The following is a 71,964-nucleotide window of genomic DNA, read 5'->3' on the forward strand; positions in this document are numbered from 1 at the left end:
TCATGCATCCTCCTCAGGTATGGATGTTTTCATAGCTTCTTCTCACAAACCCTGGGTACTAGATTCTGGAGCCTCATCTTATATGACAGGTATAAAGGATCACTTTGTATCTTTACATCTTTCTGATAAGCTTCCCTCTATCCGCATTACTGATAGTACTCTTTCTCTAGTTCGTGGTAATGGAGTAGTTCATGCTACTTCCTCTTTAAAACTAACTGATGTGTTATATGTTCCCAAATTCCCTGTTAGCCTATTATCCATTAGCAAGTTTACAAAACAAAATAACTGTAAAGTCACCTTCTTTCCATCTTATTGTGTTTTTCAGGACCTAGCAACTGGGATGACGATTGGTTCAGGTCATGAGAGAGGAGGTATGTACTATTTGGACGACAGTGTGCCAAAGGCTAGTCTTGTTGCATCACAGTCTGACTCTACTTTATTGTGGCACTGGCGTCTGGGTCATCCTTCACTACAAATTCTTAGATCGGTAGTTTCTGTTCAACCATCTATTTCCTCTTTAGGTTGTGAGTCGTGTGAACTAGGTAAGCACCATCGTACTACTTTTCAGAGTCGAGTCGATAAACGCAGTAGCTTTGCTTTTGAGTTGGTTTATTCTGATGTCTGGGGTCCTTATCGTGTTCCTTCTGTGCAAGGTTATCGATATTTCATTATATTTGTTGATGATTTCTCTCGCATGATGTGGCTTTATTTGTTAAAAGAGAGATCAGAGGTCTCGCGTGTTATTGAACACTTTTATAATGAAATAAAAACTCAGTTCTCTACTTCTGTTCGTATTCGTCGTACTGATAATGCTTTGGAATATATGAAAAGTGATGTTTCAAAATTTTGTGCTCTTAATGGCATTATTCGTCAAACTTCTTGCTCTCACACTTCACAACAAAATGGAGTTGCTGAGAGGAAGCATAGACATATTCTAGATGTTGCTAGAACATTGATGATACATATGAATGTTCCAAAGTATTTGTGGTCTGATGTTGTTCTCACTGCCATTTTTTGATTAATCGCATGCCTTCCTCTGTCCTTGATGGTTTAATACCATTCAATTGTCTTTATCCTGATAAAAAACATTTTTTTGTAATTCCCCGTGCCTTTGGTTCTACGTGTTTTGTTCAGGATTTAACAGCTGGTTTGGATAAGTTGTCTTCTAGATCCATCAAATGTGTTTTTGTCGGATATTCTCGTACTAAAAAAGGGTATAGGTGTTATCATCCGTCCACCAAAAAATATTTTGTCTGCTGATGTTACCTTTTTTGAGTCTGTCCCATATTTTTCGTCTGGTTCCACTACTGCTGACTGTCCACCGGTACCACTACCTTCTTCTGCTCCTACTACTATTCCATTACCTGCTCTTGTCGCTCCTGCACCGAAGCCTCTACTGACATACTCTCGCCGCCCAAAGGTACACGGTCTATCTCATATTGAGACCTCTATTTCTTCTGACTTGGATATCCCTATTGCTCTTCGAAAAGGTAAACGGTCTTGCCCGAAATATCCTATCTCTCTTTTTGTCTCTTATGACCGTCTCACCCCATCTTTTCGTCTGTTTGCTTTGTCCTTGTCCACTATATCTATACCCAGGTCACATGAGGAAGCTATGATAGTACCAGCTTGGAAGCAGGCTATGGATGAGGAAATGAATGCACTGCTTTCTAGAGGGACTTGGGACTTGGTCTCTCTTCCTACTGGTGCGACTGTGATTGGTTACAAATGGGTGTATACCTTGAAATATCGCCCCGATGGGTCTGTTGACCGTTATAAAGCTCGCCTGGTTGCTAAAGGTTATACCCAGACATATGGTGTCGACTATTTTGAAACATTTTATCCCGTTGCTCATCTCAACTCCATCAGAATTCTTTTCTCTCTGGCTGTTAATATGGATTGGGCGATGCACCAACTAGATGTGAAGAATGTTTTCCTTTATGGTGATTTGGACGATGAAGTTTATATGGAGCAAACTCCTGGGTTTGTTGCTCAGGGGGAGAATATTATCTGCAGGCTGAGAAAGGCCATATATGGATTAAAGCAAAGTCCTCGAGCTTAGTTTGATAAGTTCAGCAAGGTTATTTCTAGTGTTGGTTTCCAACGCTGTCAGTCTGATCACTCTGTCTTTCTTCGACGCACAACAACTGGTTTGGTTATTTTAGCCGTATATGTTGATGATATTTTGCTGACGGGAAGTGACTCTGTTGCTTTAGCTGAGACTAAGGAATATCTAAACCGTTATTTTGTCACTAAGGACATGGGAAAGCCAAAGTATTTTCTTAGGATTGAAGTTGCATATCAAAAGCATGGCCTATTGTTGTCCCAAAGGAAGTATGTGCTAGATTTACTAGAAGAAGCAGGTCTCTTGGAATGCAAACATGCAAGCACTCCAATGGAGGCAAATATTGATTTGTGGCGTGATGATACCTCTCTACTAGATGATGCTGGACGATACAGAAGACTAATTGGGAAGCTAATATATTTGATAGTTACCAGACCTGATATTACCTTTGCAGTAGGTGTACTTAGCAGGTTTATGCACAAACATAGAGAGGTTCATTGGATAACAGCTCTGAAGATTTTGGCATATGTCAAGAGTTGTCCCGGCAAGGGATTGCTATATAAGAAGCATGATCATACTCACATTTCGGCTTTCTCTGATGCTGGCTACGCAGGAGACATGGGAGATCGAAAGTCTATCTCAGGATTCTGTACTTATGTTGGAGGTAATCTTGTGACTTGGAGAAGCAAGAAACAAGATGTAGTATCACGATCTAGTGCAGAGGCCGAATATAGAGCCATGGCACACACCGCTTGTGAGATGATTTGGCTACGAAAGTTTATGACAGAGTTTGGTTTTGTTCAGCCTGGACCCATGCCAATGCATTGTGATAACCAGTCTGCCATTTATATTGCACAGAATCATGTGTTTCATGAGAGGACAAAACATATTGAAGTTGACTGCAATTTTGTCAGAGATGCTTGGGAGAAGAAAATAGTATCTCTCATATTCACTCCGTCCTCACAACAACTTGCTGATATTCTTACCAAGGCTACATCTTCAAAGGTGTTCTCTACTATATGTGACAAACTGGGCATGATAGATATATATGCTCCAGCTTGAGGGGGGAGTGTTAAATTAAGTATTGGGTATTGGGTTAATAGGCCGTTACCCATTAACCTTAACCCTATTTGTATGGCTATATATATCTCTATTATTATCTCAATAAACAATAATTAGGGTTTTCTCTATTCTCTGCAATAAGTAATTAGAATTCGACCATGGAGCAAGAACCAAGAGAAGACTCATTCAAAATATTTATATAGTTATAACCTACAAATCATTTCCTAAAGAAGAAAACAACCATACGCAATTCTGCCTTTCCTTGTCTGCACCTTAATTCGGATATAGGGCATATTGGAGGCTGCTTAAAAATATAAAATCAACATATATTTCTAATTTCCAACTACTAACATGAAAAATATGATATCTACCTTAGCACTAATGAGACCCTTTTCAACGCAAGAAAGCACATCTCAAGTGACTACTCATAGTAACTGACCATGGAAACCTCCTCAGCAAGACGTTGAAGGATTTTAGGAAACGGAGGCATCTTCAGATCTAAAACCCCTTCCAAGATTTTGACAACTTCAGCCATCGATGGCCTATCAGCCTCAAACTCTTGAATGCACCAGCACGCAACTCTACATACTCTATTCAGCTCCAACGCATCAGCAGAACCATTCAAAACCTCATCTAGCAGGCTAAGAACTTCCCCTGTGATGACTTTCCTGGCAGCCTGAACGGGAAAATACCTGATGCTTCCTTCTTCAGCCAATTTTGAATTTCTTCTACCAGATACTATCTCAAATAGCATCATACCATAGCTATAGACATCAGCTTTAGGTGTTATTGGTAGCCCTTCGATCCATTCTGGTGCTAGATAGCCTATGGTTCCCCTCATTGTTGTTAGTACTCGGCTAAAATCATGGCCAAGGAGCTTTGCCATGCCAAAATCAGATAACCTCGGACAAAACTCAGATTCTAAGAGTATGTTCTCTGGCTTTATATCACAGTGGATAATGCATTCTCTACACTCTTCATGGAGATACGCTAATCCCCTCGCAGTTCCTAGTATGATCTGGTATCTTGTCTTCCAATCTAAAGTCGTGGATTGTTTTCGAAAGAGGTGGTTGTCTAGAGACCCCTTTGGCATGTAATCATACACCAGCATCCTTTCGGTTCCTTCACAGCAGAAGCCACGAAGACGGACTAGATTAACATGCTGAATTCTTCCCAACGTTCCCAACTCATTTCGGAACTCCTTCTCTCCTTGTCGAACCCCTTCAAGTCTTTTCACAGCTACAAAATCTGAATCAGATAGAAGTCCTTTGAAGACCAAACCAAAACCTCCACCGCCAAGCTTTTCAGTGAAATTCTTCGTTATGCGCTGCAAGTCACTGTAACTATATGAAACCAAAGGACCCTCGGGGGATTTTGATGCTCCATGCCTTTTTCTGACGAATATCAAGGTCAACGCAATAATAGCTGACAATACTATTGCTATTGCTGCACTTACAGCAATCCTTCTGATTGATTTCATTTCACCGGTTTTCTTTGGCAGGTCAGAAGCTGCAAGCCTCAGGTAAAGAGTATCGGCCCTATTGTCACCTTCAGAAAGACTTTGAAGATTTCGAATGTCTCCCCTCCAAATTGAACACTCACTCTCATAAGCGTAAGCAGTACATGAGCAATTCTTCAAACAAACCAATTCACATTCTTCAGCACCTTTTCCTCCCAGCTGCTGTTTTGAGTCTGCAGGTAAATGCACATTGGGTATTGGCAGAAACCCATCTTTTTCTCCGGAAGTCGAGTTCTTGTAACCGCACTTCAACTGGGTGTTCCTCTTGCACCCTGAACTCCAGCCATCAAGCTCCCAATCTCTAACAGAAGTTGGTGTGAAACCAAGTGGACAGGTGCAAGGGGGTTTCCTCGATTGATCACAAATACCGTAGGCTCCACAAACAGAATACACGTCACAAGGAGAGACTGGCTGCACCGAGATCAGCTCCCAACCTTTAGCATCATCAAACCACATCCACTGCTGAATTTGACCAGAAGAGTGCATCACGCTGCGTGCCAAATTTCGCTCATCAGTGAGATTTGAAGTGAAATACCTGCGCTTATCATCATCGACAAACTTATAAGTGTAACTATGGTCCGCCCTCATTCCAGGGATTGAGCTGAAGGTTTCTCCATTCCAGATGCCAGTATTCCAATAACTCCTGGAATTGTTCCACAAGAAAATAAACTGGTTGAGGCCAGTGGGGTCTATAGTATCCATAAAAGGCCCTGGAGCTGGGTCCTCAGTGTTTTTCCATGGAGTAATAACATTGTACTCGCCGGTGATTTTATTCATTCCGATCCATCCATGAGGTACCCTGGTGTCAGTTATGTGGTCGAAGCTTTGCCAGAGTATAGCAGATGAGTTTGTTTGATCTCTCAGAACGAAATTCCCGGTATCAAGAAGTATTGCGACGTTAATGTTGGTGGATGATGATAAATATGAACTTGAGTTGGATGACCAAACTGGGAGTTTGGAGTTGTATAGGATCAGATTGCCATCTTTGGTTACCTTCAGCTTGGAAGTTGCCGGGTCAGGTACTGGAGCTGCCCTATTTGCTGTCCAGATGGTTTTGGTTACCTTCAGCTTGGAAGTTGCCGGGTCAGGTACTGGAGCTGCCCTATTTGCTGTCCAGATGGTTACTTCAGGCGATCTTCTGTACCAGATGCCAATGTAGTAGTTGTTGGATTTGCCTGGGGTGAAGAAGCCAAGTTCGAAGACGCCTCCTTTGGAGACTATGGTTTGGTTTCCAGAGATGGATTGGCCTTGGGAGATTGTATCAGTTGCAGAGGAGAGCATTATTATTGCATTCAGTGAGATTAGAAGAAAATGGAGAATTAGTGAGAAAGAGGGGGATTTGGTGAACATTTTAGGAGAAGAATGCCACAGTGATACCCTGAAGGTAGCTAGGTTTGCATGCAACGAGATACATATAATGCATGTAAAAAAAAGTTTGACTTGAAATCAGAGTCTCTGGTTGGTGTACGTTGACAGTTTATCAGAGACCTCAGATTTTCCTCCTCCTCTGCTCTCAGGCTTGTGGATATCAAAATAGTTGGAAAATTCATGATTGCAGTATGCACATCTTGAAGTCATCTCCATAAGGGAACTTTACGCTGGCAGTGATAATGTTTGACTTAGTAATACAAGGAGCCAGAACTTCATTTTCTTTACCTAGCATTAGAGTTGTGCACCGGTTGAGAGCTTTGCCAGCTAAAAGTCGATATGACTGGTTGAAAAGATCTTTGCCGTCAAGAGCGAGAGGAGTGGGTTACAAGTCGTAGCAAGTCTTTGTATAGCATCATCAAAATGACATAAATTGACTCCTGCCGTAATGCCTGCGGCATTGGAGATTTTTTTTACCACATACTAAATATGAGGTCTTAAAACTCAAGAATCTTTCCTTTCTTTGCTAAATTTCTCAGAAATCATACTTCTGTTGGAAACGGCGAAAAATTGTTGAAAAAGACGTGGAACAGGAAAAACTCTGGTCGGTCGACTGATGCATTAGGAAAAACTCTGGTCGGTCGACTGATATAATGCATCAGTCGACCGATAACGTGCACACTGCACGAACTGAAAAACGTCGCACTGGATAGTCGACCGATGAAGGCTTATCGGTCGACCGATGAAGGCTTATCGGTCGACCGATGAAGACCTACCGGTCGACTGATATCTTCCTATCAGCCGATCGATAGCGGGCTGAACGGGTAAACCGTTTCCCAGTCTATTTTGGTTTAGGGTATTATATATTTAGAAGTGCGTACGAGTTTTTATAGAGAGTGGTTATCAGAGAAAAGAGAGTTGTTTGAGCACTTTGAGAGGGAGATTCTTTGAGGGTGAGCGAGATATGGTTGGTTAGGGTTATTGTGATTGTTTGAGAGTTGTAACCCATTGTATTTCTCCTCCATATAGTGAAATCTCCCCATCCTCTCCCCGTGAACGTAGGCAACTTGCCGAACCACGTATACCTCTGTGTTTGTGATTGATTTGGTTGTTCTATTGTGGATTGTGCTCGTTGTGTTCTTCGTTCGTTGCTTACCGACTTGTTGTGAATTGAGTCCGCTTCCGCTGGACGCAACAACTTCGACATTTTCTTTTGTAGGTAAAATATAGTGACTGATTTGTTCATGCTGATACCCAATATATTCAAGTTTTTTACGCTCCCGATTTCAAATGGTATTGGCCGTGACAGTGAATTGGATGCCAAACTTAAAAGATACGGAAAGTCCGAATATGTAGAATATTTCTTTGGGTATATTACCCGTAAGTTTGTTAGATCCAAGATTTAGATATATTAGGTTCTGGCACTTCCCAAGACTTACTGGTATATTTCCGCTTAGGGCTCGTTTGTTTGCACGAAAGTAATTATGAAGTAGCTGAAGTAAAAGAAGTAAATGCTACTTCTGTTATTTCCAAGCAAAAAAAACATGTTTGGTTCTTTAAAAAACTTACTTCCATTACTTTCTTAAATGCTTATGTGGCGCTTACGTGTCATCCTTACTTCCAAAATAGTTTTCCAATCCTTAATACTCAGAAGTAGCTCGGAAGTAGTTGAAATACATATTAATTAGGAAATAAATAACTTTGTTTATTAATATTTCCTTTATCGGTTACTTCTAACAGATTTTCATTGATAAAATTACTTCCTAGTAATATTTCCAAATGTTATCCAAACAAAAAAAGTAAATGAAGAAGAATAAGTTCTACTTCCATTACTTCTAAAAAATATACGAAACAAACAAAAAAAGTGCTATTTCCACTACTTCCTACTTTATAGTTTTGAAAGTTACTTCTATAACATATTTCTTATTTCTAATACTTCCATTATCCAAACGGGGCCTTAGTTCATTGGAATCTAGATAAAGTTTATTCAATTGAGTAAGGTTGCTGATGCTAGATGGTATCTCTCCAGATAGCCTGTTATTGCCCAAAGCCAATAGATTCAACTTCCGAAGCATCCCAATGCTTGAAGGATTAGAGCCATAAAGCTAGTTTCCATCCATATTAAGTACCATAAGGTTTACGAGGTTTCCGATGTCAGAAGATATTTTTCCAGAGATGTAGTTATTATCCATATCAAGATGCTGAAGATTGGTGGAAAGGTTGGCGACGGAATTCAGTAGCATGCCACTAAAATACTTCAAGCAGAGGAATAGCTTGGCCTATGTTAGGTGGAAGTGAGCCAGATAGGTGATAGTTAAATGACATAGATAGCTGGGAAAGAGGAGAGAGATTCCACAGTGAAGATGGTATAGAATCGGCGAGAAATTTGGATCAGAACAGGTTTGAAGGCACATGAGTCGTTTTGGGTGCTGCGCGGTCGACCGCGGCGCAAGGCCGGTCGACCGTGATCGTGCATGGACCCAGGATGTGATCCTGGACATGGCGCGGTCGACCACCACGGTCGACCGCGAGACCCTGTAGGCGATTTGTGGCTCTGTCGTTTGATCGCGGTCGACCGCGGGCTTTTGGCGGTCGACCGCCAAGCGGGTCAGGCCCAGTTTGAGGTTCCTGTTCAGTTTGGGTTTGGTGTTTGCTATAAATACCAACATACGAATTAGGGTTTCTTTGGCTTTGATTGGAGATTGGTTGGGGATATTTGGAGCACAGAAAAAGGAGAGTTTTTCTGAGCAATTGTTTGAGGGTTTTGTTTGGAGAGATTAAGAGCTTGTTGGTAAGATTAGTTTGTTCCTTCAAGTGATTTGTAATCTCAGTTTGTACTCTTTCTTTCCCCGTGGACGTAGGCAATTTGTTAAACCACATAAAACTATTGTGTTTGGATTTGTGCCATTGTTTTGATTTTTTGGCCTTTATCTCGACGTTTGTTTGATTTGGTTCTCGAAGCACGCCTGTTTGGTTGTCCCGCTTCCGCGCCGCGCACAACAATTGGTATCAGAGCTCCAGATTACAGATCTAGGGTTTTGTCTTGGTTGGAGGAGTAGATCGATTTGGGAAGCTCGTCTAGGGTTTCAGTTGGTGAGAAATGTGGGATCTTTTTGGTAAAGCTTCTTTTTTTTTTCTTAGTTTTGGATCTATTCTTCGTTTGTTTCCGCATTGGTTTGTTGGCGCTTGGGCTATTTGGAGGAGTAGATCGCTTTGGAGGCTCTTCGAGGGCTTCGTTTGGAGATAAAAGGTGAGATTTTTCCTATTTGTGGATCTCGTTGCCGTCGTGCGGGGTGAGATCGCTTTGGAGACTCTTGTTAGGGTTTCAATTGGAGGTAAAATTCTCTCCTTTATCAGTTTGGATCTATTTTTCATTTGTTGGTGCTTTGAGATAATTGGCCGAGATAGAAGGATTTGAGGTTGGGTTATTTGTTTGTTGATACGGTGCATTGGATTATTGAGAAGTGCCCTTGACCTGCATATTGAAGTCCTTTGAGCACGTTGGTATGAGCAAGGAGACCGAGGTGGAGTTTGTCACTTCTATTTGATGATTGAGGGGTCTTCTATTTGGTGTTCATTTAGGTATTCGGGGGCCTTCCAAGGAGGCATCATTAGAAGGTAATTGGTATTTTGGTTTTCTTTGTTGGGGATTGTACTAGGCATTTGTGGGTTGCAACCAAGACCCGTTGGTTTTGAAGTCCTAGTAGCCAACAACAGTTGAAGAAGTATATTGGCAGTAAGGTGAAGGTGCTTCATTCTGGTTGTAGAGAGGTACAAGAGGGACCTACTGTATTTGTGCTGAGCTCATGGCAATTTGAGACACTTCATTGGAGAGGAAACTTTGAGGCGATGTGATGAGATGACAGATTTGGGGAGCTGTTCCTTTCTGGAGGAGGATAGGCATTTGATGTCTAGCATTGACATTGGTGTGCGGGCTACGACATGTTTGGACCGTCTCATGTATAGGTTGTCGACTGCTGTATGTAGAGATATGGGATCTGGTGGAGCTGCTTCAGATTTTGGGTTGCGTCAGATGTTTGGCTACCCAGCATTTGGTCACATCAAGGATGTGAGATTTAATCTGATTGCACGTTTGGGATTCGGAGGCTCATTTGATTATCGTTTGGGAGCTTCTGATTTCGTTCTGAGCAGGTATGTCTGTAGGCTGTCTAAAAATCACTACAGATAGCTTATTCCCATCAAACACCGATGATGGAAGTTACAATCTGACGACTTCCAAAAGGCTACAATTTGAAGACTTTCACGTAGAAGGTTACAATCTGACGACCTTCACAACAACTAATGAAAGCTCTAATTCAACAGCCTTCACAATTAACATCGGGAGTTATAATCTGATGACTCTCATATTTGCAAGGAGCCAAGACGAAGGTTACAAGGTGACGATCTTTGCAACGCTCTAGCGAAAGAGACTACAAATTGACGGTCTCTTCATATTAAAACGCAGATATCTCTTAAACCGTAAGGAATTTGGCAAAACTGACAGAGCAAACCGAACCCTATGGGGTCGGTTTGGTCGGCTCCGTCTCGTTGAGATAGCCGATTTTCATATATAATTCGTCCCATTCCGACTTACGGTTTGAAAGTTATGACCTGTTCTTCGCAGCAAGTTATGTTCTAAAGTCCGTCTGTGAGACTGCACTTCGCCTGAACATTGGACTTAGCATGAAGTTCGCCGAGCCCACCTAAGGCTCACCTCTGCATCCAAGATTCAAAACGCAGAGGTCATGCCCGCGTTCTAAACTCAAAACGCAGAGGTCGTGATCTCATTTGAGATTCAAAACGCAGAGGTCGTGGCTGCGTTCCAGATTCAAAACGCAGAGGTCGTGGCTGCGTTGAGATTCAAAACGCAGAGGTCGTGGCTGCGTTCCAGATTCAAAACGCAGAGGTCGTGGCTGCGTTCCAGATTCAAAACACAGAAGTCGTGGCTGCGTTCCAAACTCAAAACGCAGAGGTCGTGGCTGCGTTCCAAACTCGAAACGCAGAGGCCGTGGCTACATTCCAGAGTCCATGCAGAACCCACCTCTGCGTTTCCCAAACACAAAACGCACACGGACTGTGCGTTCTCCAGCAGACATTCAACTCTGCAACGCAGAGTTAAAACACGAAACGCACACAGACTGTGCGTTCTTCAAATACTCAATCCTGCGTCTCAAACTCAAGACACAGAGTTTGGATTCAACACACAAGCGGCCTGTGCGTCCCTAATTTCCAGAACGCATGCGGCCTCTACGTTTCAAATCTCTAGCAGAGATTTAACTCTGCGCCTCAAGCCTTAGGCGCAGAGTTAAGGTCCAGAACGCCAAGTTAGGCATTTGACTTGTTCAAACACAAGTTGAACGGCTTGACAACCGTTTATCCCACGATTTGAGGGATTTCCGCCCCCACTTAGGAGCAGATTAAGGGGGTAGTTACCACCCTTAATCCCCTATAAATACCAGAAACTCAATTGAGTTAAGGGATCGGCTTTTTGCATCAAAAACAGATCGCAAAAGGAGAGATCGGCAACCTCTTGAGCAGATCATCTTCGGATCTTGGGGATTTCTTGGATCTGGATATCAAAAAAGGGGGGTCTTCGCTCAATCCCTAGAGCATTCCTTGGAGCTTTCATCCCTGGCTTATTAACTGATTTTCGGTTCAAATCAACTCTGTTACAGAGTTTAAACTCGTTCTGAGTTTCTAAACTCGATCTGAGTTATCAACTCATCCAGAGTTTCAAACTTGCTTTGCAAGTCCTCCACAACGTCAAATCGTGAGGAGAAGACCACGTTTTAGTGAATCAAGACGTTCGGATCGTCAACGGAGAGCAAACTCGACGCGAGCATTCGAGGGAGGCACTCCATCGCCACCGTGAAGAACCCAGAATTAAACAAAGGGGAGAATCAAATTCATTCTCCTCTCTTTTGTAATCGGAATCCAAATTATAACTGAGATTAAAGGAATACAAAGTCAATTTTCCTTCATTTCTTTTACTTCAAAATTTTTCACAAACAATGTCACTTTTGACTTTCGACAGGTGGAGAGTGTTGATCAGATCGTTTGGATATCGCAGCGGGTGGAGGGTGATGCTACTCCACATTGGGTGGATATTATTCCACATACTCCAGGTCATTCTGCATTATTTGGGACTTCAGCTGAGGTGACACAGTGTGTGAGGCATTTGATTTCGGATGCAGATGACGTGTTGGTTGATTTGAGTGCAGCTGATAGGCATAGTTTAGACATGGTTATTGGTTCATCTCAGGTGTAGATGTTTGGATTATTTCAGTTTGGAACCATTGGAGGTGCTATCAGCCGTAGACTTGATCGTGATGTTGGAGAAGAGTTGCGAACTCTTCTAGTGGATTGAGGCCTTTGGAGGCCGTTTGGGTGAACTACGTGAAGGCTTGATTTCTTGGGCAAGAGGATACGTAGGCAGTCAGTTTTGATGCAACCGATTTGGTGAGTAGACATCGACGTTTGGGTGAGTGTTCGCACTCCCATTTGGGTCTCGACTTGTGTGGATGGAGTCCGTTGTCATGAGTCTGTTGCCATGGCGTACTGGATGCAACAAGTGAGACATTTGGCTTGGTTGGTGTCGGCTCAGTTTTGGAAGAAACTTCGCCGAGGTGGAGAATTATAGAATCGGCGAGAAATTTGGATCAGAACAAGTTTGGAGGCGCATGAGTCGTTTTGGGTGCTACGCGGTCGACCGCGGCGCAAGGCCGGTCGACCGTGATCGTGCACGGACCTAGGATGTGATCCTGGACTTGGCACGGTCAACCGTAACAGTCGACCGCGAGACCCTGTAGGCGATTTGTGGCTCTGTCGTTTGATCGCGGTCGACCGCGGGCTTTTGGCGGTCGACCGCCAAGCGGGTCAGGCCCAGTTTGAGGTTCCTGTTCAGTTTGGGTTTGGTATTTGCTATAAATACCAACATACGAATTAGGGTTTTTTTGGCTTTGATTGGAGATTGGTTGGGGATATTTGGAGCACAGAAAAAAGGAGAGTTTTTCTGAGCAATTGTTTGAGGGTTTTTTTTGGAGAGATTAAGAGTTTGTTGGTAAGATTAGTTTGTTCTTTCGAGTGATTTGTAATATCAGTTTGTACTCTTTCTCTATTAGTGAAAACCCCATCTCCTTTCTTGCCCCGTGGACGTAGGCAATTTGCCGAACCACGTAAAACTATTGTATTTGGATTTATGCCGTTGTTTTGATTTGTTTGGCTTTTATCTTGACGTTTGTTTGATTTGGTTCTCGAAGCACGCCCGTTTGGTTGTCCCGCTTCCGCGCCGCGCACAACAGATGGTACTACTTCGGACGGGTTGTTACCAAACAGATCAAGTGTTCTTAGTTCAGAAAGCCTGCCGATTGAATGCGGTTATGCTTCCTGATAATTGGTTATTAGCAAGTACAAGGTTAGTAAGAGAAAGGAGATTGCCTATGCTCGGTGGAATGCTGCCAGTGAGTTCGTTATTGTACAAGTAAAGTACAGTTAGACGGGTGAGGTTAGCTATGCTAGATGGGATGCTTGGCAAAATTTGGGTAAGCCGCCTACAACATGCTCGATGATATTACTCACTCAAACGTTATTCTGATAATTTCGATATCATTCTCTTTGGTATTTTTTGCATTAAATTTACCTTTAAGACCTTTAATCTAATCTTAGGTTTGCCAACTGATTTTGTAGATTAGGTTGTTTGTGATCCTAATTTTTGACGTTACTTGTCGTGTTGAGAATTATGTTAGTTGATATACATTGTTAGTCTATAATTTCATAATATATAGTTTATTTGGTAAAGTAGCTCTTGATATGTTGTTTTTTAATACGGTTTTTATTCTTAAGTAAATTCTGCTAATAGAAGCTCCATCATCTTGTAAGCAATCAGAATAAACAAGTTTTTGTGCCTAACGAGTGACTAAGTGCTGTCCTTGACGTAACAAAGCGAGGTAGAGACTGTCAAGGACTAATTATTAAAAATTAACACCAGAGACATCATCATGAAGCCATTATTAATCCAGATCGATAAGATACATAGGAATAAACAGGACACAGACAAATGTCAGCCATTGGCATTTCATAGAAAAGAGTAGCGTTTGATGCTATTAGAAGTTAAGTGCTAGCTTGCACGTAAGTCCACAGATTTGAAAAGCAAAGTTTACATGGTGTCAATGGCTATCGTCATCAAGCTACCAGTCACTTGGAGACTTCACTAAACTGCAGAACTTAAGCGGAAGAAACTAGCAATGAACAAAACAATGTTTTGCGAAATTTTAGAACCATATAGGTGTTTCATCTTTGAAATAACCACAAATCTTGGGAATTTCCAACAACAATTTGAGGAGTGAAACCCCAGCTGTTTGGCTAGGTCATATTAGATTAAACGTGGTAATGACCTTTGGGGCCTAGGTCAGGTGGTAAATGTTGAGGAGCGCTGGAGGGGGTTGTGAAAAGTCCTAGTATTAGTTCAAATTTACATCCTTTGTTTAAAACAAGTGCTTGAAAGCAAGGAAAGTACTTGGTTTTTGTTATTACAGCATCATTGATACTTTCGATCTATTTAATTACCCTTAGGCTTTCCAGCAGTGGAAACCATTACTAGACGACTATGATTCTAAGCTACAGTTGTGAGCTATGTAAATTACTTGAGAAGAAATAATGTGCTTGGTATTTGGTAATAGAGCTGTAATTGTACGTACATGTAAAGAACTAAAACGTGACAATGAAGAAAAATTTAAGCCTCACGCAAGTAAATATCCGAAGAGGGAAAGCAATGGATGCTGAATAAATCTATTTTAGCATAGTTTGACGTATCATACTTCAGCCTAAAATTTTCCATTGAGGTTGTTCATTGAAATACAAAGTTTTTGTTTGATGGTTACATGCTAAATGCTATCACATGTACCTTAGCTGCATAAAGACTGAAATTGATATTTAGAATTTGGATCCTTCAAGGCTAATAGTGAGTTCTACTTATAGGAACATAAGATGAGAGGAAAAGGAGAAGCACATCATCCCAATAGAAATATAAGTAATTAGAATTCGACCATGGAGCAAGAACCAAGAGAAGACTCATTCAAAATATTTATATAGTTATAACCAACAAATCATTTCCTAAAGAAGAAAACAACCATACGCAATTCTGCCTTTCCTTGTCTGCACCTTAATTCAGATATAGGTTTCCTAAAGAAGAAAACAACCATACGCAATTCTGCCTTTCCTTGTCTGCACCTTAATTCAGATATAGGGCATATTGGAGGCTGCTTAAAAACATAAACTCAACATATATTTCTAATTTCCAACTACTAACATGAAAAATAGATATCTACCTTAGCACTAATGAGACCCTTTTCAACGCAAGAAAGCATATCTCAAGTGACTACTCATAGTAACTGACCGTGGAAACCTCCTCAGCAAGACGTTGAAGAATTGTAGGAAACGGAGGCATCTTCAGATCTAAAACCCCTTCCAAGATTTTGACAACTTCAGCCATCGATGGCCGTAGGAAACGGAGGCATCTTCAGATCTAAAACCCCTTCCAAGATTTTGACAACTTCAGCCATCGATGGCCTATCAGCCTCAAACTCTTGAATGCACCAGCACGCAACTCTACATACTCTATTCAGCTCCAACGCATCAGCAGAACCATTCAAATCCTCATCTAGCAGGCTAAGAACTTCCCCTGTGATGACTTTCCTGGCAGCTTGAACGGGAAAATACCTGATGTTCCCTTCTTCAGCCAATTTTGAATTTCTTCTACCAGATACTATCTCAAATAGCATCATACCATAGCTATAGACATCAGCTTTAGGTGTTATTGGTAGCCCTTCGATCCATTCTGGTGCTAGATAGCCTATGGTTCCCCTCATTGTTGTTAGTACTCGGCTAAAATCATGGCCAAGGAGCTTTGCCATGCCAAAATCTGATAACCTCGGACAAAACTCAGATTCTAAGAGTATGTTCTCAGGCTTTATATCACAGTGGATAATGCATTCTCTACACTCTTCATGGAGATACGCTAATCCCCTCGCAGTTCCTAGTATGATCTGGTATCTTGTCTTCCAATCTAAAGTCGTGGATTGTTTTCGAAAGAGGTGGTTGTCTAGAGACCCTTTTGGCATGTAATCATAGACCAGCATCTTTTTGGTTCCTTCACAGCAGAAGCCACGAAGACGGACTAGATTAACATGCTGAATTCTTCCCAACGTTCCCAACTCATTTCGGAACTCCTTCTCTCCTTGTCGAACCCCTTCAAGTCTTTTCACAGCTACAAAATCTGAATCAGATAGAAGTCCTTTGAAGACCAAACCAAAACCTCCACCGCCAAGCTTTTCAGTGAACTTCTTCGTTATGCGCTGCAAGTCACTGTAACTATATGAAACCAAAGGACCCTCGGGGGATTTTGATGCTCCATGCCTTTTTCTGACGAATATCAAGGTCAATGCAATAATAGCTGACAATACTATTGCTATTGCTGCACTTACAGCAATCCTTCTTATTGATTTCATTTCACCAGTTTTCTTTGGCAGGTCAGAAGCTGCAAGCCTCAGGTAAAGAGTACCAGCCCTATTGTCACCTTCAGAAAGACTTTGAAGATTTCGAATGTCTCCGCTCCAAATTGAACACCCACGCTCATAAGCATAAGCAGTACATGAGCAACTCTTCAAACAAGCCAATTCACATTCTTCAGCACCTTTTCCTCCCAGCTGCTGTTTTGAGTCTGCAGGTAAATGCACACTGGGTATTGGCAGAAACCCATCTTTTTCTCCGGAAGTCGAATTCTTGTAACCGCACTTCAACTGGGTGTTCCTCTTGCACCCTGAACTCCAGCCATCAAACTCCCAATCTCTGACGGAAGTCGGTGTGAAACCATGTGGACAGGTGCAAGGGGGTTTACGCGATTGCTCACAAATACCATAGGCACCGCAAACAGAATACACATCACAAGGAGAAACTGGCTGCTCCCAAAACAGCTCCCAACCTTTAGCATCATCAAACCACATCCAGTACTGAATTTGACCAGAAGAGTGCATCACATTCCGTGCCAAATATCGCTCATCAGTGAGATTAAGAGTGAAATACTTGCGCTTATCATCATCGACAAACTTGGCAGTGTAAAGATGGTCCGCACCCATTCCAGTGATTGAGCTGAAGGTTTCTCCATTCCAGATTCCACTAGTCCAATAACTCTTCGAATTGTTCCACAAGAAAATAAACTGGTTAAGGCCACTGGGGTCTATAGTATCCATAAAAGGCCCTGGAGCTGGGTCCTCAGTGTTTTTCCATGAAGTAATAGCATTGTACTCACCAGTGACTTTATTCATTCCGATCCATCCATGAGGTACCCAGGTGTCAGTTATGTGATCGAAGCTTTGCCAGAGTATAGCAGATGAGTTTGTTTGATCTCTGAGAACAAAATTCCCGGTATCAAGGAGTATTGCGACGTTAATGTTGGTGGATGATGATAAATATGAACTTGAGTTGGATGACCAAACTCGGATTTTGGAGTTGTAGAGGATCAGATTGCCAGTCTTGGTTACCTTCAGCTTGGAAGTTGTCGGGTCGGGTACTGGAGCTGCCCTATTTGCTGTCCAGATGGTTACTTCAGGCGATATTTTGTACCAGATGCCAATGTAGTAGTTGTTGGATTTGCCTGGGGTGAAGAAGCCAAGTTCAAAGATGCCTCCTTTGGAGACTATGGTTTGGTTTCCAGATATGGATTGGCCTTGGAAGATTGTATCAGTTGCAGAGGAGAGCATTATTATTGCATTCAGTGAGATTAGAAGAAAATGGAGAATTAGTAAGAAAGAGGGGGATTTGGTGAACATTTTAGCAGAAGAATGCAACAGTGATATCGTGAAGGAAGGTTTGCATGCAAGGATATATATATAGAGTGTGTGCAAGTAGAAGTTTACTTGAAATCGAGGTCTCTGGTTGGTGTACATTGACAGTACATCATGAGCTATGCCTTACAAATTTCACACTGGGTGAAAGAGTCAAAAAGGTTTAATCCAGGGGCCTGTTTGCAATTACAATGAAACTACAGAGAATAAGCTGAAAACGATCTGTGTGAATTTATCCTTTGAAACACGTAGTATGCTTTATGCATTTTTGTGTTTCTTTCCTAAGTTGAGTTGAAATCAGGGTCTCTGGTTGGTGTACATTGACAGATGATCAGGGACCTCAGATTTTCCTCCTCCTCTGCTCTCTGGCTTGTGGATATCAAAATAGTTGGACAATTCCTGATTGCAGGATGCACATCTTGATGTCATCTCCATAAGGGATCTTTACGCTGGCAGTGATAATGTTTGACTTAGTAATACAAGGAGCCAGAACTTCATTTTCTTTACCTAGCATTAGAGTTGTGCACCGGTTGAGAGCTTTGCCAGCGAAAAGTCGATATGACTGGTTGAAAAGATCTTTGCCATCAAGAGCGAGAGAGAGGGGGTTACAAGTCGTAGCAAGTCTTTGTGTAGCATCATCAAAATGACATAAATTGACTCCTGCCGTAATGCCGGCGGCATTGGAGATTTTTTTTTTACCACGTACTAAATATGAGGTCTTAAAACTCAAGAATCTTTCCTTTCTTTGCTAAATTTCTCAGGAATCATACTTTGAGATCATCTTTTGAAGGTAAATTATAGTGATTGATTTGTGAAGGTTATTTGTCTTGCTTGTGTTTTTTTTAAAAAAAGAGAGAGAGGCTAGTCACATGTTCTTATTTTCATGCTCCAGTTTTTAGGAGGATGGATGAGAGATGTAATTTTTTACCACGGTCTGATTAATTATATGTATAGAAAGAAACTATGGTTGCATCTTCAATTCTTAATTGAAAATGTTTAGAGTCAAACTTGGGTGCCTCTTAGAAGGTAATACTTGATCATTTTCACTTTTTTTCAACTGTGCGTGATTAGCTCAACTGGTTTTTGTTGGATATCTTGACCCCAAGATATGTTTGTTTTGATGATAACAAATATTTTATGTTGTGTGTATTATGTGCTAATATTTGTTTTGCAGTATCAGAGCAAAATCAACAATAATATTCAAAGAGATACTCAAGACATAAGATGAGTTCAAGGCAACATGAAGCAAAGAAGAAGATATGCGTATATGTCAAAATGTAATTTTTATATTTTCTTTGCTTAGAATTTATGTACAAGCCTTGATTACTCACAACACATACACACACATAGTATTAGAACACACTAACACATGCTTAGTATGTGGTTAACTATAGAAATCCCCTAAGTTAACCATTAGAATTCATAGATATAGAGTGAGTCTCAAAACATATCATATATCTCATATCTATGTGTTAGTAGTAGACTAATCCCCTTAGTAGTCTACTACTAAGCCTCAATCAAATATCCAGAAACTACATATTTTCTTAGTAGTCGACTACTAAGCTTAGTAGTCGACTACTAAGCTTAGTAGTCGACTACTAAGGCAGTTTCTTGACTTCACAGAAACTACACATGTACAATGTAGTCGACTACTCCCCTTAGTAGTCGACTACTAAGCAATACTCTGACTTCACAGGGTTTGTTTAGATTCAGTGTAGTCGACTACTAAGCCTTGTAGTCGACTACATATACAGTTTTCCAGTTTTTTAGAATTTGAATAAGTGACTGTTTTATCCGTTTTTGGACGTTAATTGGGTTTAAATTTGTGTCATTTCAAAGGCTATAAATAGGTTAAAACATCAGAAAACAACAACGAAATTAAGCACATATAAAATTCAATTTTTGTACAAAATTCACTCTCTTGTTTTTAGAATTTCAGTCTAAATTTCCAGAAAAGAGAGTTTCTGAAATAACATATGTTCTTCATCATTCATATAAGTGGATTAGGCAAATTTCAGAGAGTTTAAAAGGTTCCTAAACCACTACTGCACTTCACAGTCATATCAAGGCTTATAGGAGTTTTGTACTTTGATTCAAAGAAGGTTTCTCTCGGGTTTGAGGGAGTTGATTACTTGGTTTAAGAGGTTGGTTGCAATTGGCATGGTCTTGTCAATTAGAGTTGCAATTTGCATGGTCTTGCAAATTGGTCAGGTTTGGTTTTGATTTTGTACTCGGTTCAAAATCATAGTGGAAATCTTAAGCGGGATTTGCTTGGGGACTGGATGTACATCGGAGAGGTGGAACCAGTATATATCATAGTGTTTAGTGTTGATTAGTATAGAGAAGGAATATTGGGAAAAGATTATGTTATTTTCTTAATCCAATGAAAGAATACAATGGTCCTTGTATAGAGAGAGAAGGAGCTATACAAGGAAGTGAGTTATACAAGGAAGTAATACTAATATACCATGATTCCAGGAATCATAACTATACCATATATATCTATACTATATATATACATATATATATTTATACCATATATTGTAATACCATATATTCTAATACTTCCCCTCAAGTTGGCACACATATAGCAAACATGCCCAACTTGCTAATTAACTTGGCAAATATCTTCCTCGTTACTGCCTTGGTGAGTATGTCAGCCAGCTGATCTTCCGAGCGTACATGAGGGACAGAAATGACTTTCTCTTCTAACTTTTCTTTTATGAAGAACTTGTCTACTTCTACATGCTTTGTCCTATCATGCTGAACTAGATTATGTGCGATATCGCATGTTGCTTTGTTATCACAGTATAGCATCATAGGTTCTTTTGGAGGGAAACCTAGATCTGTCAGTAGTAATTTCAATCACAATAACTCTTGGATACCGATTGCCATTCCTCGATATTCTGCTTCTGCGCTTGATCGGGATACCATATTTTGCTTCTTACTCCTCCAAGTGACCAAGTTTCCCCCTACAAATGTGAAGTACCCTGATGTAGACCTATTTTGCTTCTTACTCCTCCAAGTGACCAAGTTTCCCCCTACAAATGTGAAGTACCCTGATGTAGACCTTCGGTCACATATATTTCCCGCCCAATACCAAGTTTCCCCCTACAAATGTGAAGTACCCTGATGTAGACCTTCGGTCACATATATTTCCCGCCCAATCAGCATCACTATATCCTTCAACCTTTAGGAAGTCTTCATTTCTTTGAAACAAGATTCCTTTTCCAGGGGCTGCCTTAAGATAGCTGATGATCTTCATAACTACCTGCATATGCTTCTCCCCTGGATTATGCATGAACTGACTGACGATACTCAATGCATATGATATATCAGGCCTTGTATGTGCCGAATACATCAATTTTCCCACCAATCTCTGATAGCGCCCTTTATCAACGGGCACTTTGTCTATTTCAACTTCTAACTTCACTTCTTCTTCCATTGGAGTTTCTGATGGTTGACAAGCAGACATCCCAGTTTCATTTAGCAAATCTAGGGTATATTTCCTCTGAGATAGGAAGATGCCTTTCGATGACCTAGACACCTCGATACCCAGAAAATACTTCAAGTCCCCAAGGTCTTTCATTTCGAACTCCTGAGATAGACCTAGACACCTCGATACCCAGAAAATACTTCAAGTCCCCAAGGTCTTTCATTTCGAACTCCTGAGATAGGTGCTTCTTCAATGCATGCTGTTCATGAGGGTCGTTTCCTGTGAGGACCATGTCATCGACATATACGATAAGTGCCGTAATCTTCCCATGACTCTTCTTCAAAAACAAAGTATGATCTGAATTACTTTGACTGTACCCGAACTTTTGCATTGATCTCGTGAATCTCCCAAACCAGGCTCTGGGGGATTGCTTTAGTCCATACAAGGATTTTTTTAACTTGCAGACTTTATTTGTATGCTCAATCGGGATCTTTTATCCAGGTGGGAACTCCATATACACCTCCTCCTCTAACTCTCCATGTAGGAAAGCGTTTTTTTCATCGAATTGTTGTAGAGGCCAGTCCAAATTAGCAGCTAATGAGAGTAACACCCGCACGGTATTAATCTTTGCCACGGGTACGAATGTCTCCAGATAATCAATCATGTGTGTCTGTGTGTAGCCTTTTGCAACTAATCTCGCTTTGAATCTTTCAATTGTTCCATCTGCTTTGAATTTCACAGTGTACACCCATTTGCATCCCACCCTCTTCTTTCCTGCTGTTAACTCAGTTAATTCTCATGTGTTATTTTTTTAATAATGACTTCATCTCCTCGTCCATTGCTGATTTCCATTTTGGATTACATACAGCTTCCTGCACACTGTTAGGAATAGATACAGAGGATAATTGATTCACAAAGGATTTGTTAGATGCAGTTAACTGATCATAAGACACGTAATTACTCATAGGATATTTGGCTTTACTTGTAAGGTCTGGATCATATGTGGATTTGGGTACACCTCTATTTGCTCAGTTGGGAAGTTGTTTTCTAGGAATAGAAGATGATACCTGGGAGGACTCAGTTTCAGGGATATCTGAAGTGGACAATTAGTTATTCGAGTTAGGCGGGGGCTGCACAACTTCATTCGGTAGGGTTGTTGCTGTTGCATGCACAACTTCATTCGACAGGGTTGTTGTTGTTACATTATCAGGAACCGACGTTACTTTGATTGTCTCGGTTACTGGTGTTGGGCTTGAAGTCAACGTCGGGAGCACTTCTATTGAGCATATCTCTTCCTCACTAGTATTTCCAAATAACTGAACTTCCTTATAATGGTCCCCCTGAAGTTCAGCCCGTTCAAAGTACATAGTATCTTCATGAAATGTCACATCCATAGTGACAAAACATTTTCTCTGTGTGTGTGGGGGGGGGGGGTTGTAACACCGGTAACCTTTTTGGGATGATGCATACCCGACAAAAATACACTTGAGGGCGTGAGGTTCGAGCTTGTTCCATTGCTCCTTTGGTAAGTGAACAAATGTAACACATCCGAACACCCGGGGAGGGAAGATTTGGTACGGTAGGAGCTACGACAAATTTAGCTAAGACGTCGAAGGGTGTCTAAAAGTCAAGAGTGGCGGAGGGGATCCAATTCACCAAATAAACTGCCAAGGAGAGGGCTTCACACCAATAAGATGCAAGTGTCTTTTCCCTGATTAGTGATGCCCAAACGACTTCTAACAAATGATGATTTTTTCGTTCGGTAACCCCATTTTGTTGAGGGGTATATGTGCAGGTAGTCTAATGAACAATGCCGTGAAGTTTGAAATATGTCTATAACTCGGTACCCATATATTCACCTCCATTATCACTGCGAAGTACTCGAATGGTAGCGTTATACTATGTACTGATCTGTTTATGAAATTTCTGAAACAAACTACTAACTTCACCCTTGGACTTCATAGGACACACCCATGTCATTCGAGTGCAATCTTCGATAAATGTAACAAACCATCGTATGCTACTTAAAGATGAAACAGGAGAGGGACCCTATACATCAGAATGAATAATCATAAATGGAACTGAACTTTTATCCATTGAAGGTTTAAAGGAAGTTCGATGACTTTTAGGCAGTTCACAAATCTCACAATGAAAAACGGAACAATCAACTTTATTACATAAACTGGGGAAAAGGTTCTTTAAGTAACCAAACGATACGTGACCTAATCGTCGATGTCATAGCCAAAGATCATCTGTAATCTTCTTCCCAGGGGTACTAGTGTTCAGAGCTGTGTTTTTCAATTCCGGTTCAAGGTAGTACAACTGTCCACGCCTAACGCCATAATCAATCGTCCTCTTCGTCTGTATATCCTTAAAAATACAATGAGAAGGCCAGAAGATAACCACACAATGTAAAGCCTTAGTTATTTGAGAAATAGATAATAGGTTATACTCTAAAGATGGTACTACTAGGACAGAGTTAAGATTCATGGCGTTTGATAGATTAACGGGTCCTTTTCCCGTAACGGGAATCGGAGCACCGTTAGCTGTGGAAACAAAAGTCTGAGATGATGGTGTAATAGTAGTAATCATTTTCGAATTAGATGTCATATGATCAGTGGCACCAGAATCAATCACCCATGTATTATTCAAAACAAAGACAGAATGTAAAGATTTACCAGGTGTATTTGTGGTGGTGAGTAATCATGAGGCTTGTTTGTTGCCTCCATCTGTGGTCTAATTTATCTGGCGGTTGCAAGTATCCTTCCACCAATCAGGATAACCGATGATTCATAGCATCCTTTTTCGAGTGTCCTGTCCTCCCACAGACAGAACATGGAGGATATTTGGAAGATGAACCCTGAGGATTTGATTGAGATGCATTTGTCTGGTTCCCAGATTCGGTTGTTCTCTCTGCATTTCGCCAATTGGGAGTACGAGCTATCATAGTTGTAGTATCTTTCTCAGTTGTCATTGCCTGTCGTCGGAGAGCTTCTCGTCGAACCAGGGCATAGACCTCTTCTAATTCAGGAACGAGGTATTTTTGCAGAATCTCACCCCGGATTTTTTTCAAGATCATTATCCAACCCAGCAAGAAAAATGTGTACCCTCAAGCGTTGAATAGATTTCCAGTAAGATTCAACATCATTAGGGATCTCCATAATTACCTTATCACGGTGATCAAACTCGCTGAATATCTCTATCAGCTCCCCATACAATTCAGATAGTGGTCGCCCACCCTGTTTGGCAGTGAAGGCTCGTTGGTTCAAAGAGAAAACCTGTAATTCATCAGCGCCATCGTAAAATGCAGTAGCCAAGGATTTCCAGATTTCGCTCGCTGTAGGAATACGAATGTAGCGTTTCATGATTTCTAGTTTCATAGACATCAAGAGCCAACGTTTCACTCTCTGGTTATCAGAGGACCACTTATCAAATTCCGGTGTTCCTTCTTTCGGTATAGGAGTGGAGCCCTTAATAAAGGAGAATTTCTGTTTCTCGGCGATGTGCATCTCCATAAGTTGAGACCATATATCATAATTGGTTTCATCCAGGAGAAGGCCAATGTTGAATGAGGAGCCCTCAGTCTGAATAATAAGATGAGAATCCTTCCCTGACTCAATGATCATGTTTGTGGGGTCGAGAGCCATTGAAGGGGTGTAGGGTCGAGAGTATGGAGTCGTGGGATGAGAGACGGCGGATGAGAGCCCTGACTTCAGATTGCACAGAGGCTTAAGTACATATTCTCGTTTCTCAAAGGAAACAAGAATAGAAGTAGAATTCTCGTTTCTCGAAGGAAACAAGAATAGAAGTGAAAGATCTCAACAATGTGAGATAGACACTCTTGAGAAAGAAAACAGAAAGAAAGAAAGAAACTACGCAGAGGAATATGGCCATGCGGTTGCAAGAATCGTGTAGAAGAGTAAGACAGAGAGAGATCAGGGATGATCAGGTTAGATAGACAATGAAGGTGCCAAATATTTAGTGAGATCTCAGAACCTTTGCAGAAAGCAGATCGAGTCAGATGAGGAGAATATGGTCTGACATTTTGTTAGTGTTGACATCGATTTGACTAATAAGGGAGATTTTGAGAACTTGCAGAGAGGTGAAGATGATGATTTAGAGGAATTTGGGGTGAGAAGTTGATTTTCTATATTTCTTCTTCGTATGACAAATATTTTTACATTCCACATGGACAAATTTTCAAAACCATCCACTTTTGAAATTTATTTATAAAAAGCGACTCATTTCAACCTTAATTTCAAAAACCGACCCAGTTGGTTGAAACTGGGTCGGTTTTTGAAAAAAAATTCAAACTTCACGGGAGTTGAACTCCCGTGAAGTTTTGTTATGAGAAAAAACTTCACGGGAGTTCAACTCCCGTGAAGTTTGAAATTTTTTTTTTCAAAAATAGATCCAGTTTCATCTAACTAGGTCTGTTTTTGTAATTAAGGTTGAAAAAGGTCTTTTTTTTGGAATAAATTTCAAAACCGGATGGTTTTGAAAATTTGTCCTTGTTTTGGTCTCCACTTTTGACCGATGACTAGGTCGAAGGAGTCGGCAATCTCTTTGGGCATAAGAGGCCTAGGCACTGGAAGGCCCACACAAGGATTTGGCCCACTAGCAGAGAGCACTGTTGATAATTCTGCTACTTGCATGTATAGATAATTAATATTGACTCACAGTTAATCACATCTTCCAACGTGGCGAGTAACAACAATCAACAGAAGAAGATTATGTATTAACAGTAACGGTTCAGTGGCGGTCTTATTGACTATCAACAAGGACTTTTAAAAGAAACAATAGCCAAGAAGTTACGATTGTTTGAAATAAGTGACAACTCTTAACATATCACTGGCTCAGAATTTTGTAGATGTAAGCGTCGGAGTGCTTGATGTGTATAGTTTGTAAAAAAAAAATTAAAGTGGTGCTAGTATCCAACAGAGAAGTAATAATATTTGAGTAGGCTAATCTCGTCTTGACCAAGCCGTAACACCAATCTCAAAAAGAGTAGAGCAATCTCTAATTATTTACTCCTTATATACAAATTAGTATCACTTTGTTTGTAAAAGAAAAAAAAATCTGAGGTGCACGCTTCCAAAAATTATTTCTTTCTGTTAATTACTCTTATTAAAAGAAATCACTGATTAATAGAAAGCAAAAAATTAAATAGACGTTAGAAATATAATTCAGAAAGATATTGATTTTATTGTCTCTCTAATGTATTACAAAATTAAGAAGAAAGAAAATAGGATCTTGAAGTCCCGTAAAGTTTAGCATCCATTTAATTAAGCTGCTTCACGGGACATGAAGTCCCGTGAAGTTTCCTCACTTTCTTTTAGGCGTCGTCGCTAGCACTACTCAGAGAGCGCCCCTTGTCACTTCCTTCTCTCTCTTCCTCCGCTCTCTCGACTGCGGTCTCGTTCTCCGCCGGTGATCATCCTCCTCGGATCTACTACTCCGCGTCGTCCCGCTTCCTCATCTATCAATGACTATAATGAATCCTTCTGAAGAAACCGCAAAGAAATTTGGTGAAGAACAGGTTTTGGAAGTGCAGGGGTTAGTTTGGGTGTTGTGCGGTCGACCGCGGTGCAAGGCCGGTCGACCGCAATCGTGCACGAATCCAGGATTTGATCCTGGACTTGGCGCGGTCGACCGCCGCGTTCAACCGCGAAACCCTGTAATGCTTTTTGGGTTCTATCGTTTGATCGCGGTCGACCGCGAGCTTCGTGGCGGTCCAGTCGGTCAGGCCTAGTATTTGCTTTCCTGTTCTGTTTGGGTTTTGTGTTTTGTATAAATGCCAAACACGAATTAGGGTTTCTTTGGTTTTGATTAAGGCTTATTTTGGGGATATTTGGAGCACAGAAAAGAGGTACTTTCTGAGCTATTTGTTTAGGATTTTGTTTGGAGAGGTTAAGAGATTTGTGGTGAGATTAGTTTGTTCCTTCGAGTGATTTATAATCTCAGTTTGTACTCTTCTTCTCTATTAGTGAAAACTCTATCCTCTTCTTGTCCCGTGGACGTAGACAACTTGTCGAACCACGTTAAAATCGTTTGTTTGTGTTTGTAACATTGATTTAGTTGGTTTGGCCTTTATCTCGACGTTTGTTTGTTTTGGTTCTCGAAGCATATTGGTTTGGTTGTTTGTGGCTTCCGCATAGGCGCACAACAAGTGGTATCAGAGCATACCCCAACAAGTGGTATCAAAGCTCGGGCTACGCTTGGGTTATTTGGAGGATTAGATCGCTTTGGAAGTTCGTCTAGGGCTTCAGTTGGTGATAAATGTTGGATTTTTACTATTTGTAATCTTGTCTACCGTCGTGTGGGGGTGAGATATTTCGGAGGCTCTTGTTAGGGCTTCAGTTGGAGGTAAAGACTCTATCTTTTTTAGTTTTTGATCTATTCTTTGTTTGTTCTGTATTTGTTTTGGTGCTTTGAGAGATGGTCGAGAAAGAAGGAGTTGTGGAGGGTACTTCCGACATGAAGACTGTCCAAAGTTTGAATATCCATTCTATGAAGATAGACATGGAGAAGTTTAATGGCACAAATAATTTTGGACTTTGGTAATGCGAAGTCTTGGATGCGCTCAAAGCGCAAAATTTGAAAGACACTTTGGAGTTGGATGGGAAATCGGACGACGTTGAGGAGAAGGTTTGGAAGAAGATGAATAGAACGGCGTGTGGTGTGATTAGATCTTGTTTGATTCAAGATTTAAAATATGATGTGATCAATTAGACTTCGGCTAAGAAGATTTGGAAGATCCTAGAGTGCAAGTATTTGACCAAGAGTGTAGAGAACCGCTTGCATTTGAAGAGGAGGATTTATCGCTTTCAATTGAAGAAGGGGACCTCTATTGGTGATCACATGAACCACTATATGAAGCTTCTTACAGATTTGGCGAATGTAGATGTGATGATTGAAGATGAGGACAATGCGTTGTTATTGTTAAGTTCCTTGCCCGACGAGGAATATGAGACCTTCGTTCTTACTCTTATTAATAGGAAGGCATTTCTTTCGTATAGTGAGGTCACTGCTGCACTTGTGAATTATCAGCTTTGAAAAAAGGATAAGGAGACTTCAGTTGAGACGGTAACGGGGGCATTGGTCGCAAGAGCAAAGAGTACAAACCGTGGTAGGATGTCACAGTCTAGAGGGGGACATCTTGGAGTTCGTAGGAATCAGTGTGCCTTTTGTAAAGAGAATAAACATTAAAAAGCCGAACGCCCAAAGTTGGTTGATCGATTGGGAAGAATAAGGGGAAAGTTATTCAAGCTTCAGAGGTGAATGTTGTCAAGGCTAGTGGTAACAATTTAGATTCGGATTCTTTGGGCTACTCGTTATCTGTACTATTGTCAGTTTTTGTTACCGACTCTACAGAGTGGATGTTGGATTCGGATGCTACATACCACATTTACCCTAGGAGGGATTAGTTCTCCAGCTTTCAGGAGTTGGAAAGAGGGGATGTCGTGCTCATAGGTAATGATCATGAATGTTATATTTGTGATATTGGTATCATTCGGATTAGGATGAGTGACGGAGTGATTCGGGAGTTGGATGGAGTGAGGTTCGTTCCTTAGTTTAAGAAGAACATCATTTTATTTGGAGCTTTCGAGACAGCAGGCTATAGGATGACCTTGGTGGATGCACGTTTGAAGGTCACATTGGGGTCTATGATTGTGATGAAGGGTGTCAGGAGGAATAATTTGTATTATTTAATTAGGAGCACAGTGTTTGATAGAGAGCTGACAACTTATTTGGATTTAGCTTGACTGTGGCATTTGTTGAAGCTAGGTTATTTAATTGGTTATGTCGTGCATAGTTTGTTGAGTGCTTTAACCTACAAATTAAAGTCCTTTGTAAGGATCGTGAATTTTTGATATTAGTTAGAATAAATTTTCTAGTATTTTAAAATAATTAATTATCATTTTAAAAGAGTATTTGTACTTTTCTCGAATTTCTATAATTTTTTATGATTTAAAGTATAAGTTTTATATTTATTTAAATAATTTAAATATTTATAAATTTATTTAGTGCAGTAAATATTTCTGGAATTTATCCGTTGTGTTACCGATACTATTACTTATCATTTTGAATAATACGTGGTATTATTATTATTATTACGTATATTTTTGTATAATACGTTATATTATTAATTACGTATTATTTGTATAATTTTTTGTATCATTTCTACTATAGCGTATCAGCTGTCGTATTAGCATAACTGGTACGTTTTATCGTGTGGATAATTACCCCATAATTATTTGATTTTTAATATAAGTAAATATATTTTATTTATTAATTATTCTTGTTTAATTATACAATATGGGTATATTTTGACTATTTCATATCAACTGTTGTATTAGCACAACATGTACGTTTTTATTTGTAGATAATTATTCTGTAATTAGTTTAATTTTTAAATACCCGTAAATATTTATTATAATTATTTTTGTTTTAAACCCTAGCCCTAACCCTAATATTATATATATATATATATATATATATATATATATATATATATATATATATATATATATATATATATATATATATATATATATATATTATGTAAATGAAATACCTGTAACAAACCAAAACCCAGCCGCAAAACCCCATGCTCCTTTCTCCTCTCTCTCTCTGCGTCTGCGCTCTCTCTCATCTCAGATTCCGCAGGGCCAACCGCCGCTACCACCGCCTCTATCCGTCGACCGCCCGCTCGCTGCACCGCACCAGCCACCTCCGTCGTCCGCACCCCTCACGCACCAGATTCGCCTCCCTTCACCCCCGTATGACACCACCCACCCGCCAACGAACCCAGGCTTCCACCGCCGAACCGTTCGCTTAACCGTCGTCCAACCAGAGCTTTCTGACGACTGCAACGCGCTCCTCCAGGCAGCCGCCGCATCCCGAGCTGCCAGCCCATCTCGCGAACTGCCTGAGCCCACCCCGACCAGCCTCCTCCTCCCATCAGTCCTCTTCTCGGCCTGAGTCGCTCACACGCCGCCGACGACGTCCCTGCAGATGCCGTCCCGACGCCAGCATTTCGCCCTGCAAGCAGCCCACCCACCACACTTCGCCAGCCAGCCGACAGCGCACCAGATCCGATGGCGGATCTGCTCCACAGCCACAACACCTCCCACGCGCCTCCGTCGCACAGCGCCTGAACTTAGCCACCAGCTCCTCCTCGTCATTGAACCCACCCCACCAGATCCGCACGCCTGACGCGTCCCTCGTCTACCCAGGCTCGTTCCCATGTCGGCCTAGATCTCCACAACCAACCTCGCGCCGGCAGCCGACGCTGCCAGCAGCCGCCTACCTTGCCGGCCGAGCCCGCCTTCCAACGCTGCTCCCTCCTCCTCAGACACCCGACGCACGCGCCCTGCGTTCCCTATCCCCTCTTCAGTCCGCACGCTCAGCCTCCGCGTCCGCAGCAAACCACCGCTCAGGCCAGCAGCTAGCGACCTCGCGTCCGCGCTTCGCTGTGGGCGCCTGCTTGCCGACGTCGTGACCCGACGTCCGACAGAGACTCAGTCACCATCCAACAGCCTCGTCGTCGTCGGCGTTGCTACCGTTGTACTACAGTGGCTAGTGCAGAGGATCCCCACGCCGTCGAACCCGTCGCCGATGTCGTCGTCCAACTCCACAAGTCAACCGTCAGATCCGTCATCGTTACCCCCTCTCGCTGACGTCGCAACCCCCTTCAGCCCAGATCCGTCTCCACAGCGCCGCCACCACATCGTCGACAGGCCCTATTGGCCTCGCAGGCAAGATCCCGTTGCTCAATTCTCATTGTTTACATTTTAGATTGTTATGAATTATCTGCATATTTTGAATTGTGAATTGTTATTATCTGCGTGGGACTATTGATAACGATATTAAATAATTTCAAATGATAAATTAATGTTTTTCTAGATTAATTAGAATTATTATTATGAGAAATAATTTTTAAAATAGTTCTTCTGGAAAAATGGTTTAAATTGAATTATTATAATTATAAATGAGTTGAAAGAATTTATTTTGGAAAATGGGTTAGTTTTGGATAATTATAATGCTAAATAATTTTAAAGGAAATTTTTTGGAAAATGGATTACTTTTAAAGGAATCTATTTTTGGAAAAGATTATTTTTGGAGTTAATCAATTTATGACCATGATGATTGGAAATTGAGAGATTTCATGTGAAATTATTTGATAGTTGTAGTTCCATCTTGCACTGTTATTAGTAGTTGTTCACGTTTCCTGTTCATGATTCATGACACTGTTACATAGTATTCATTGCATTTATACCCTGTTATAGTTGAGAATCGCGAGTATGGCTTGACCGTAGTGACCCGTGACATATGAGTTGTTGACTTGGACTTGGGATGGGAAAGTCTTGGTTCATGTTATCGGATGTGGTTGTTGTTTATTTCCAGGCTCGCACCAGTGAATCGTTTCGCACTGGGGTGGGTCTGAGGAGCAGTGATCGGATATGTTTATTATTTATTTCCGGGCTCGTACCAGTGAATCGTTTCGCACTGGGGTGGGTCTGAGGAGCAGTGATCGGATATGTTATTGTTTATTTCCAGGCTCGCACCAGTGAATCGTTTCGCACTGGGGTGGGTCTGAGGAGCGGTGATATTGTGATTATTATTTATTTCCAGGCACGCACCAGTGAAACGTTTCGCACTGGGGCGGGTCTGAGGTACTAGTGAGATGTGGTTGTTAACCAGATATCTGATAATGTGAACATAGACTTTGTGTGAGATATGGATCAGTGACCTGTTATAGGATGGCTAGTTACATGACTACGTTACATGAATGATTTATGGTTTCTTATGAGATGTAGGTCAGTTGTGTTTCTTTTCATACATAGATCGAGATTAATATCTAATTATTTACAATTCGAGACATATGATATATACATGAGGGTTTCCTTGTTTGAATTATTTCGCTCGACGTACTACGTCTCGAGTTGTAGATTTTTAAGTATTAATTCCATCTAGTTGTATGACATTGATACTTGGATGATTATTCTGATCGCTAGCTGCATGATCGACTTGTTACTGGGTTGATTTTGTTGGATTTCTAGTTGTACGTTTCTTTGTCATTTCTGTTATCGTATCATTTCTCGCTTTGGTTTTCGTTCGCTCTATTTGTTTTATAGGGTCTTGCCGTGTGCCATACACGCTGACGTAAACCTGTTTTCTCTGGTGTACGTCAGACTTAAAGGAAGAACAGGTTCAGTGGGAGATCACCAGGAGCCAGAGGATTCTCAGCAGAAGTGCCTTGCAGACCGAACAGAAGAAGCCAAAGTTTAGTTATCCCCTCTAGTTGTTCGATGATCTTAGTTTACTTTTGTAGCATTTCTTTTCCGCCTGATCATTGTATTTTACATTTCTTCAGTATTCATTTGTTCCGATATGTATAAGGGCGTGTTTGACTCAACTCTGTGTCTTGGATGATATTCTATTTGTGATATGTATCTTTTCCATTCTGAGTTGTTCATTATACTGATATTCTATTTGTGATATGTATCTTTTCCATTCTGAGTTGTTCATTATACTCTTGCTATGTGTGATCGGGGACCTGTGACTTCGTATATTATATTTTTGACGCTTAGCGTATTAGATTGAGTAGAAAGAGTTTTATTATTTATTTCTACTTAATCTAATACGTCACGAGCTTGTTCACGTCCCGATTCCCCGGTATTTTGGGAAGCGGGGCGTAACATCCTTTGAGCACGTTGGTATGAGCAAGAAGACCAATGTGGAGTTTGGCACTTCTATCCATCGATTGAGGGGTCTTTTAGGTGGTGTTCATTCAGGCATTTCGGGGCCTTACAATGAGGCATCATTGGGAGGTAATGGGTATTTGGTTTCCGCAGTTGGGGATTGTTCTAGGCATTGGTGGGTTGCAACCAGGTCCCGTTGGTGTGAAGTCCTAGAAGTCAATAATAATTGGAAGAAGTGTATTGGCAGAAAGGTAACCCGTCGTTCTAGCTTTGGTAGGGGTTCTTTCTTGCATTTGTGCCGAGCTCATGGCAGTTTGAGACACTTCATTGGTGTGGAGACATTGGGACGATGAGATGAGATGACAGTTTTGATGGGTCGTTCCTTACTGGAGGGGGATCGGCGTTGGTTGTCAAGTATTGATTTTGGTTTTAGAGCTTCGATATATTTGGGTCATCTTAGTCATAGGTTGTCGATTGCTATATTTGGAGTTATTGGATCTGGTGGAGCTGTTTCAAATTTTGGTTTACATCGGATATTTGGTTGCTCAGTATTTGGTCACATCGAGGATGTGAGATTTGATCCGGTTGCACGTTTGGGATTCAGAGGCTTATTTGATTATCAGTTGGGAGCTTCTGATTTTATTCTGAGCAGATATGTCACTTCTGACTCTCGACAGGTGGAGAGTGTTGATCAGGTCGTTGGGATATCGCAGCAGGTGGAGGGTGATGCTACTTCACGTTGGGTGGAGATTACTCCACATACTCCAGATCATACTGCATCGTTTGGGATTCCAGCTGAGGTGACACAGATTGTGGATCATTTGGATTTGGATGCAGATGATGAGTTGGTTTTAGATTCGAATACAGTTAGTGGACATGATTTGGATATAACCATTGGTTCACCTCAGATGGAGGTGTTTGATTTATTTTAATTTGGGGCCATTGGGAGCGCTATCGGTTGCAGATTCGTTGGTGATATTGATGAAGAGTTGCAAACTTTTCTATTTGATTGAGGGTCTTTGGAGGCCATTTGGGTGAACTACGTGAAGGCTTGATTCCTTAGGCAAAAGGATATGTAGGCAGTCATTTATGATGCAGCCGATTTGGTGAGTAGATACCGACGTTTGGAGAGTGATCGCATTTTCATTTGGGTCTTGACTTATTGTGGATGGAGTCCGTTGTCGTGATTTTGTTTCACTTTGTACTGAACGCAACAAGTGGGACATTTGGTTTGGTTGGTGTCGGCTCAGTTTTGAGAACACTTCGCCGAGGTGGAGAATTGAAGAAACCGCGAAGAAATTTGGTGAAGAACAAGTTTTGGAAGTGCAGGGGTCAGTTTGGGTGTTGTGCGGTCGACCGCAGTGCAAGGCCGGTAGACCGCCACGGTCGATCGCGAGACCCTGTAATGCTTTTCGGGTTCTGTCGTTTGATCGCGGTCAATCGCGAGCTTCGTGGCGGTCAACCGCCAGTAGGGTCAGACCCAGTTTTTGCTTTCTTGTTCTGTTTGGGTTTTGTGTTTGGTATAAATACCAAACACGAATTGGAGTTTCTTTGGCTTTTATTAAGGCTTGTGTTGGGGATATTTGGAGCACAGAAAAGATGTATTTTCTGAACTACTTGTTTAGGGTTTTGTTTGGAGAGATTAAGAGATTTGTGGTGAGATTATTTTGTTCCTTCGAGTGATTTGTAATCTTAGTTTGTACTCTTCTTCTGTATTAGTGAAAACTTCATCCCCTTCTTGCCCCGTGGATGTAGGCAACTTGCCGAATCACGTTAAAATCATTTGTTTGTGTTTGTGGCATTGATTTGGTTGGTTTGGCCTTTATCTCGACGTTTGTTTGTTTTGGTTCTTGAAACACATTGGTTTGATTATTTGTGGCTTCCGCATAGGCGCACTACAAGTGGTATTAGAGCATACCCCAACATCCTTCTCCACTCGGTGCAAGTCTAATCCAATCATCCTTACTTTACCTCCCTAGGGTTTCGAATTTAACTAATTTCTAGGGTTTTGGATCAATCTGGCTTTAATTTTGCTGCAGGAGGATGACGAGATGCTTGTCCCCCATTCCGAGCTCACTGATGGTTCTCGGCCGATGGAAGGTAATTCTCCATCTCGATCAAAAAGGTGATTTTTTATATTTTTTTTTCTTCCTTTGATTTTAAGTTGTTCCTCAGTGGCGCCTGTGGACACTGCGACCACGGCTGAGAGCCAGCAGCAGGAAGCGGAGGATGTGGAGTTTGGGCACGTTGACAAACTTTACGGGACTTGAAGTTCCGTGAATGTTTTTTTAACTATGAAACTTCACGGGACTTGAAATCCCGTGAAGTTTAGTAGCTTAATTAAATGGCTGCTAAACTTCACGGGACTTCAACTCCCGTGAAGTTTCATAGTTTTTTTCGTCTAAACCGATCCAGTTTCAGTCTGACGGTTAAAATTAGGTCGGTTTTGACGAATATTTTCAGAATAGGTCGATTTTTGCGAATATTTTTGTAAATAGGGCTGTTTTCAAAATTTGTCCTAATTATTATGTATAGAAAGAAACTATGGTTGCATCTTCAATTCTTCAATGAAAATGGTTAGAGTCAAAACTTGGGTGCCTCTTAGAACGTAATACTTGATCATTTTCACTTTTTTTTTTCAACTGTGCGTGATTAGCTCAACTGGTTTTATCACGCAAGTATCTGGATTATGACTGCTGTTTTCATAGACTTGTGTGTTGGTAGGTTTGTTTTTGTCTCCACTTTGAACCGATGACTGGGTCGAAGGAGTCAGCAACCTCTTCGGCCTTGAAGGCCCACACAAGGATTTAATGGCCCACTAGCATTGAGCACTGTAGATAATTATGCTACTTGCCTGTGTAGATAATCAATATTGAGTCACAGTTAATCACATCTTCCAACATGGCGAGTAACAACAATCAACAGAAGAAGATTATGTATTAACGGTAACGGTTCAGTGACGGTCCATATTGACTATCAACAAGGACTTTTAAAAGAAACAATAGCCAAGAAGTTACGATTGTTTGAAATAAATGATAACTCTTGACATTTCACAGGCTCAGAATTTTCTAGAAGAGACTTCTAATGAGAGCGGCCCATCAACTTCGGATAAAGCATCAAATTCCATGGAAATTATAAATTTCTGTCTTAAATCGGAAAGACCTCCAAGCCAAACTTTGGCGGACGTATCGACTGGGTAGAGCATCAAATTCCATGGAAATTTTGACGACCTCTAAATTTTCTCTTCTTGGTAATGTTTGATGTAATTGGCTGTGAGTGTATACCGTAAAGAATCTCACTTTTCTTACTACGACTGTTGACCATAGTTCGCAAGAAAAATCGAAGGGGGGAAAATCAAAGGGAGGAAAAATTAAAATCCATCCTCCTCGAGAGATGCTTGCTGGAAAAGTGAAAGTGAAAGAAGTGACGAAGAGAAGGAAAAGTCAAGGAGAAAATCAATCCACCTTGGACCCAATTTAATCTTAAGGTATGACCTTTCATCCTTCCTGTCAAAATAGATGAGTATGTTTAGGATGAGCAAGTTTGATTTTAGTGTTAGAGCAGAAATTTTGAAATAAGATTGTTGGTTAATTATATAAAAAAAAAAAGGAACCACCCTATCTCTCCGACGAAGGGCCTGGCGCGCGCGCGCCCGCTCAGGCATCGGCGTCGCTGTCGCTGTTTGGCTGCCCGTGGACGAGGAAAGACCGAGAATAGCCTCTGAGATTCAAACACTAAAGAGAAGAAAAAATGAGGAAAAAAATAAAAATGGAAGGCGAAATGATCAGCGTCCAAAGAGATTTAATAAAGGAAGGAAAATTTTACCTTACACCCCTGGCTTAGAGCACTTTAACGATAAGTCCAATTTGGAACAGAAAGAAGCTTTGCTTTCAAAAGGAAAACTTGAATATACATGAATAAGTGCTTGTAGACCCCTCCTACTTCCACAAATTGTGAACAGGCCCAACAAAGTAGAGCTTAGTTATAAGCAAGTCCTTCACATTTAAAAAAAAAATAGAAACGAAAGTAATTAGATTTGTACAAATCATTGGGTGTTTTAATTATCTTCAAGTTCATTAAGTCATTCTGCTAAAAAAGTGACCTATTTTCAATCAAATGCAATTTTTTGTTGCCACAGATTACTTGTTCATTGCTTCTAAAACATCGTGTGATTACTCTCCTTTGCTCATTTTCTTTAGTTTCTTGTATATTCTTTTAATTTATTCTAATTAACACGGGGGATTCAGATCCTTTTATGATGAAGTGAGCTATAACCGTATCACTCTCACTACAACAAAATACAACATTGTCGACGAAACAAAAACGTCGGCAAAAGTTTAAAAAACGTCAGGAAAAATCTTTCCCGACGCAAAATGCAGCGTCGTTAACGCGTCACTAAAAGTGCGTCAAGGAAAATATTTGGCGATGCAAACACACTGCATCGGTAAAAGTCAACACTTTTGGCGATGCTTCATGCGTCAAGAAAAGTATATCTTTTAGCGACGCATAGTATTTTGCGTCGGCAAAAGTATGCAGAATTTTTTCATATGCGAAAGTGCGTCGGCAAAACTTGTACTTTTAGCGACGCATGCAGTGTCGGCAAAAGCCAATGCGTCAGCAAAAATATAGTTTTTAGCGACGCAAAATTGTTCGTCGCTAAAAATTATATTTTTGGCGTAATTTTTGGCGACGCAAGTTAGCGTCGGCAAAAGTGTAGCTTTTAGCGACGCAGAATGAAGCGTCGCTAAAAACTATATCTTTGGCGACAAAAGATAGCGTCGCTAAAAGATATTATTTTTGGCGACGCAATATAACGTCGGCAAAAGTGTTACTTTTAGTGACGCTTTTTAGCCTACACTGAACCTGAACATTGAACCTGAACATCCATAAAAAAATTGCTCTCATTCACATCAACAAAGAAGCCAGACATCAAATTATACTCCAAACAAGTTGCATATTATGATAAACAAAGAATTTGCTCCCACTGCAAAATAGTTACATTCATTTCCATTTTTAAGCCAACACTCAAAGACTTGTTTACATATTCCAGTTTGCTTGTAATCTATGAAGGAAAAAAAGAAACACAATGGAAAGAGAGGAAAATGTGAAAGAAAAGAAAGAATGAAACAACTGTTTAAATATTCTTGTTTGATTGTAACCTCATGACAAGAAAGAAGGGAACAACAGGTTTTGTCAGTGCACTATCAGAACTTGCAAGCATCCATGGTATCACTAGCAGCGGTCATGTTACCTTGGCCGATATATGTCTAAGCATATGGATTCCCATGACGAGATGTGCTAGTGCCTTGTGCGTTTCTGATAATATCACTATAAACCATTCAAGAGATGAAGGCATAAATCAAGTATGAATCAAATAAGCTTCTGGAAGCAACTTACGAGAACATAGAACTAGGTTCTTGATTCCACGTATGGTACACCTGGAAAATTGTAAATGTTCACTGTGATAAGGTAAACGGAAAGCTAAAATTTTGATACAAATGCTAAGAATTATGAAGCAATAGTTATTACAAACAAAGCACTTACCTTGGATGTTGGAACTCTGAGGTAACCATTGTTGAGTAGTAGGCACCCCTGGAAATGGTATTGTCGTCCGTAGAGAGCTCATATCAAAAAACTACATAAAAAACAGTGAGGTTCAGGTATAAATAGGGAATTATTTAGAAGTAACAACTTCATATAACAGCATATTGCATTGTTGGTACGCTAAGAGGTGTACTTTGCATATGAAGGGCAATGTTCAATAATGGGAAAGTATTTATGACAACACTGACTTTTAATTGGACAGAAAGCTATTATTAATTGCAGAGACATGCTCATACATTTTTAACAGAAGCATAGAGTTCTCGTTGTTTCGCAAAAGCTCCTGTACAAAGAAAACACTCAGCTCATCATCATTGTCATCCGTGCCTTTTCTCATAGATATCATGTTCACTTGAAAGGAAGAGTTACCTAAGTTTTCATAACTAGTTTTCACAATGACAAAAAGGTAAGCACAATAACCATATTCATAAATCACAAAATAGATTGAATGGAAGAAATTGTATCAACCTTCCTTGTGGCCTAGTAGTAGTAGCCTTCGTAGCTTGATCCACAACAGAAGTGTCTTTTTGAGAATTTTCTTGCTCAGTATTTGTTTCTACAAGTTCTGCAGATACTGAAATCACATTATGGGCTTGATAAGTAAAAAAGGTCCTTGATTGATTTCATTTCACATACCTTTATTAGATGGATCAGCAACTTGCTGCAATTATAGAGAAGCACATTAAGTTATCAAACTCAAGTAAATAAATTGAATTTGGGTAGGAGAGAGAGAGAGAGATTACCACTTTCAGTCTTTTAAGAATGTTATCAAATTGAGAGGTATCAAAAACCCAATTATTAGTCTTAGCAACACCTACACCTGTAATTGCATTCAAGAACAGAGTTTTGTCCAAACGGTTATAACCGTTTGGACAAACTTTGCCCAAACGGTTAATCTGCCTTCATTTCATGCCACCAGATCATAGTTTATTCAAACTTTACACAGCTCAAATAAAGACATGTTTGAGACATAAAAAGAATATATACAAACTTTAATCCTAAAATGACCAAAAAAAATCTCAAACTGATGAAAATATCAGCATGAATGTTTCCCTTCCAGTGGAATTGTGGCTTAGTTATCTGATTCTTCAGGTGCATAGAAATAGAAGGCCATAACAAACTTGTAGTCTTTTTTATTATCAATAAATCACAGACTCTGACCATTCTTTAAAAAGATGACAAAAGAATCTTACAAACCTGCGTTCAAACCTCCTAATAATTGCTTCATCAAAATCAAACGGTCTGTTTGTTGCTGCCAGTGTTCTCCAACCCTAGTTCACTGTCCAAGCATGCTATCAACCTCATCAACAAAAATTGTAGTCGGAGATATCTTTGCAGCCAGTGTAAACAAAGCTCTTCCAGTGTAAACTTGCTGGGATGACCTCAGGTCTGATACGCTTCTCAAATTCATTGTCTGGAGCAACCTCCTACAATCAGACATAGAAAGGAATCAACAGTAGTAGCCATAGACATTGTAACAGCAGCAGTAGCAGTAACAACGACGACAAAAAGAAGAGAAGTAACTATAACCATGACAATGCTGATCAACAACAACAGCAGCAGCAGCAACAACAATAATAATAGTATGATGATAGTTCTAACGACATCCCAAATAGGTTGCAGATTGACATGTATTCTCCTATTAGCAACTTATGTGCATGTCACAGCCACATATGATTTATATCTGTCATATTTGACCCTCAGAAACTATCAGGCAAGAACAAAAAATATAGCTTTTCAATTGTTGCCAAAGACAAAAGATTGAGAACAAAGAAAAAACACATGAAAATAAATTAAATTTAGCCTTCCTTATTGTCGAAAAAACAGTACTTTGATGTTTAGGGAAAAGCCAGCGATATGATTATGATTCTTATATAGTTCGTATATAGTTGTTCAAAATATTGTAGACCACAATCAGCACATATACTATCAAATGCATGGATCATCATACATTTCTATCAACTTTTGGAAGGGTTCTAAGCTCAAGCGTATAGTTTAAGTCAAGTGTCAAGTATTAGTAAATTTGCATATAAAATATGCAAACCTGAGTAATGCTAATGTGAATTCTCTTTGGAAAAACAGAAAAAGGAAAGTTACAATTGCTTTTGGAGGTAAAGGTGAAGCGCTATCATCCGCCTTGGCTACTGGAGCTGGCTTTTCTGTTTCGCTTTTGTTTCCAGATACTGGAGCTTCAGGTTTTGCAACAGATGCTCCAGCAGCGGGAACAACTCCTTTCCCAGCCTCCTACAAAGATAAAAGGAAACCATGCTGGTATATAGATCTTTAAAATTGAACTGAATTTGGGTCAGTAGAAATGTAATTAACACACCTTTGATGTTTCAATGTTTACCTCCTTTTGACTACCGTTCTTGCTATTGGTTTAGATAAAAGGAAATGGCATCAAGTTATCATATATTTGAAACAGAGTCTTGTAACATGTATTTATTTCTAGTATTCTATCATACAAATTGCACAGTATATATAACTAATGATCCCAGAATAGCACTACATCAAATTATAAGAATTATATAACTACACCACGGCTAAATAGTTCATTGATGAAATTGTTGTAATACTCCAAACCCTTGGAATTTACTTCTCTTCCAACTGCACAAGCATTTTCCATAATTAGAAAAAATAACTCACAAATGATTCCAGTAAAAACAAGTAATGGTAACAATATTCTCAAGTGTTTATAGCTTATAAGCTATACGAGGAATCAATCTTGACCAAGAGATGGAAAACCTGTAGCCTTCGAGTCCAGTTTCTTTCATGAGTTTGACATCTTCCTACAAGATACTGAAAAGAATTTCTTAGTTATAGTTTGCGTATTGAAAATAGTCTCCAAGTTTTGCTGGATTTGAAAGCCCAATATAATTAATCTCTACGATGATTTTGCTCCAAAGCTAAGCTGCTATATTAGATTTTTACTATACCTAGAAAATAAAATCTTCCCCCTATTTTCTTTTCTTTAACTGCTAAATTTGTGAACTTCGAAGTGCAAACGTTGTAGGCATCTAAAAATGCCTATAGGTGTCCGTACACAGCTCGAGACGGAGAGAAGACAACGAACGTCGTTATCCAAGTCTAAGAGGATCATCTGTCGTCAACAAGCGCATGAAGCGAAACGACGAACCAACTGGCCCACGCGTGTCAATCAGCTCGCACGCGTCGGTCAACACGCGCGCGTCAATCAGCTCGCGCGCATCGGTCAACACACGCGCATCATTCAGCTCGCACGCGTCGGTCAACACATGCGCGTCATTTAGCTCGCACGCGTCAATCAGCTCGCGCGCGTCGGTCAACACATGCGCGTCATTTAGCTCGCACGCGTCGGTCAACACGCGCGCATCAATCAGTTTCTGCGCATCGATCAACACACGCACGTCAACCAACGCGCGTCGATCAACACACGTGCATCAATCAGTTCGTGCGTATCGATCAACACGCGCACATCAATCAGTTCGTGCGCATCGATCAACAAGACGATCAATTACGTAAAACGGTGGAGAATAAAAGTCCCGAAAAAACCGGAAAACGTCAAAAGACTCAGCGAAAACGCCACAAAACACCGCGTCCGCACGGGTCGGACCGCGTCGACCCGCGCCCGCGCGGGTCGGCCAAGCGCGACCGTGATGCTCGTACGCGGCCGTGGGTCAAGACCAAGCTGATCCGCGCCCGCGCGGTCGGCCATGTTCCGACCGCGTCGCAGCGGGTCGAACACCGAGGCTGACCCGGCGCCCGCCGCGAAAGGGTCGGATTCGCCCTGCGCGCATTTTCGACCTCCGGACGCGTTTTCGCTGTTTTCGATCAGTTTTTCTCGGGATTTGTTGGTTCCTGAGCATCCTAACTGATTTGATATTATCCCCAAACATAATTAATCAGTTATTAACTGAAAATAAGGAAGAATCATCCATTCTTATCCGAAAACTCCCCAACTGAAGCCTATAAATACAAGCCTAGGGTCTCTTTTCAGCGGGGGGATTAATTATCAAGAGGAGGAGGTGCTGTCGGATTGAGGAGTCAAAGTAGCACGAATTTCAGCGAGGGTTGACAGATCTTGGCAAGTTCTTCGGCATAAAGAAGGAGAGTTTGAGAGATCCGACACCCCTTCCCGTCCGTTCCTCGAGATTAGGCTTGGTCTTAATCTCGAGAAGAGCTACTGATTTCGCTTAGTCGATCTCAGCGCTTCAAATCAAATACTTCCTCGGTGAAGGCGAAGCTCTGCCGAATTTTCCATCAACCGGATTCAGATCAAAGGTGGTATACGGATAAACCCCGGCACAGGCAAAGATCCCACGCAAGCAGAAGACCGATAAACGATCTCTGTGTTTGTTTGACGAGAACTATATTTTTTTGTTTTCATTGTGTAAAAGTCTTATAAAAAGACTATCTTTTTGTTTTCATTGTAACGACCGAAATTGTAATGAATACCGCAATGAATACAATAATTTTCGACGCAAACAGCTGAATACGAGTTCGACCAACTGATGTTCGAAGAGTATCTGTCGTCCTCCTCCTCCAGATCCTCCGCCTCTCGCAAGCGAAGGAAGATTAATGCCCCCGTTGTTGCGGTAGCTAAACCTTACAACGCCCTTCCGGCCTCCAACGAGTCCGGATCTACAAATCTGAACTCCTCAATCAAGGAGTTGAGTACAGAAGGCGCGCCCACTTTATCGAAGAGAGCTCGCCAAAGGCAGCGCCAACGCCTTGCGCGCCAACTCGTTAGGGCTTTGGAGGCAATTGACGGGATCCGTTACGAGGCGGATCTGAAAATTAGGCAACGCCAAGTGTCCCAACAGCGGACAAATGCCCTCTCCTCCAAATCATCAACAAGTGAATGAGTACAAGTCAAAAGGACCCGTTCAACTCTTGAGGAGCGGATCAAAAAGCGCTGCGCACTGCTTGTGCACGCTCGAATTCTTGCACAAAAGGCCAAAAAGTTGCAGAGGGAAGAAGTGGGAAAGAAGCCACAAAAACTGCACAAAGTTTGGAGGCCAAAGTATAAGACGACGGCTGAAAAGATCGAAAAATGTGAGTCGCTCAAATCTGACCCGCCGGCGTGCGGATCACTCGAATCTGACCCGCCAATTCGCAGGTCACTTGAATCCGACCCGCTAATTCGTAGGTCACTCGAATCCGACCCGTCAATTCGCAGGTCACCCAGAGCCGACCCGCTAATTCGCAGGTTAGATCTGACCCGCCAATTCGTAGGTTACCCAGATCCGACCCGCCAATTCGCAGGTCACCCAAATCCGACCCTCCATGCCGCGGGTCACCCAGATCCGACCCTCCAAGCTACGGGTCACCCAGATCTGACCCTCCAAGCCACGGATCACTCAAATCTGACCCTCCACTTTGCGGGTCGCTCAAATCCGACCCTCCAACCCGCGGGTCGCCTAAGTCTGACCCGCGCCAGGGTCAAAACAGAAGATTTTCTGCACCTGTTTTGTCGATCCCTTCGAGTTCTGCACCTCTGGTGGAGCCCCGCGACAACATGGATTTGTCCCGATTCAAGGTGAGGATAGTCGATCGCCTGGGTCATTTGCACGAGGATCGAGGAAAAGTTCTGATCGAAGAACGCTTGGGTCCGGTGACTGAACCCCGAACTACTCGTCGAGCTGGGGGTCGTACATGCCCTCACAACAATTTCAAGCCTTTGTATAAAGGGAAAACTCTAGTTTCCACCCGCCTGGGGGTGTGTATTAAAGTCCAAGAGCCCGTCAAGAGTTCACGCTTACAAATGCGTGACTCTAAACGCGTGACTCTTGAGAACGCAAACAAAGAGTTACATACTCAGAAGAAAATGCGTAAGATAAATGAAATCGTTATACCTGAGGATTCATGTAAACAGCCGATAAGTTGCTCTGACGGCAACGTCGATGAGTTGTACTATCGGGCTGGGGGTACGAACAAGTCTCGGAAGAGAAGTACCCGAGAATCAGAGTCTCACTGCCCGTGCGCTAAGATTATCAGGCCAGTCTTATCAGCGTGTAGCTGCCCCAAGATCGCTCCGCAGAGGATCTCGGTATTTGAGAGGATCTCTAATGGAGCGACTAAGTCCAAGCCAATACGTTTCCGCAAGAAACGATCGGCCGTTCAAGGTGACAAACTTCCAGAAGTCACGATAAATATGGTTGATAAGGGAAAATCGACTCGATCTTCTAGTTCTGATCCGCTCATATCTCATCGTCTAACCCGGTTGCGATCGGGAACCATTAGACAAAGAGATTACCAACGAATGCAGAGGGGATTATCCTCTGATGATGAAGCATCAGATGCCAACTCTGTAGTCGCTTCTGACAAAACGGTATCCAGCCCAGGGGAATCCCGCGAGGTGTTTATGATTAACACCGAAGAAGTGGCCAAAATCATTGAGGATGCTCTAGCCAAGCAGAAGCAAGCATTCAAAATCGAAATGGAAATGGCTATGCAGGAGATGAGACAAATGCACGACCAACAGATCCGAGCTTTGTCGAATCAGCTAGGTGAATCCAATCGTCGTAACAATGTTAGCCAAGCAGCTAGCAACTCAGACGTAGATGAATACATCAATGTTGATGACCCTCCCGTTGACCAGAATGCTGGGGATGGTCCCACTAAAAACAACGACACTGGGGGTGGTCCCGTCAAAGATGGCAATGCTGGGGGTGGCCCCATTATTCCTCTTTGAAATCGTCCAAGGCCCGATACGAGCGAGGATGAGAAAATGAAAGATCTCGAGAGCAAAATCAACGCTCTAATGTCTGCTCGAGAGGTAAAAAGGACCGGCATTCCATGTCCCTATACAAGAGAGTGGGATTCAATAGCATACCCGACGAAGTTCAACCTGATTAACTTCATGTCGTTTGATGGAAAGGGTTCGCCCACTCAACATCTGATCTACTTCAAGTCCCACTTAGGTGTGATCTCCGGCAATGAAGCCTTGATGGTTCGGTCATTTGTTGACACCCTTTGCGGGCCCGCCTTCAATTGGTACCGCCGTCTCGAGTCTGGAGGCATCAACAGCTGGAATGACCTGAAGAACCTGTTTCGCGCTCACTTCTTTGATGACGATGCCGAAGTGTCAATCAGGACACTCTTTGATGAGAAGCAAGAAGACGACGAAACAGTCGACGACTTCGTCAAGCGCTTCCGGAATAAGGCGATGAACTGCCAAAATCCGATCACAGAGGACTTCATCCTCCAAACCTGTCACAACAACCTCTCTTTGGACGTGTTGGAAGTTATGGGAGTAGCACCGTCCAACAACTGGAAAGAGTTAAAGATGCGCGGAGAGCAGGCCGAACGCTTCCTCAGAAGGAAGAAAGCCGAAAGAAGCCAACTAACAGCTAACTTTCCGAAATCAAATTTCGCCTCCCGTGGTAAAGGAAAAACACCTGCAGCAGCTGTTGATGCTAATCAGACGTCGTAACAGCAACCCCGAAGACACCAGAAGACTTCGGGTTCAAGACTCCAAAAATAGTACTCCTTCAAGGATGAAGACGTTCCAGCCATCTTCGAATCCCTCCTTGAAAATAACAAGATCAAGCTACCACCTATCACAAATCAGGAGGAAGCTGACAATACTGCGGAACCAAAATACTGTGCGTACCACAGGAGGGTCCTTCATCCCACCAAGGATTGCTTTGCTCTTAAGAATAGCATCCAAACTTGGTTGAAGCCGGCGTCATAACGCTGGGATAAGCCAAATGAGAATGGCGATACTCCGACAAGAATACGAGTATAAACTGCTTCTCAACACTCCGACAAGTATACGTGTATAAATTGCTTCTTAATATTCCAATAGGCACACGAGTCTAAACTGTTTCCCACTTTTAACGGGAAGTTCCTAGAGAATATTACGCTAATATTCTTAAGAATAACCCTGTCATGTAACTGAATATAATGTCCGAACTAATTCTGCAAAGGAAGCTGGGGGTGGATGATTTATATAACGGAAAGTTCCCAAAAGAATGCTACATGTGATTTTCTTAAGGATAACCCGATCATTACAAACGAAGTGATAAACACTAAACCCCCACCGATCAGACTAATTAACGGTGGGACCATCAAAATTCCTTCCGGTTAAATCCGCTCAAACTTTCGTTGTATTTGTGCACTCAACATCCTCAATGTTAGAGTCCGGACATGGTACTCGGATTTTTAATGTCTTAATCATTGATGAATTGTCAAACCCCTTCGTGTTAAGTTCTTATCACTTGACACCAAGAATCCCCATTGAGTAATCGGTACAAGTCAACACTCCCACTATGATTTGTACTCTCACTCCTACTGTCTACCTGGTCACACCTTCCTACAGTTAGGGCCACAACCAAAATCCCCTCTCGATTCCTCCAATAAACGAGAGGCCCACAAATCGAGCGATCAAACCTTCCTACAGTTAGGATCATTTCAAGCCTCCCACTTGGTCAAACATTCCTACAGTTAGGGCCAAAACCAAAATCCCCTCTCGATTCCTTTAATGAACGAGAGGTCCACTTTCAAATCGAGTGATCAAACCTTCCTACGGTTAGGGTCACCTCAAACTCCCGCTTGGTCAAACCTTCCTACAGTCAAGGTCAAAACCCCAATTTTAAACTCTCGATAAACGAGAAACTCACTTTTTGTTCGGTAATCAAACCTTCTGACAGTTAGGATTATCCGAATCTTTTTGATTCTCGGAGTGGAGATCTCACTCTTAGTTTCACCTTCCCGGATTCTGGAAGTGGAGATCACACTTCGAGTTTCCTTTGGTAACTGGAGATAGAATATGAAGTTCTTCCTCTTTAGTTTTGGGAGATAGAATATAAAATTCTTTCTCTCCCACATCGGGTTCATCTTCGCCCCAAGAGAAGACACAATATTTCAACATTATAACTTCAAAATCCGCACCTTACACGTGCGGGGAATTTTATCCCGAAGCCTAAGTAGGGATAAGTCGGCGCCCAACACGCGTTACCGGGTAGTCTATTCCCGTGAGAAAGACGAAGTCTACGTATTCGATATTGTAGCACTAAAAGAGTTAACTCTTTTAGCATAACGTTACATGCGGAACGGACTTAAACAAATCCGCGTGCAAGCCCGATTCAAACGGTAATCGATAAAGGCACGTCAAATCCGTTAAAAGCTGAGGATTTGCTAAAAATCCTAAATCAGCGTCTAACACGCGTTGCCGAATTAGTCTTTCACCGATTGAAAAAGACACCAGAATCCAGTCTGGGACATTTTATCCCGAAGCCTAAGTAGGGATAAGTCAACGCTTAACCCGTGTTGCTAGGTGGTTCGTTCCCGTGAAAACAACCGAGTCTACGTATTCAACATCGTAGCAACAAAAATCCATGCCTTTTATGCATGGGGAATTTTATCCCGAAGCCTAAGTAGGGATAAGTCAACGCCTAACACGCGTTGCCGATTAGTTCTTAACCATAAAAAGAACAAAAGCCCACATATTCGACATTGTGGCAGGTTGTTATTCATAACGCAAAAATCCGTGATTCACACGCACGGGGAATTTTATCCCGAATTCTGAGCAGGGATAAGTCAATGCCTAACACGCGTTGCCGGTTAGTTCTTAACCGTAAAAAGAACCAAAGCCCATATATTCGACATTGTGGCAGGTTGTTATTCATAACGCCAAAATCCGTGCTTCACACGCACGGGGAATTTTATCCCGAATCCTGAGCAAGGATAAGTCAACGCCTAATACGTGTTACCGGTTTAGTCTTTCACCAATTAAAAAAAGAAAAAGAAGACACCAGAATACCAGTCTGGGGTATTTTATCCCAAAGCCTAAGTAGGGAAAAGTCAACGCCTAACACGCGTTGCCGGGTAGTCTATTTCCGTAAGAAAGACGAAGTCTACGTATTTAATATCATAGCACTAAGAGAGTTAACTCTCTTAGCACAACGTCACATGCGAAACGGACTTAAACAATTCGCATGCAAGCCCGGTTCAAACGGTAATTGGTAAAGGCACGTCAAATCCGTTGATGGCTGAGGATTTGTCAAAAATTCTAAGTCTACGTCTAACACACGTTGCTATTTAGTCTTTTCACAGGAGAAAGACGAAGTCTACGTATTCAATATCGTAGCACTAAAAGAGTTAACTTTTTTAGCACAACGTTACATGCGGAACGGACTTAAATAATCTGCATGCTAGCCCGACTCAAACGGTAGTCGGTAAAGGCGCATCAAACCCGTTGATGGCTGAGAATTTGTCAAAAATTCTATAAATACGAGTCATTGACGTACCAGCTCCGTTAGTTGGTCTCGTGACTTCAGCATCCAACAACTTTGGGATAAGATCCATACACGCAGATGAATCAGCTTTAATAGTTGGTCCTGCAGCCCAACATTTGGGACCGCCACGCTCCAACGTCTTAAGAGCTTAAACTGTGTAGACTCCAGCAAACGTATGAGTATAAACTGTGTTAACGCCGGTCAGCACGTTACAGCAAAGGTTAACGCCGGTCAACGCAAAGGTCGATGCCGATCAACGCGTTACAGTAAAGATCGATGCTGGTCAACGCATCAGCAATCTCGTCAAAATAAGACAAACGATGATTTTAGGGAGTTCAATCGGATTCAGATATGAATTTCTGACGAAGATGATCAGTTCAAGGTCAACTCAACGATAAGAGCTAAATTCAGAAACTTACACACCAACTTCAATTCAAGATTTCAACAACGGTCAGACGATAAACGCAGCGCCGGAAGAACTTTATCTATTCGACAAAACACTGAGTAGACTGAAGGTTGAAGAAGTCAAGAATTGAAGCAATTCACATGTCCCTCTACGAAATTGAGGAAAAGGCCTATCTTATCCAAAGCCTTCCAGACTCTTCTATAAAAGAAATGAGTCTGAAATGCTTTGGAGGGGGTATCTGTAGGCATCTAAAAATGCCTATAGGTGTCCGTACACAGCTCGAGACGAAGAGAAGACAACGAACGTCATTATCCAAGTCTAAGAGGATTATCTGTCGTCGACAAGCGCATGAAACGAAACGACGAACCAAGTGGCCCGCGCGTGTCAATCAGCTCGCACGCGTCGGTCAACACGCAGGCGTCAATCAGCTCGCGCGCGTCGGTCAACACACGCGCATCAATCAGTTCGTACGCATCGATCAACCCACACACGTCAACCAACGCGCGTCGATCAACACACGCTTCAATCAGTTCGTGCGCATCGATCAACACGCTCACATCAACCAACGCGCGTTCGATGATCAGTCCCGCAACGAAGCGTACAAGTCAACAAGACGATCAATTACGTAAAACGGTGGAGAATACAAGTCCCGAAAAAACCGAAAAACACCAAAAGACTTAGCGAAAACGCCACAAAACACCGCGTCCGCGCGGGTCGGACCTTGTCGACCTGCGCCCGCGCGGGTCGGCCACGGCCGACCGCGCGGTTGGCGTGGGTCGCGCGAAGTCTGACCAGCGCGGTCCGGGTCAGACGAGGCGCGACCCGCGCCCGCGCGGTCGGCGCGAGCCGACCCGCTTTCGCGCGGGTCGGACCGAGCCGACCCGCGCCCCCCGCGGGTCGGATTCGCCCTGCGCGCAGTTTCGACCTCCGGACGCGTTTTCGCTGTTTTCGATCGGTTTTTCTCAGGATTTGTTAGTGCCTGAGCACCCTAACTGATTTGATATCATCCCCAAACGTAGTTAATCAGTTATTAATTGAAGATAAGGAAGAATCATTCATTCTTATCCGAAAACTCCCCAACTGAAGCCTATAAATACAAGCCTAAGGTCTCCTTTCAACGGGGGGATTAATTATCAAGAGGAGGAGGTGCTGTCGGATTGAGGAGTCAAAGGAGCACGAATTTCAGCGAGGGTTGACAGATCTTGGCGAGTTCTTTGGCATAAAAAAGGAGAGTTCGAGAGATCCGACACCCGTTCCCATCTGTTCCTTGAGATTAGGCTTGGTCTTAATCTTGAGAAGAGCTACTGATTTCGCTTGGTCGATCTCAGCGCTTCAAATCAAATACTTCCTCGGTGAAGGCGAAGCTCTGCCGAATTTTCCATCAACCAGATCCAGATCAAAGGTGGTCCATGGATAAACCCCGGCACAGGCAAAGATGCCACACAAGCAGAAGACCGATAAACGATCTCTGTATTTGTTTGACGAGAACTGTATTTTTTCGTTTTTATTGTGTAAAAGTCTTATAAAAAGACTATCTTTTTGTTTTCATTGTAAGGACCGAAGTTGTAATGAATACCGCAATGAATACAACAATTTTCGACGCAAACAAACGTCTCTGCAAAATGTAAATAACAAAATGTCATAAATTAACGATTTCCCTGTAAATGAGGGTTTTTGTTGAACTTTTAGATGAGGGTTTTCTATGAAACAGGGTGTATACGAAGGAGGTTTCATGTAATTTACCAAAAAGGAAAAAAGTAGCACGAAAAAAAAAATGTCTAAAACAAAACCTTTTATAGAACCGCCGCTCGCTTTCTTCATTCGAGACATTGACTTCAACTAATCCAAAATCATAATAAAATCGATAAACTAGAGACCTATAGATACGGAAAAATAAAAAACATGAAGCGAAATGAAACCTTAGAATTAAGAGAGCAAGCGAGCGAGGAACTCGAAAGGGATTGTTGAGATGCGGATCTAGGTAAGGCTAGGGTTTGGTGAAGGCGGAGGAGAGATCGTCGGAGAATCACCATAACCGCTGAATGAATAGAACTCGATAGCGAGGGGTAAAAGCTCTGTATAGGGGCTTACTTCATTCGGGAGAAGATGGAGGCGGTGGAGGAGGCGGCAATGTGGTGGAAGAGGCGGCGGAGGAGCAGCACGATCTCCGATGGAGGCGTTATAAATGCAAAAAAAAAAAATCTAAACTACTCATTAATAAGTGGTCCATGCTACTCTTTTGTACATTGTCTTGGTAAATAGTTGAGACTTGACATATAGCTGCTACTGTTGACTTTAGCAAATAAGGAGTTTACATAAGGTAGAAGAAATTAAAAGGCGTGTAGGATTTCTGTGTGTGAAGGAGTAGGATGCATGTAAGACCTTTGCCATACTCGGCCAGCAAATAAGGAGTTTACATAAGGTAGAGTTCTTCCCACTTCGTTGACTGCAAGCATAAAAGAGAATTTTAAAAAAAAAATCTAATACTGCTGATTGCTAACGGTTATGCCAACTTCCGACTTCCTTTTCAACGTTTCAAGATTTAAATTTAAAAAAAAAATTGCTATTTGCTCTCCGACAAATGATCAAATAGGTTCTTCTACCTCATTGGTACATTACCAAAGAACATAAACATGACTGAAAACATTAAACCAACGAATCAACTAATTGCTGCGGAACAAGTGCAGGAAAAATATCACCAGCTTTAGGTAGCACTGGTCTTAAGTCAAATTTATGAATCTCAGTATATACCAACAACATTAGGGCAAATTCAGTACCTTGAAATGAAAACTAATAAGATACCAAAAAAAATTAGGGCAAATTCAGTACCTTGAAATGTTCCTGCAGCTCGATCTCACGATCCTCCTCGTTGAGCGGGAGGAGGAGGAGGAGAGGCGGCGAGATCCGACAGAGGCGGCGGTGAACTTCGACGGAGGCGGCGATCTCTGACGATGGCGGTGGTGAGCTTCGACGAAGGCGGCGAACTTCAGAGAAGAAGCATGGGTTTGGGGCCGATTTTCTGATGAGAGAGAGAACGGGGGTGGGGGTTTTTGCCTCTTCGTGAAAATAAATGGGGGGAATTTTCCCTCCCTTGTACGAGTGGGGAAAATTTGTGGTGGGGGGAGGGGGGCTTTGGCGACGCGGATAAATAAAGAAGCGTCGTAAAAAATATAAGTTTTAGCGAGGTCAAGTACATACGTTGGGAAAAGAACACTTTTAGCGACATTAGTCTAATACGGCGCGATAAATGCACACTATTAGCGACGTTAATCTTAAAACGTCGCTAGAAAGCTATACTTTTGCCGACGAAAATGTAAAAACGTCGGGAAATCCATACATTTTTACCGACGCTAAGTTAAAACGTCGCAAATAATATACACTTTTAGCGTTGCTAATTATAAACGTGGAGAAAAATATATATTTTGCCGACGCTAACTAAAATCGTTGGGAAAAACATAATTTTTGGCGACGTATTTAACTATGCGTCGGGAATAAGCGTCGAGAAAAGTACAATTTATTGTAGTGTCTCTAAACTAACTAGGGGAGAATATATATGCACCTATATAGTGGCAACTTTGTGTTTGTGTTTCTATGTTTTATCTTTGTATGTTCCTTCAGTGTCTGCTTACAAAAGACATTTTTTCGGAGCTACTTATAAATTCTGTTGAATTTGTTACTTAATACATTTTTTTAATAAATTTGCAGTCCTTATTGCGGTTCACATAATGATAATTTAGGTCTTATTTTCCTCAAAGTCCAGGATCGGTGTGGAAGTACGTCCCTGCGTGATAAAACGAACAGCCTTGCATGCACTTATTAAAACTGTTTCACTACTTATGTTTTACATTATTGTAATTAAGGTGTCTCACGATATTATGCAAAAGAATTGTCTTTTTTTGGCAATTCAAAATAAATATAGCTAAATACTTCATTTTTCATGAATTGTTCTTATTAAAGTGGAATGTAGGTTTTATTACTCTTGGTAACACGGGCTCGTGTAGGTTATGCTAATCAAAACACAATGATCCAGTGGCCAATTAGAATCCACAAGCTTCTTAACAAGTGATCAGAACAGTGGATCTTGAGGTAAAAATGAAAAAAAAAAAAGGAATTATAAATCATGGTTAAAGGTCAACCAGAGACATTATCGCACTTTATTAAGTCTACATCAGTAAGATAAATTAAGGAACAACTAGTCCTCAATCGATCTTAACCAACACGTAACATTCAGAGTAGTGGCACGATGCAATGATCTTTTCTGGGATAGATGACAAGATTATGTGAAATTATTAGCGAGGAAGATGTGTTACCAGAAACTTGAAGTAGATATTAAGTATGTTGTTATTCCCAATTAAATTTTGGTTCAGGTGTGTTTGGTAAACCATTAAAAATGGGCTAAGGGTGGCCTTAAAACTGTTTCTATTTAAAACCAGTTAAGTTGTGGACTAGCTCCTTCCGGTTCACAACTAAACCAGTTTAAACTTCCAAACATAAACTACAGTAAACCAGGCCATATTTGGCCCAATTTTTGTAAAAAAAAAAAACTCTCTAAAACTGGATCAGACAATCTTTTACAAGCAGCCTGAAGTTACCAACAATCTCTTGACGAAGGACTCCTTGACCCTGTCAGACAAACATAAAGGCTGCGTTTGGCAAGAGGATAAATAAGGGGTTAAGGGGGTTTAACCCTCCATAAGCCTGACAAACAGAAAAAAATGACAAAGGGTTAACAAACCCGCACGTGACCTCAACAACCCATTTATCCTGTCAAACCACGGGTTACTCGTAGGAAGGCGGAACAATGCTTGTTCCTCCTTCTCACGCGAGGGTAAGCAACGGAATTATAATGGCGATTTTTTCATCTGGATCTCGTGAGGGAAAATTTCCTGAACATTTTTCCCTCTAAAATTTCCCCCCTAAAAATTTCCCCCAATTTGGTGAGAGATCCTGTAAAAATTTTCCCTCATGTTGTTTCTTCACTCTACTTCCTAATTTGAATTTTTGGTTGTATTTGTTCATCCACCTTATGATTTTCAATTGACTTGGATTTTTATTGGAACATTGATCATTAGATTACCAGCGGAGGGTTGATATAATTCAAGATTTAAGATTTGAGACTACAACGGTCAAAGTGAAGGTGACCCCTGATGGTGAATATTGTTGTGCCTCGAGAATCCAAACCAATCGCCAAGAAAAGATAAACCAACACAGCAACAAGCACAAACAATCGCTAACACCAGTTTTACGTGGTTCGGCAAGATGCATACGTCCACGGGGCAAGGAGGGGGGAGTTTTCACTATTAGAAATCAAGAGGAACAAACTAGGGTTACAATCTCTCACCAAAAACCCACAACAACTCACTCTTGATCTCTCCAAATGCTCCTAGAATAGAAGCCCAAAGAAAACCCCTTTCAACAGCTCAAAAACCCTTGCCTATAAACCCTAGAAAACACCCATTGGGTATTTATACCAAAGCCAAACGAAACGGGTCTGAAAACAGAACCCAGACCCGAACCAGAGTCGCGGTCGACCGCAGCGCCATGTGCGGTCGACCGCAAAAAGTCCAGAGGCTCACCCAGCTCTCTGGACAAAATGCGGTCGACCGCCGCTCCATGTCCGGTCGACTGCCCAACTTCCAGAGCCACAAATACATCTGCGTGCACATTGCGGTCGACCGCAGCTCCACCTCCGGTCGACCGCCAGACGCCCAAAAGCACTCTTCGACTTTTTCCAGTGATCAACTCCATACACTCGCCGAATCTACAATTCTCCACCTCGAATCTACAATTCTCCACCTCGGCGAACGTTTTCCCAAAACTGAGCCGACACCGATCAAACCAATGCCTCAACTGTTGCATCAAGTACGCCATGGCAACGGACTCATAACAACGGACCCTATCCACAACACGTCGAGACCCAAACGGGAGTGCGAACACTCAACCCCAAACCAACTGTGTCTACTCACCAAACAACTGAGCTTACACCAACTATACCAAATGCCTCACTTGCTGAGACCCAAATGGGAGTACAAACACTCACCCCAAATATCGATGTCGCTCACCAAATCGGCTGCATCAGAAAACTGACTGCCTACGTATCCTCTCCAAGGAATCAAGCCTTCACGTAGTTCACCATTGGCCTCCAAAGGCCCTCAATCCATCTTGCGGCTGATAGCATCATCAACGACCCCAAACTGAAGCGATCCGAACACCTCCACCTGAGGTGAAACAATGGCCGTATCCAAAAAATATCGACCAGCTGCATCCAAGTCAATCACCTCATCATCTGCCCCCATAAATAAATGACTCTCACGTTGTGCCACCTCAGCTGGAATCCCAACCAATGCAGAATGACCTGGAGTATGTGGAGTAAGCTCCACCCAATGTGGAGTAGCATCAACCTCCATCCGCTGCGATATCCCTCTGACCTGATCAATACTCTCCACCTGCCGAGAGTCCAAAGTGACAAACCTGCTCAGACCAAACTCAGAAGCTCCCCACTTATAGCCGAATGAACTCCTGAATCCCAAATGCGCAATCGGATCCAATCTCACATCAGCGATGTGAGCAAGTGCTGGGTAGCCCAATATCCGACGCTAACCAAAATCTGAAGCAGTTCCACCAGATCTAACAACTCTATACGCAGCAGTCGACAACCTCATAAGATGACCCAAACCTGTCGAAGCCTGAATACCAGATCCACTGCTCGACAACCAATACCGATCCTCCTCCAGAAAAGAACGGCTCACTGAATCCGTCATCTCATCACGTCGCCCCATTGTCTCCTCTCCTCTGAAGTGTCTCCAACTGCCATGAGCTTGGCACCAATGCAAGAAAGGACTCCTACTAGAACAAGTACAACTGGTAACCTTTCTGCCCATACACCTCCTCCAACTGTTGCGGACTACTAGGGCTTTATACCAACGAGACTTGGTTGCAACCCAAATATGCCTAGTACAATCCCCAACATAAGAAACAAAATAACGATTACCTCCCGATGATGCTTCCTCGGAAAGCCCCCCAATGCCTGACTGAACACCTCCAATAAGACCCCTCGATCGGTGGATAGAAGTGCTGAACTCCACCTCGGTCTTCTCGCTCATCCTAATGTGCTCACAGGACTTCAATCTGCAGGTCATAGCACTCCTCAACAATCTGTGTACGGTATAACCAACAATATATCCCAACACCAAACAATGCCACAGTCTAGCCATAGAAGTAGTCAGCGCCCTATCAACTACCGTGCTCCCAAGCAGATAATACAAGTTACTCCGTCTGACTCCCTTCATCACAATCATGGACCCCGATGTGACCTACAAGTGAGAATTCGCCAAGGTCACCCTATAGCCTGATGCCTCCAATACCCCAAGTGAAATGATGTTCTTCCTCAGTTGAGGAACGAACCTCACATCAGCCAACTCCCGGATCATCCCGTCACTCATCCGAATCCGAACGGTGATCATTACCCATAAGTACAGCATCCCCTCTTTCCAACTCCTGAAAGCTGGAGAACCAATCCCTCCTAGGGCATATGTGGTAAGTAGCACCCGAATCTAACATCTACTCGGTGGAGTCGACAACATCAACTGACGGAAGAGCTGGGCATGAATAGCCCGAAGAATCTGAATCTGAAACATCGCCACTAGCCTTGGCAACATTTACCTCTGAAGCTTGAATAGCTTTCCCTTTATTCTTCACGGCTTGTAATTTTGGGCATTCGGTTTTCCAATGTCCATCCTCTCTACAAAAGGTACACTGATTCCTACCAACTGCAGGATGCCCCCTCTAGACTGTGATCTTCTCCCACGGTTTGGACTTTTAGCTCTTGTAACCAATGCCCCCGCAACCGGCTCGATGGAAGTCTCCTTGTCCTTCTTTCGAAGTTGATAGTTCACAAGGGCTGCGGTGACCTCACTATACGAAAGAGATGCCTTCCCATTAATAAGAGTGAGGACGAAGGTCTCATATTCCTCGTCGGGCAAGGAACTCAATAACAACAATGCTTTATCCTCATCTTCAACAATGACATCTACGTTCGCCAAATCTGCAAGTAGCTTCGTGTAGTGGTTCATGTGATCACTAATGGATGTCCCTTTTTTCAATTGGAAGCGATAAAGCCTCCTCTTCAAATGCAAACGATTTTTGATGCTCTTTGTCAAATATTTGCCCTCTAGGACCTCCCAAATCTTCTTTGCCGAAGTTTCATTCATCACATTATATTTTAGATCTTGGGTAAGGCAAGACCTAATCATACCACACGCCGTTCTGTTCATTTTATTCCAAACATTTTCATTCATGTTGTCCGGTTTCCCGTCCAACTCCAATGTATCTTCCAAATTTTGCGCATTTAGCGTATCCATGACTTCACATCTCCAAAGTCCAAAATTATTTGTGCCGTTGAACTTTTCCACATCTATTTTCATAGAATGTATATTCAAACTTTGGACGGCCCTCACACTAGAAGAACCCTCCCCATGTTTATCCTTTCCACAAGAAAATAGATCCAACTTGAAAAAGATAGAAACTTTACCACAAAGATCCCACCTTTATCACCAATCGAAGTTCTAGATGAACTTCTCAACTGATCTATACCTCCAAAAAGCCCAAGCGTTGCCCGGAGCTCTGATACCACTTGTTGTGCCTCGAGAATCCAAACCAATCGCCAAGAAAAGATAAACCAACACACCAACAAGCACAAACAATCGCTAACACCAGTTTTACGTGGTTCGGCAAGATGCCTACGTCCACGGGGCAAGGAGGGGGGAGTTTTCACTATTAGAAATCAAGAGGAACAAACAAGGGTTACAATCTCTCACCAAAAACCCACAACAACTCACTCTTGATCTCTCCAAATGCTCCTAGAATAGAAGCCCAAAGAAAACCCCTTTCAACAGCTCAAAAACCCTTGCCTATAAACCCTAGAAAACACCCATTGGGTATTTATACCAAAGCCAAACGAAACGGGTCTGAAAACAGAACCCAGACCCGGTCCAGAGGCTCACCCAACTCTCTGGACAAAACGCGGTCGACCGCCGCTCCATGTCCGGTCGACCGCCCAACTTCCAGAGCCACAAATACATCTGCGTGCACATTGCGGTCGACCGCAGCTCCACCTCCGGTCGACCGCCAGACGCCCAAAAGCACTCTTCGACTTTTTCTAGTGATCAACTCCATACACTCGCCGAATCTACAATTCTCCACCTCGAATCTACAAATATGTTATCGCTTCAGGTATTTCAAATTGCAAAATTGTAGTTTTGTGTGTTTCTTCCTGAAGAAATCAATTGTTCTCTGGTGAAAAATTTTGAATATCTAAAAAGTTTGGATTGTTCCTTAATTTTCTTAGAACATATATGTATGGCATGTAGAAATTGCATCAAGTTATTTTGATTTCAAGAAGATGGAAGTTCACATGCAATGGCTGTCAAACTTGATAAGTTTAAGAAGTTTATAAATTTTCTGCGAGACTGGGGGAAACTAATACATCTTATTTTCTTTAGGAATGTTTTAGATAGGATTTATATTAAGTAGTGATCTTGCTCATTATTAACAAACTGTTAAAACCAACACATGCGCAAGGTTGAGGGAAAAGGAGGTAAAATTGACAAACTTGGTGTAACATACTCCAGTATTAAAGGACGAGAAATTTACATTTCTCAGGTTTGTGTCCAAATTGGTTTCGAAGAGAAAATACATCTGCATGTTTCTTTTACTGAGAAAATTTGGTATATAAATAATCTGGTGGTAAAATAGTCATGCAAGATTTGTATATTAGAAAATACAATAAAGCTATAAGATGTAGTAAACAGTTTCTCAATTGTAAGTGACCTGCTTAAACAAGGTAGCTGGCAGAAGTTGGGACCTATAAGCTCACTAAAACATCTGTGTTAAGTGTATTTTACAATACTGGTTGACAGTAGCCAGGAGCCACATCGTAGAGCTCTAAAATTGAATGTCTATCTTTATTTCCTATTGAACTTGATATCAGACTTCAAAAAAGACCCAGTATGATTGATTTTAAGTGTTAAGTTTTATGTACAACAACTGTTAAGTACATGACATAATTTTCTGACAGGTTTAATTAACTAGTAGTATCAGGCATATTATGATACATGACCGATGCCAAATTCCATGATAGTCACCGTGGTATTATGATACAAGTTTGTGTGTGTAATAATTCTAGGTTTTATTAATTATAAATATAAAGAAAAATAAAAGGACTTTTATGCAAATATTGTTAGAGGGTTCTATTAGTAAAAGAACCTTTATAAATATCCAAAACCCTACTTCTTTTTCCCATCAGTCTATTATTCCCCTTCCCGTCTCTTTTCCGCCGCACAGAAGAATAAAAGAAAGAAAGAAAATAAAATCAGAGAGAGAAGGAAGAATCGACAAAGTAAGGTTGTGGTCGGCAGTACACCAAGTATAACTGTAGTTTTATAAACACTACTATATAGTCATGTTTTGGTGTTTTTGTTCTTCGAAGTTTGAGAATCAATTTTATCGGGAATCATCTAAATCTTGCTTTTATTGTTGTGGTCGACCATGTCTTTCACGGTTGAACCTTTGTCTTCACGACCATGGATACAATCCATAACCTCAACTGATCCTTAGCCCATTACAACTTGTTTACCTCTTATATAATATTATTATTTTTAATAATAAATTAACAATCATGGCTATCCCCGTGTCCCTAATATTGCTATGTTGATATGTTAATAATAGGATCTTGTCTTTTCTGTTCAAAAAACTAGAACAACTAGTATGCTAGTTAATTATATCAGTTTGACTGAATAGTAAATTTTGAGAAAAATGTGTGTTGGTTAGTTGGTGACGAGGGTAGAATATGCAGTAGTATTAATCATTATTTGATTTTATTCTATAGGAGTTCCTAGAGGCTCCTCAGAAGCATCGTGAGAGTTGAATTTTAGATTGTCGCTTGTGGTGAATTTGTACATTATTCGCTGCGTATTTTTCATATAAAATTATATTAACTATATGTAAGTTTAATTGTTCTGATGGAATATATCCTTTTGTATGGTTGCTCGCATACTAATTGTTATTTGGATTAATGCATGTGGTTATTTGGTATAAGTCTATGCTTATTTCTTTGTCAAGTGTTAATATTTTCTTTGTCAATTGTTATGTCCTTTCATATAGTAGTAGGTTGAGATGCATATGTGGTTGATTGATTTCACTATTAGTTGGCCTTTGGCAATTTTATATAATGTATTTAGTGTTGTGCGCAGCGGAAATTTCGTCAGCACGTCGGCAGCACAACAAGAGAGTCGGGTCGCAATAGGAATTCCTGTTTTACAAAGAAAACAAGAACCAAAAGCAAAATATCTCAACAAAGTGGGATATCAGCTCTTCCTCTCATCAGTTCTAGGACTGACTTGTCGAGGGAACCTAAGTAAGCTATTACAAATAACACAACCAGCTAGACAATCAATTTTACGTGGTTCGACAATTTGCCCACGTCCATAGGGAGAGGATGGGGAGATTCCACTTAATCAAGAAGAGTACAAAGGGTTACAATCTCACAAAACTCACAAACTAACCCTCAACCAAAGCTCTCAACTTGCTCACAATATCTCTCTCTCACAATACTCAAAATTCTCTCTAATCTCTGATTACAACTCTCCTTTTTTTTATGATTGATTCTAATCTCCATATATATAGAAAAACTAAAACCAAAATAGACTAGGAATCCTAAAATCAAAAACAAAATAAATTAGGAATCCTAATAACCTTATGTTACCAAAATAGATTAGGAATCATAATAACCTCATGTTCCCAAAATAGATTAGGAATCCTAATAACCTCATGTTACCAAAATAGATTAGGAATACTGCTATCCAACAATTCTCCACCTCGGCGAAGTATTCCCAAAACTGAGTCGACACTAACATGAGCACCAATGCGTCGTCTCATCAAATTTGGCTGCACCAATGCGTCGTCTCACCAAATTTGGTTGCACCAATGTGGTTGCCTACGTACCCCCTCTCCCAAGGGATCAAGCCGTCCGTAATTCATCCAAATGGCCGTCAACAGCCCAACAATCACGAATATGGAATAAGTTTCGACAATGATCAAACTTGTTGCTCGGAACCACCTTAGTGAGCATATCCATCGGATTATCCTTCATGTGGACTTTTACAATCTTCACATCGCCATCTTCAAGAACATCTCGAACGAAGTAATAACGAACGTCAATATGCTTCGTCCTCGCATGAAAAACCTGATTCTTCGCCAAATAGATAGCACTCATGCTATCACAATGAATACTGACGGACCGCTGCGATATACCAAGTTCCTCCAAAAGTCCTTAAAGCCAAATAGCCTCCTTCACAGCCTCTGTAATATCCATATACTCTGCCTCTGTCGTAGACAAAGCCACTGTCAACTATAAGGTGCATCTCCAACACACCGGCGCACGGGTCAAAGTAAACACATACCCCATCGTAGACCGGCGCTTATCCAAATCCTCGGCATAATCCGAATCAACATAACCAATACATAACTGCCCACCTGTAGTGTCCCTCTCATAAACCAAACCAACATTGAGCGTACCTCAAATATACCTCAAAATCCATCTCACGGCATCCCAATGACCCACTCCTTGATCGTGCATGTATCTCGAAACCATGCTCACCGTCTGTGATAAGTCCGGCCTCGTACATACCATCGCATACATCAAGCTCCTAACCGCACTCGCGTATAGAGTCTTTGACATCAACTCTCGATCTTCATGTGACTTCGGTGAAAGGTCAGCTGAAAGCTTCAAATGGGCTCCCAATGGTACACTAACTGGCTTCGTATCTATGCTAACATGAAATCACTGTAGAACCTTCTTCAAATAAGCCACCTGTATCAAACAAATTCTTCCCTTCTTCTTGTCTCTGCCGATCTCCATACGTAAAATACGCTTCGCCTCACCCAAATCCTTCATCTCAAACTCCTTTGAAAGCTGTGTCTTCAACTCATCTATAGCAGATCTGGAAATAGAGGCAACCAACATGTCATCGACATAAAATAACAAATAGATGTACACACCTCCTTTCAACTTGCGAAAATATACGCAAGGATCAAACTGGCTCCAAGTGTACGAATGACCAATTATAAAACCATCGAATCGCCTATACTACTGTCGAGGAGACTGCTTCAAATCGTATAGCGATTTCTTCAATTTGCAAACCAATTTTTCCTTCCCTGCAGCTCAGAATCCCAATGGCTGAGTCATATATATTTCTTTATCAAGATCACCATGAAGAAATATCATCTTTACATCTAACTGATCTAACTTCAAACCATACTATGCCACCAATGCTAGCAAAATCCGAATCGAATAGTGCTTCACCACCGGAGAGAAAACCCCGTTATAGTCAATTCCTTCCTCCTGTGCATAGTCCTTCGCAACCAACCTAGCCTTGAACCTCAATGGAGTGCCCTCAATGCCCTCCTTCTTTGTGTATACCCACCTTCGCAACCAACCTAGCCTTGAACCTCAATGGAGTGCCCTCAATGCCCTCCTTCTTTGTGTATACCCACTTACAACCAATTGCCTTCACCTCAATGGAGTGCCCTCAATGCCCTCCTTCTTTGTGTATACCCACTTACAACCAATTGCCTTCCGCCCCTTTAGAAGCTCAACCAGCTCTCATGTATCGTTCTTATGAAGAGACTCCATCTCCTCCTGCATAGCTACCTGTCACAAATCAGTCTCTGAACTCTGCTCGGCCTCTCTGAATGTAGTAGGCACCATCTCATCAATACTCTTCATCGGAAGTGCATACGCAACTGTGTCGGCATACAGTGCTAGCATCTGTATGTCTCTCATCTGTCTTCGAACCGTAATAAAATCCTGAACCCGAGCCGTCGATCTCTGATCCTGCCCATCAGTACCCGTATCCTCCGTGTCACCGTCATGCTCGCTTGGAGTCACCTCAGTCGGCACTCTAATGGATACTGTACCATCTGGATAATATGGAGTTGCATCAATCTCCACCACCTGCGATATCTCCTCCGTCGGGTCTCTCTCTACCTGATGAGAGCTGGGAAGCTTCAAGATAGAAGCCTTATCGAACGTGACATCTCTACTCAGCATAATATTCCTATTAACTGGATCCCATAACTTGTATCCCTTGACACCACGGTTGAATCCTACAAATATGGCCTTCCTAGCTCGAGGTTCCAATTTATCTGTTCTCACATGATAAAATGTAAGGCACCTGAATACCTTGAGCTAGTCATAGTCGTGTGCTGGCTCTCCCGACCATATCTCCATAGGAGTCTTCCCCTCAATCGCAGATGAAGGCATCCTATTAATAAGGTGACTCGCATATGTAAGTGTCTCAACCCAAAAGATCTTCTCTAAACCACTTTGTGATAATAAGCATCAGATCTTCTCCAGCAAAGATCGATTTAACCTCTCTGCTACCCTATTCTGTTGCGGTGTATGACTAACCGTGAAGTGTCTCTATATGCCCTCATCTCAGCATAGCTGCAGAAAGGGGTCTGATGTGTACTCGTCACCGTTGTCGGATCGTAACGTTTTGATCTTTCTCCTAGTCTACAATTCCAAGATCTTCTTCCACTCCACGAATATATTTAGGACTTCACTTTTCTTTGTCATGGTGTACACCCAATGTCGCCTAGAATAGTCATCAACGAATGTGACGAACCAATGTCGACCACCAAGTGATGCAGTCTTGGTAGGATCCCAAACGTCTGTGTGCACATAGTCCAGAATACCCCTCGTCTGATGAATGGTTGTCCCGAACTTCACCTTCATCTTTTTACCAAGTACACAGTGCTCACAGAACTCTATTTTACCACTTTTGGTTCCTTTCAATAGCCCCTGCTTGCACAGTGCCTGCAGTGACTTCTCTCCCATGTGTCCCAATCTATAATGCCAAAGCCTGCTCATGTCCGCCTCTGAAATAGCCGAAGCAACCTGGTCAATCTTGGTGCTCCCTTTCAGATAGTATAAATTTTGACTACGGACTCCCTTCATTACCACCAAAGATCCCTTAGTAACCTTCGCTACAGCGTCTTCAAATGTCACCTTGAATCCTTTTGCCTCCAAAGCTACAACTAAGATAAGATTCTTCTTCAGCTGAGGAACAAATCTCACCTCCTTCAATTCACGAACTACTCTATCGAGCATCTAGATCTGCACATCAGCTATCCCACAAATGTCACAGGACTGATCATTTCCCATGACTACAACTCCCCCATCGAGCTTCTCAAAAAATACAAATCAATCTCGCCTAGGGGTCACATGATAGGTAGCACCAAAATCAAGCATCCAAACTGATGCATCCAAGTGGTTCACCTCCGAAGTAATCAGTAGAGAAAAGCTCGAATCATCGGAATCATCGCCTTTCGCAATATTCACCTCATTGGCCTTCAGTAATCAGTAGAGAAAAGCTCGAATCATCGGAATCATCGCCTTTCGCAATATTCACCTCATTGGCCTTCGGGCCCTTTTTCTTGCGCCTTTCGCAATATTCACCTCATTGGCCTTCGGGCCCTTTTTCTTGCTATTCTCCTTCTCTTTGATCTTTTGATAATCTCTTTTCCAATGTCCCTGCTCCATGCAGAATGCACATTGGTTTTTTCCTAGCTGGTGATGACCTCTTGACTTTGACCTTCCTCTATTACCACCTTTCGGATATGGGCTTCTACCTCTTGTCGACAAGGCCTCGCCTGAAGTACTAGCACGGGAAGTCTCCTTATCCTTCCTCCTCAAATCGTAGTTTGTCAAAGCATTAGCAACTTCACTGTAGCTGATAGAAGATCTCCCGTTTAACAAAGTGGGCACAAATGTGTCATACTCCTCATCCGATAAGGAGCCCAATAAGATAATAGTCTTGTACTCATCCGAAATCTTCTCATCAACATTCACCAAGTCCGACAACAACTTTGTATAGTTGTTTACATAAGCCGCAAGCGAGGTGCCTCTGGACATCTGGAATCTGAATAACCTATGCAGCAAATACAACATGTTATCAACACTCTTCGTAAGGTACTTATTGTTGAGAATTTCCCATATCTTTATCGTAGACGTCACCACAATCACATCATACTTCAGCTCCTGTTCCAAACAGGACCTGATCACCCCACAAGCGTTCCTATTCATCTTTTCCCATATTGCTTCTTCATATTTTGGTGGTCTCTCGTGGACTATGATGATCTCCTCTAAGTTCTGAGCATTGAGCACATCCTGTACGTCACTCATCCACAAACCAAAGTTGATTTTACCGTCATACTTCACCACACTAATTTTGGTGTTATGAAAACCAATTTGAACTGTACTCGCCATCGACTTGCTGCTTTCACCTTCTTTTCCCATTGCAAACTAACTCCAAGTTATAGAGAAAGAATCAAACTTTAATAGAAATTAAGAATCATCCAACTAAACCCTAGATCGGATTCCAAATAGATCTCCTGTCCACACGAGGAAAGATAAATCTCCAACGGCAACTCCTAATGCTATCTTCACCGAAGCCTAGAACTCCAAGAACCAAGTTTCACACAAGAATCTTCCTTCACCTAATTCCAAAAAATCCTAGATCTGAAATCTAGGCTCTGATACCACTTGTTGCGCACAGCGAAAATTTCGACAGCACTTCGGCAGCACAACAAGAGAGTCAGATAGCAATAGGAATTCCTGTTTTACAAAGAAAATAAGAACCAAAAGTAAAATATCTCAACAAAGTAGGATATCAACTCTTCCTCTCATCAGTTCTAGGACTGACTTGTCGAGGGAACCTAAGTAAGCTATTACAAATAACACAACCAGTGAGACAATCAATTTTACGTGGTTCGACAATTTGTCCACGTCCACGGGGAGAGGATGGGGAGATTGCACTAAATCAAAAAGAGTACAAAGGGTTACAATCTCACAAAACTCACAAACTAACCCTTAACCAAAGCTCTCAACTTGCTCACAATATCTCTCTCTCACAATACTCAAAATTCTCTCTAATCTCTGATTACAACTCTCCTTTTTTTTATGATTGATTCTAATCTCCATATATATAGAAAAACTAAAACCAAAACAGACTAGGAATCCTAAAACCAAAAACAAAACAAATTAGGAATCCTAATAACCTCATGTTACCAAAATAGATTAGGAATCATAATAACCTCATGTTACCAAAATAGATTAGGAATCCTAATAACCTCATGTTATCAAAATAGATTAGGAATACTGCTATCCAACATTTAGTTTTACGGACTTCATTTAATTTTCTTAAAGCATATGCATCTCCGGTTAATATATCGGTATATGTCAGATATAAGCAAGTTATTAAGACAGGACTCAATGTGTCTCTATGAGGTTTTTATTTTAGCGCTAAGAGCCTAAATTTGGGTCTCACTATCCCGACCACGAGCTATATAATAGTGGGGTTCGCCAAGTCAACCGGAGTATCAAAGTGTTGACCGCATTGAGACGTGACTTTCTTATTTCCATTGCATGTATATATATTTTGAAAATGTTGCATTATAATTTTTACTATTTTAGTACTTTGCTTATCAAGCCAATTTATTTTAGTTTTGCAAAACCAGTGTCTAATGTATGAATTTATCCACTTATTAAGTTGTGAACTCATTGTGTTATTTTTATTCTTTTCAGAGACTCGGGATTAGGTGGAATTGAGGATTTGTCAAATTCATAGGACGGAGCAAGGAATAAAATTTCAGGATTGTTATTATCTTCTAGGTGAAGGTTAAATAAAGTCTTGATGTTTAGTTGATGAATTGAGAGTCGTGTAATTACGAGATTTCTTTTCTTTAGGTCGAGTTTTATTTCAAGTTGAGGAATATTTGTCCATATCAAGTTAATTAGATTAATGTTGATTTTTTTTAAATTATAGAGAATAATTATTGTGGGTTTTAGTTCAATGAATGGATTATTTTGATGGTCTTTTAATGAAGGCATATTTTTGGAGGATTCTTCATAGGTTTAGTCCGGCTCCAATATTCTTTTTAGGTTTGAAATTTGGGATCGTGATGACAGTGTGAATGATTTAGGTATGACATCAGATGTTCTTTGAAATTGTTCAACCTTCGTATTGTGGGTGCTCTTATATTAATGTTCTTTGTTAAAGGTGTTTTTTATTTGTTTAATTGTTCCTCTCGGTAGAGCCTCCTGCTTTTGAAGTTGTGTCATCTCTGAAGATGTTGAAACAACGTGTGCTTGCAGCTAGTCGTGGAGAGTATAATGCTGTTTTCATGTACTTTGGATTGCCATCAAAACTACACTCTCCAGACTAGTTTACACAACTACATTAAGTGTGGTGATCTTCCACTTGGATTGCCATCAAAATTTTAGTAGTGAAGGAGAGTATACTTTGGGACAGTGTATTGTATTTATCACTGCTCTAGATAAAATTGTTAACTGCTTTCTCTTCTTCAACTAGATAATGTAGTTAGTAACTTAATTAGCCAGGTGACTGAATTCATGCATTGCGCCGAGGTAAATATGAAGTTGAGAATTTCTTACGATTATTAACGATGTTGAGAATTTCTTACGATTATTAACGTCGGACTATACACATGCTGTAAGAGAGGTTGATTGGAAGGAATTAAGAAAGATCTAACGATATAGTTAACTTAACCGAGGAGATTAATCATAATGGAATGTAATTGAAGAATAGGGTTTAGGTAATCGAACCTGAAAATTTGGGATAAAGCGTTTGGTGTTGGTGTTGTACTGTTTTTGTGTCTAACAAATTTTTATTATTATTTGATGCAGAGGCCTCCTTTCTCACTCGCCAAGAGAATCAATAGTATACAGAACCGAGCTCATCGCCTGCAAGTTCTTTTACCAAGGAAGAAGTGTCCAATGTGGAATAGAGAAGTTCTGAGGAACTGAAACCTTAATTTTTGCAAAGACATTGTATGCTCAGTGCTTGTGGAGTGACATGATCATATGATCAAAGTGAAATAATATTTTTCTCCTTTTTCTGTTGATTTCTAACATTAATTCTCCAACTAACAAACAGAAGAGTGTTGTACAGAAACCATGACCTAACCAGCTGCAATTCACTGGTTATATTGGTGAAAGTGATGTGATATTTTGACATGTGCTCAATATATCAGCGATCATTTTGTTTGCCAGAAAAAAAACATAAATCACAAATTGGCTACGCATAAGAAGAGATGATCCAAATTGCCCCCTTTGAAACTTTTACTTACATTTAGGTGCACTGAGTTATCTGTTATTACACATGTGACCTTGGAGTTTGTGATTCTATACGAGTAAACATGAGACTACTAATCATAACTAGGATATTTTGTATAATACCAAATTGTCATTTTAGCGTTATTTCAAAGGTATTAATCTCTCGTGTCTCAACTGAATTACATATTAGCAATTCAAATTATTTGAAATTGCTTAGAAGGTAAATAACGTGAAAAAGATATTAATGAGGTAATTAGTTATAAATTTTTAGTAAGGGCAAAAGTGGTATTTTAAAAAAAATAATGAGATTAATCTCCTTAGCCCTTCTTCATTTGCCAAACACAAAAGACTTAACCCCTTATCTTAACTATCGAATCCAAACGAAATAAGAATATTTTTAACCCTTCACGATGGATTAACTAAGTTAACTCTTCTCCTTAATCCATCTTCCTTAAGCCTTTGCCAAACACAGCCAAATAGTTCTGGTTATTAAATAAAATATAAAGTTGTTCATTTGGTTACATGTCAAATATTATTCGTTTGTACCTACTACATAAGTACTGACAACAGATATTTCAATTAATGCCTTTATCTGCCTCATGATTGCTTTCTCTTCTCTACGCTAATTTAATTTCATGTGAAAGTAGTAGGGCTCATTAGAACTGGAACCTAACTTATAACGTTGATCCTTCAATACAAATGATGGAATTCTACTAGTGGAAACAAAAGAGGAGAGAGGAGGAGCACATAATCCAAATAGAGGTATAAAATGATTAATATTAATTCAGCCATAGAGCAAGAACCAAGAGAAGACTCAATAGAAATATAAATAGTTGCAACCTACAAATGATCTCTAAAAGAAAAAGATTACCACGTAACACAAGCCTGCTTCCCTTTATCTGCATCTAAATTCAGATGTAGGGTATACTTGGAAGCCTATTCAAAACCATAGTCAATATATATTTCTAATGCCCAACTACTAACATGATGATACGTACATTAGCACCGCTAAGAATATTCTGATACATGAGAGCACATCTGAGTGATTACTCATAGTAATTAACTATAGCAACTTCCTCTGCAAGTCGTCGAAGTGTTCTTGGGAATGGAGGCATCTCCATATCTAAAACCCCTTCCAGGATGTTAACAACTTCCGCCATCGATGGTCTAACCGCCTCAAACTCTTGAACGCACCAGCAAGCAACTCTACAGGCTCTATTCAGCTCCAAAGCATCAGCAAAACCTTTCAAATCCTCATCCAGCAGGCTACAAACCTCTCCTATAATGACTTTGCTCGCAGCCAGAGCAGGAAAATACCTGATGCTCCCATCTTTAGCCAATATTGAGTTTCTTCTACCAGATACTATCTCAAATATCATCATACCGAAGCCATAAACATCAGCTTTAGGTGTTATTGGTACTCCTTCGATCCATTCTGGTGCTAGATAGCCTATGGTTCCCCTCATTGTTGTCAGCACTCGGCTAAAATCATGGCCAAGGAGCTTTGCCATGCCAAAATCTGATAACTTCGGACAAAACTCAGAATCTAAGAGTATGTTCTCAGGCTTTATATCACAGTGGATAATGCATTCTCTACACTCTTCATGGAGATACGCTAATCCCCTCGCAGTTCCTAGTATGATCTGGTATCTTGTCTTCCAATCTAAAGTCGTGGATTGTTTTCGAAAGAGGTGGCTGTCTAGAGACCCCTTTGGCATGTAATCATACACCAGCATCCTTTCGGTTCCTTCACAGCAGAAGCCACAAAGACGGACTAGATTAACATGCTGAATTCTTCCCAACGTTCCCAACTCATTTCAGAACTCCTTCTCTCCTTGTCGAACCCCTTCAAGTCTTTTCACAGCTACAAAATCTGAATCAGATAGAAGTCCTTTGAAGACCGAACCAAAACCTCCACCGCCAAGCTTTTCAGTGAAATTCTTCGTTATGCGCTGCAAGTCACTGTAACTATATGAAACCAAAGGACCCTCGGGGGATTTTGATGGTCCATGCCTTCTTCTGAAGAATATCAAGGTCAACGCAATAATAGCTGACAATACTATTGCGGTTGCTGCACTTACAGCAATCCTTCTGATTGATTTCATTTCATCGGTTTTCTTTGGCAGGTCAGAAGCTGCAAGCCTCAGGTAAAGAGTACCAGCCCTATTGTCACCTTCAGAAAGACTTTGAAGATTTCGAATGTCTCCGCTCCAAATTGAACACCCACTCTCATAAGCGTAAGCAGTACGTGAGCAATTCTTCAAACAAGCCAATTCACATTCTTCAGCACCTTTTCCTCCCAGCCGCTGTTTTGAGTCTGCAGGTAAATGCACATTGGGTATTGGCAGAAACCCATCTTTTTCTCCGGAAGTCGAGTTCTCGTAACTGCAGCGCAAGTGGGTGATCCTTTTGCACCCTGAACTCCAGCCATCAAGCTCCCAACATAAGCACAGGTACAAGGGGGCTTCCTCGATTGATCACAAATACCAAAGGCACCGCAAACAGAATAAACATCACAAGGAGAAACTGGCTGCTCCCAATACAGCTCCCAACCTGTAGCATCATCGAACCACAACCACTGCTGAACTTGACCAGAAGAGTGAATCACACTCCGCGCCAAATATCGCTCATCAGTTAGATTAATAGTGAAATACCTGCGCTTATCATCGTCAACAAACTTGGGAATGTAAAGATGGTATGCACTCATTCTAGGGAGTGAGCTGAAGGTTTCTCCATTCCAGATTCCACTAGTCCAATAAATCTTCGAATTGTTCCATAAGAAAATAAACTGGTGGAGGCCACTGGGGTCTATAGTTTCCATAAATGGCCCCGGAGCTGGGTCTTCAGTGTTTTTCCATGAAGTAATGGTTTGGTACTCGCCGGTGCCTTTATTCATTCCGATCCATCCATGAGGTAATCAGGTGTCAGTTATGTGATCGAAGCTTTGCCAGAGTATAGCAGATGAGTTTGTTTGATCTCTCAGAACGAAATTCCCGGTATCAAGAAGTATTGCGACGTTAATGTTGGTGGATGATGATAAATATGAACTTGAGTTGGATGACCAAACTGGGAGTTTGGAGTTGTATAGGATCAGATTGCCATCTTTGGTTACCTTCAGCTTGGAAGTTGCCGGGTCAGGTACTGGAGCTGCCCTATTTGCTGTCCAGATGGTTTTTGGTTACCTTCAGCTTGGAAGTTGCCGGGTCAGGTACTGGAGCTGCCCTATTTGCTGTCCAGATGGTTTCTTCAGGCGATCTTCTGTACCAGATGCCAATGTAGTAGTTGTTGGATTTGCCTGGGGTGAAGAAGCCAAGTTCAAAGACGCCTCCTTTGGAGACTATGGTTTTGTTTCCAGAGATGGATTGGCCTTGGGAGATCGTATCGGTTGTGGAGGACCGCATTATTATTGCATTCAGTGAGATTAGAAGAAAATGGAGGGCTCGTAAGAAAGAGGGGGATTTGGTGAACATTTTAGCAGAAGAATGCAACAGTGATACCGTGAAGGAAGGTTTGCACGCAAGGAGATATATATATATATATGAGG

The 71,964-nt window shown here is 41.4% G+C and overlaps 4 protein-coding genes and 1 pseudogene across 4 annotated transcripts; 1 reads left to right on the forward strand and 4 right to left on the reverse strand.

The window, feature by feature from the left end:
- LOC109838480 (uncharacterized mitochondrial protein AtMg00810-like) lies at nt 2,261-3,127 on the forward strand. Its single transcript, XM_020406921.1, has 2 exons — nt 2,261-2,901; nt 2,980-3,127. Exons 1-2 carry the CDS (start codon nt 2,261-2,263, stop codon nt 3,125-3,127), a joined length of 789 nt encoding a protein of 262 aa, XP_020262510.1.
- Nucleotides 2,552-6,502, reverse strand: LOC109838481 (G-type lectin S-receptor-like serine/threonine-protein kinase At2g19130). The gene is made up of 2 exons (XM_020406922.1): nt 5,709-6,502; nt 2,552-5,639 (listed from the first exon to the last, which is right to left on the reverse strand). Exons 1-2 carry the CDS (start codon nt 5,994-5,996, stop codon nt 3,549-3,551), a joined length of 2,379 nt encoding a protein of 792 aa, XP_020262511.1. The 5' UTR covers nt 5,997-6,502; the 3' UTR covers nt 2,552-3,548.
- Nucleotides 15,497-17,884, reverse strand: LOC109838482 (G-type lectin S-receptor-like serine/threonine-protein kinase At2g19130). Its single transcript, XM_020406924.1, has one exon. It carries the CDS (start codon nt 17,837-17,839, stop codon nt 15,497-15,499), a length of 2,343 nt encoding a protein of 780 aa, XP_020262513.1. The 5' UTR covers nt 17,840-17,884.
- LOC109838483 lies at nt 37,973-41,225 on the reverse strand. Its single transcript, XM_020406925.1, has 12 exons — nt 41,196-41,225; nt 40,644-40,843; nt 40,071-40,139; nt 39,880-40,026; nt 39,343-39,499; nt 39,236-39,260; nt 39,068-39,173; nt 38,969-38,982; nt 38,839-38,882; nt 38,543-38,633; nt 38,396-38,436; nt 37,973-38,314 (listed from the first exon to the last, which is right to left on the reverse strand). The coding sequence occupies exons 1-11, from the start codon at nt 41,223-41,225 to the stop codon at nt 38,408-38,410; spliced, it is 912 nt and encodes a 303-aa protein (XP_020262514.1). The 3' UTR covers nt 37,973-38,314; nt 38,396-38,407.
- Nucleotides 69,433-71,928, reverse strand: LOC109838484 (annotated as a pseudogene).

The sequence above is a fragment of the Asparagus officinalis genome, chromosome 4 (assembly GCF_001876935.1).
Source record: "Asparagus officinalis chromosome 4, Aspof.V1, whole genome shotgun sequence".
NCBI lineage: Eukaryota > Viridiplantae > Streptophyta > Magnoliopsida > Asparagales > Asparagaceae > Asparagus > Asparagus officinalis.

Bases quoted from the DNA above. Each gene is read 5' to 3' on its own strand.
- LOC109838481 (XM_020406922.1), bottom strand. From the start codon at position 5,996: ATGTTCACCAAATCCCCCTCTTTCTCACTAATTCTCCATTTTCTTCTA. The intron at 5,640-5,708 runs GTAACCAAAACC...TCCAAGCTGAAG, and splicing joins CGGCAACTTCCAAGCTGAAG to GTAACCAAAGATGGCAATCT.
- LOC109838483 (XM_020406925.1), bottom strand. From the start codon at position 41,225: ATGGAAAATGCTTGTGCAGTTGGAAGAGAA. The intron at 39,500-39,879 runs GTGAACTAGGGT...CATGAAATGAAG, and splicing joins GTTGATAGCATGCTTGGACA to GCAGATTAACCGTTTGGGCA. The intron at 38,634-38,838 runs GTATGAGCATGT...TTTTTTATGTAG, and splicing joins TCTATGCTTCTGTTAAAAAT to TTTTTTGATATGAGCTCTCT.
- LOC109838480 (XM_020406921.1), top strand. From the start codon at position 2,261: ATGGGAAAGCCAAAGTATTTTCTTAGGATTGAAGTTGCATATCAAAAG. The intron at 2,902-2,979 runs GTCTGCCATTTA...CAATTTTGTCAG, and splicing joins CCAATGCATTGTGATAACCA to AGATGCTTGGGAGAAGAAAA.
- LOC109838482 (XM_020406924.1), bottom strand. From the start codon at position 17,839: ATGTTCACCAAATCCCCCTCTTTCTTACTAATTCTCCATTTTCTTCTA.